General features: G+C 43.2%; 6 protein-coding genes and 1 pseudogene across 6 annotated transcripts; 2 read left to right on the forward strand and 5 right to left on the reverse strand.

The window, feature by feature from the left end:
- Positions 1 to 1,549: 1,549 nt before the first annotated feature.
- On the reverse strand, positions 1,550 to 4,118 carry prf1.3 (perforin 1.3). The gene is made up of 7 exons (XM_028412129.1): positions 3,879 to 4,118; positions 3,755 to 3,796; positions 3,461 to 3,553; positions 3,244 to 3,380; positions 2,474 to 2,966; positions 1,987 to 2,357; positions 1,550 to 1,835 (listed from the first exon to the last, which is right to left on the reverse strand). Exons 1-7 carry the CDS (start codon positions 4,116 to 4,118, stop codon positions 1,550 to 1,552), a joined length of 1,662 nt encoding a protein of 553 aa, XP_028267930.1.
- Positions 4,119 to 9,809: 5,691 nt separating this feature from the next.
- Positions 9,810 to 20,172, forward strand: LOC114440057 (zinc finger protein 648). The gene is made up of 5 exons (XM_028412326.1): positions 9,810 to 10,336; positions 15,935 to 16,246; positions 16,417 to 16,776; positions 17,919 to 18,139; positions 18,222 to 20,172. The coding sequence occupies exons 1-5, from the start codon at positions 9,943 to 9,945 to the stop codon at positions 18,462 to 18,464; spliced, it is 1,530 nt and encodes a 509-aa protein (XP_028268127.1). The 5' UTR covers positions 9,810 to 9,942; the 3' UTR covers positions 18,465 to 20,172.
- A 4,294-nt stretch (positions 20,173 to 24,466) lies between these two features.
- On the forward strand, positions 24,467 to 30,172 carry LOC114440055 (gastrula zinc finger protein XlCGF57.1). Its single transcript, XM_028412322.1, has 3 exons — positions 24,467 to 24,655; positions 26,511 to 27,244; positions 27,863 to 30,172. The coding sequence occupies exons 2-3, from the start codon at positions 26,777 to 26,779 to the stop codon at positions 28,982 to 28,984; spliced, it is 1,590 nt and encodes a 529-aa protein (XP_028268123.1). The 5' UTR covers positions 24,467 to 24,655; positions 26,511 to 26,776; the 3' UTR covers positions 28,985 to 30,172.
- Positions 30,173 to 30,466: 294 nt separating this feature from the next.
- On the reverse strand, positions 30,467 to 33,711 carry LOC114440069 (keratin, type I cytoskeletal 13-like; annotated as a pseudogene).
- Positions 33,712 to 37,791: 4,080 nt separating this feature from the next.
- Positions 37,792 to 40,941, reverse strand: LOC114440131 (keratin, type I cytoskeletal 13-like). The gene is made up of 8 exons (XM_028412427.1): positions 40,464 to 40,941; positions 39,778 to 39,860; positions 39,183 to 39,339; positions 38,881 to 39,042; positions 38,663 to 38,788; positions 38,341 to 38,415; positions 38,098 to 38,246; positions 37,792 to 38,000 (listed from the first exon to the last, which is right to left on the reverse strand). Exons 1-8 carry the CDS (start codon positions 40,893 to 40,895, stop codon positions 37,874 to 37,876), a joined length of 1,311 nt encoding a protein of 436 aa, XP_028268228.1. The 5' UTR covers positions 40,896 to 40,941; the 3' UTR covers positions 37,792 to 37,873.
- A 4,140-nt stretch (positions 40,942 to 45,081) lies between these two features.
- LOC114439930 (keratin, type I cytoskeletal 13-like) lies at positions 45,082 to 48,188 on the reverse strand. The gene is made up of 8 exons (XM_028412131.1): positions 47,713 to 48,188; positions 46,981 to 47,063; positions 46,392 to 46,548; positions 46,088 to 46,249; positions 45,870 to 45,995; positions 45,548 to 45,622; positions 45,306 to 45,454; positions 45,082 to 45,208 (listed from the first exon to the last, which is right to left on the reverse strand). Exons 1-8 carry the CDS (start codon positions 48,142 to 48,144, stop codon positions 45,082 to 45,084), a joined length of 1,311 nt encoding a protein of 436 aa, XP_028267932.1. The 5' UTR covers positions 48,145 to 48,188.
- Positions 48,189 to 53,882: 5,694 nt separating this feature from the next.
- On the reverse strand, positions 53,883 to 56,796 carry LOC114440084 (keratin, type I cytoskeletal 13-like). The gene is made up of 7 exons (XM_028412358.1): positions 56,320 to 56,796; positions 55,561 to 55,643; positions 54,972 to 55,128; positions 54,670 to 54,831; positions 54,452 to 54,577; positions 54,130 to 54,204; positions 53,883 to 54,035 (listed from the first exon to the last, which is right to left on the reverse strand). The coding sequence occupies exons 1-7, from the start codon at positions 56,749 to 56,751 to the stop codon at positions 53,883 to 53,885; spliced, it is 1,188 nt and encodes a 395-aa protein (XP_028268159.1). The 5' UTR covers positions 56,752 to 56,796.
- Between the last annotated feature and the right edge of the window lie 12,600 nt (positions 56,797 to 69,396).

Here is a 69,396-nt window from a genome sequence, read left to right on the forward strand (position 1 = left end):
AGATTTAATGGTGAAGATGAACTCCGGAGGATCAGGCATGTTGGCTGGACGCCCAGGGGAAACACTCTGGGAAACAACCCACCCCACCCCACCCCACCCCACCCCTCCAGCCCCTCCTCATCCTCACTTTAATGTTCACTGCTTCAGAGGAAAAACAAGCTTTTGGTACTAAGTCAGAGATATTTTTTTCCTGGAGGTCTCTGAAGTGCTCTTGAAGGATATCAGAGATCTTGTTTCATCAATAATTTACCTGTTCAGCTCTGTCTTTGTAGGTTTTAACAGGACGGTGAGCAGTGTGGATTATTACCAGGTACCAATGTTTCCATTGATGTTGGCTCTTACTCATCCTTTTTACTCATATTTGTCTCTGGACCAACCTGAGTTTAAGAAGTTCATATAGGCCACTAGTTTCTTGTGTGTTTTCCACCATAAATCTTACACTTACTGTCACAGAAACAACAAATGTGTTTTTGTGGTTGTTAATTTCATTGATTTAATTATGGCTATAGATGTCTTTACCTGCATAGTGTTCCTCACACTGTGGTTCTTCCAGGTTTTTACAAGAGGACCCAAACAGGCGATCCGGCTGTCTTTGTATGTGCTTGTGTGAAACACACAAGTGCTGTGTCTGCTTCCATTGGTGGCCACATGCAGCCTTTTAAGTATACACTTTTAAATAAAAACCTCAATGAAGTGGGAAATCATTAAAAAAATCAACATGCAGTAACTGGAGGTCAATAAGCCAAGGTAGAGCTGCAGCAGTCCGCCCTGTCCTTACCATTCAGTCATTGATCATGCTGTAAGTAAATCTCTTTTCGCTGGGTTGCAGTGTAGCACCTTTATTTACAGGAGCAAAAGTTGAACTTTAACAACAAGAGCAAAGGTTCAGTCTTGTTGCAAATATCTGAATGGTGATCATCCATCATCATGTGCAGGAGTGCAGGTGAGGTGACCTGCAAAATGTGCTGTAAACTTTGTATACCACACTATACTTTTACTCATTTACCATTTGAACTTCTGACCTCTAGCCGTTATTTTTTTTCTGCATCAGCAGTGAAAAACTGTCTGCTCGCTGCAGTCTGTGTGTGTGACACAGTCAGCAGTGTGTGATTGGACTGTTTAACAGTCAGGACTGCTGAGAAAGGCTGATGTATTCACCATTGCTCTGTGTCTGTTGTTTAAAGGAGAGTGCGGGTCTTTCATTCTTTACTCTGTGCTTTCTTCACTAATAAACATCACTGGGTCTTAGCCACTGGTTTTCAATTCACTGCTGCTGTGAGCTTCAATCTGTAATAACACTGCAGGTTTACAATGGATTTAGTTCAGGGTTTTGTGCAGACCTGTCAGTAACGTTAACAGAATCAGAGCCTCAATTAAAGTCCAGCAGACATTTTATTTATTGGTGTATATGTTAATTCACATTAAGCAGTTCGTAACACACGAAGAATTGGAACATTTGAACAAGTTTTAACTTTGTGAAACTTGTTGATCTTGACCATCTAATGAAAATGTTCTAATAAGCAAGCGTAGAGACAGAGTGCAGATGCAATCAAAGCAAGTTGCCATGTGCTCCTTCCTGTCCAGGCCTTCCTGAACCCCAGTGATCCTTCTTCGAGTATCCCATTGAACCTTCGTCATTTGGCGATGCAAGGTACTGCTCACACAGCGACCCCTGCAGGCTGGGAGCACACTCCACTGATAGCCTGACCGTCAGTGAGCCGTGATTCAACTGCAACTTCTTGACGTTTAGACCCACTGTTGGGATGACTGAGGGTTTCCCCAGCAGGTCGTCATCCCAGACACTGTCCCGGTCCCAAACCTCAAAATAAACAGGTCTACGGAGAGAAACACGCACATCGGTGCAAATATGTTTAGGAGGATGTTCTGCAGCATACACTATGTAAAATATATATGTGGTCAGAGTCCAATATAGTGATTTAAATATACTTACTTAATAGTTGTAGTAGCTGAGGTAGCATTACTTACTGTTTGTGTCGCAGGTTGACAGTTTCAAAGCGAATCAAATAGTTCCAATAGGGGAAGTCATTGTTCCAGATCACCGGTGTTGTGGCCCCCTGTTTAGCATACAAGACTTTAACATATGCGTCGGTCTTAGTGAAATAGTCGCCCCACAACCCCTCAGCTCGGACCACCGTCACATTCATCTTCGCCACACCAGGCTCAGCAGGGCAGCAGTTGGCATCGACCATGCGGTGTCCTTTGCACTGGCATGCGCAGTCTTGTTTCCTGTTGCCGATTTTGCAGTTGGCGGAGCAGCTTAGAGGTTTGGCATTTTTGCGGATGTAGTGACTGATGGCATCTCGTAAGGAGGACTGTAAGATGGGGTTGTCTGTAATCTACAGGAAAAAAAAACAAAGAGCAGAGCTGTTGTCTGCACATCCTTTACCCTACAGCTTAAGCCTAACAATGACAAACATCAACAATAAACTTCACAACTGAATTTGTTACACACCAGCAAGTGCAGGGGGCTGATCTGGTAGGACACCACACCTGGAATCCTCTTCAGGGAACTAAGCCACTTCTTGTATGCATCAGCCTTGGGATTAAAGAGGATGTCCGCTATATCTCCATCTCCTCCTTGGACCTCTGTGGTCCGGTCACTGAAGGCCTGGCTGAAAGTAGCTCCATTTTTAAGTTTTTTACCTTTTTTGTAGCAGAACTCAGCAGAAGCTTTGGGGGTGACACCTTTAATGGTTGCACTGGCTTCAATGGACAGACAAGTGCTGACTGCATGGACCGACAGTGAGCTTATGGCGGCCTCACAGGTCCGGACAGCTGTAATGGAATGCACTCGACCTCCAAGCTGGACCCTGCGGATGTAGTGAGTCCCGTAGATGTTAATTAACTGTTGGAAGGCCGTGGTGTTCTTCAGGTTGGTGGATGGGAGATTTTTGAGGGATTCCTCAAACTCTTTACTCAGTGCAGGAGTGGAACGAAGGCGGAAACTGAAGGTAAGGAAGCAGACAGGATTCAGAAAAGGCTTTACTCATCCTGTGAGCTTGTAACTGCATGATACTGAGGCTAAAGCACATATATTATGCTAAGACTGATGTTGGAGTAAACAAATGTCAGGCATAATGGGGCTCAAGCTAACAGGATCCATGTCATTATAGATTCAAATATGATATCTTGCTAACATGCTAAAGCTAACAGGACACAGATTGTAATAGTAAGTAAGTAAGGGTTAATTAGCCACACTGACATGAGAAATTAATTACTCACGTGTAGTATTTGCATTTGAAATCCTGGGTGACAAAGGAGAACTTGTCTTTCCTGCCTCGAGTTTCTGCAAACAGTGATGAAGAGGAGTGCGATCCTCCGATGGCAAACCCAGCAAGTCCAGCTACACTGAGCCCCACCTGAGTTATAATGCACAATTGACACCAGCACACTGAAAACAAAGTAAGTATAGGCCAAGTGGAGTACAGAGGTCACTGACCTTCCAGCTGGAACTGATAGATGAGCTTGTCTCCTTCATCACTGACTGGCTGGACTCAAATATCTGACTGCTCAGTCTATGATGGCAGTAGACCTGTGGCCAAAGAGCATGCTGGGAGATAATTCTATTCACAAATCCACAGCTAACAAAATGTCTGTTCCAAGCATGACCCACACAGACTTGGTAGACACATCATTCAGGCTGAAATCATTTCCAAACACCCGAATAATGTCATCCAAAAACCAGAAAGCTAATGAAAAGACGTCTTATACTGTACAGATGGAATATACTGACCTTGATCCGCCAATCCAGCACGGACACTGGCAGTTTCTGGGTCTGTTTGAGGAGTAAAGTGTGTTACTATGGTTTTACAAGAGGACAACATATTTGTGAACAATCCGGTTGAACTTAATGAGACCTTGTTGAGAAGGCGGTTGTAGCACAAGGTGCAGTTCCCCTGCTTGCCTCCCTCCATAAAATCCTTGATGTTGACCACGCTGGCCCCTGTTGTCTTCATGTTCACCACATTAAAACCCTCACCGACCAGGTTGTGACCCGGGACAAAGGGAGCCTGCTGACATTCTGAGAAGGAGCCGGTCTGACAGCCCAGACAGAGAGGCAGGAGGAGGAAGAGGAGGAGGAAGGTGGAGGAGAGCATCACAGCTAAAGAGAAAGAGGTAAAGATGATCATAAATCTTTACTATTTTATTATCTTACCACTTTCTACAAAAATCTTTTTTGACTTTTCTTGAGGGAAAATTCATTTTTAATGCTGAAAAATACAAAAAATGTAAAAGAATTCATACACTTTTAATTAATAACTCAGAAAATAATAAACTGCTTTTCAGACCAGGTTATTAAACATTAGGTCAAAATCTAATTCACACTGAATGATTAATCAAGTTTAGGAATCAATCAAATAATTTTTTTTTTTTTAATTGCAATTTTGCTTAACTTCTAATACAAAATTTAACTTCTTTTATGTATTCACATATTGGGCTGAAGCACATATAATGACATAACTAAAGTACAGCTCATATGTATTGACAAAAGTCGAAATGATGCGAAGAGACTCACCTGCTGCAGAGGACGGAGCTTTATGATGAACTGACAGTGAGTCTGTAAAGTTTAATGTCTGAGGTGTGGGAGGAACTTAAAAACACTTTGTAAGACATTTATTAGTGTTAGCGTGTGATCACACCTCCAAAAACTCTATCAAGTGATATAGTTCTAAACACAGGAAGTGGCAGGAACCCAGTCAGTGGACTCTAAATTGGACTCTAAGTGGAAACTAAATTTCATTTTTAACTTTTCAAGAAATTGTATTTACAGAGAGAAATTTTATTTCTTTGTTGTCTTTTTTGTACTGTGTTGCATATAAAAAAAGAATATATAAAATATATAGGGAATAGAAATAGAAAATAAAAAGGTCAAAAAACATGAACATGTTCATCAAAAAAGTGTAGAATAGGAACAGATGGTCAATACATGTTGAAATGTGAAATATTTCAAGTTGAAAATGTACCAGTGTGTGTGTGTGTGTGTGTGTGCTTTATGTAGTGTCTGTGTACATGTGTTCAGGAAGTTGTGTTGTTGTGTAGAACCTCTGGACTCAGCAGAAACAGTTGCAGTGGAAGTGAGACTGTTGTCATCACTCTGAAACCACCAAGTTTTTCCAACAAAATGTCCTGACTCAGTACAAAAAATGAATGATCACAAAAAATGTAAAAAAAAAAAAACCCACACACAATTTAGACAAAATGTGAATATAGAAAATAAAAAAATGTTTTTGTTTCTCTTTTTGTGAAATAACCTGAGATGAGGGTTGCATCTCTTCAGCAGCATGGAGGCAGTGGAAATGAGCAGAAGCTTTATCGTTTATGGAGGATGAGGTCAGATCGTTTTCAGAGAGTCTTACAAAGTTTGTTGGAATGTTGAGCAGCACCATCAGCTGTTCAGGCTGCTTCTGTCCCTTCCAGGCTGCCGTCCTGCTGCTGCTGCAGGAACTGTAGTGACTCCTCAGCATCCTGCTCCTGCTGACCAAACACAACACTGTGTGAAAACACAACAAATCCAGACTCTTCGGACTCTTACTCTCAAAATATAATGTAATAAATGCCAAACAGCTGAAAACAGCTCCAATTTAAAAGAGGGAAAATACAGCAAATATTCTAAAGATGCTCTAATACACTGAGAAAGTGACTGACTCTTTCATTTGACTAAAAGTTAGTAAGTAAATAAATAAATAAAGTGCTATTGTTTAGTAGTAAAATAATATGGACATGAATGCACACTTAGGTTGTAATTAATTAAAATATCAAAATATTTGTCCTCTGTGTTGTCTTTACCTCCCCCTGCTGGTCTTCTCTTAAACTGCAGCTGATGGAAGATTTCACCTTGGACACAGGTTGAAGGGCAGTGTGTGTGTGTGTGTGTGTATTCTGCATATATGTGTATCATAGTGTGTTTGTTATTTCTAAATGCTCACTTTGTCATGTTTCTTCTATCTTTATGAGGACCCTCATTAACACATTGCGTCCTCTGACCCCATAACCCTACAGCCAAGTCTGGACTCTCAGAAGCCCTCTGAGGGGCCACACACAACGTCTAAAACTCTAACTGGTCCTCACAAACTCAGTCCACTACACACACACACACTCCAGCAGGTTATCATAGATGGCAGCGACGAACGCTGTTTGTCTCTGCAGTGACTTTATGAGATTAAATGATGCCTCAGTGATAGTGCTGTTAGCCACACACACACTTTATTTCATGTCACATACACAGTGACAACTATAGTTGTTTTGATGTTACAGATAATATAAACAAAAGGCACGACTGAGCTTATTTATATATATTTATAGAATGAATTTATCTCAAGTGGTTTTAAAGTCTAAAAGTCTATTTCCATGCAGTGTTTAAACAGCTTTTCAGAAATAAGCTGCGTTCAGATGATGTTAAATAATAATGAACTGGGGTGTTTAACATGGAATGGTGGAGTTTGTTTTGTTTTTTACTTCTTAACATCTTACTCTGGGTCAGTGGTGCTGAAGGTTTTGATCTTAATAAAACTAGACCTCGACTTCTAACTGCTGGCAAAGACAACACAGGTCAGGAAGCACAGGAGATTATGAGCAGTAAAAGTCAGATGTTTATTTCATCCCCTCTTTAATAATTCATGAAACCCTTTGAAAACAAAGCAGTTTTCTGTTTTCTGTTATGGTGTTTAAAAAATAATTTCCTCTGAGTGTCTGCAGAAGTCCAGCTGCCACAGATGTGCTTCATTTGTTACATAACCTTCATGTTTGTGCAGGCAACAGGTACAGACGTGTTCACTTAGCCTGCAGACGCAGGTGGGGGGAAAAATGAATCTCGCAGCCATCAGAGCTGCTCATGCGTCCACCGCAGACAGTCAGACTGCTGCAGCAGGAGTGCAAACATGACCTATCCATAATCCATTAACCAGAACACGTCATGCGAGAAATGTCTTCAGGACATTTTGGTGTTTGGTGCTCAAAGGTCAAAGATCACTGTGACCTCTGCAAAAGACAAAAAAATTTTCTCAGAAGTGCTTTGTTTTGTAGGAAAAGGTGAGGTGCAGTGGAAGAGCTGATGATAAATGAAGCCTTTAATCCTCAATAACAACAGCAAGACACAAAATAAAATGAATAATACAATCACAGTTACACAGTTCTGCTTTTTCTTTAAGCTCAAAATGTTTTTTTAAACCATTTTCCCATGATGCACTTTGCTACTCTGCTCTTTGTTATTATTTTCATTCATCCTACAGCGTCGCCCGCAGTTTTAGTTTCCCCTACAGGAGCCATATGTTTTCTCTCAGGATCATTTCTAAGCCAGCGTCTGAGAAACAAGCGTTTCTAAAGACGGGCGAGTATCCAAAGCAAAGACAATAACATCTCTGTGGCAGCAGCCTATAGGATCAGTGTATACAGGCCCATACGGGCACACACGCCTCATAAAAGTGTGCAGGGGCCTTCTGCTGCAGGAAGAAGGCCGGCTGCTTGGTCCACGTCAGCCAAAACCTCCAGACTGTATGCCAGAAGTCAAGGTCAGCCCTTCTTTGTTCGAGGAAGATGAAACTTTGAATCATCCCTGGGGGGAAAAACCAAGAAACATCTGACAGGGTAAAAACACTGCAGCACACAGATGAAAGTGTTTAAGATAAACATGCAGAAAGGGGGAAGTAAAGCAGAGTTAAAACAGATTCTGGAAGTTTAGTTTCAGAATTTCAGCATTGAAATTCCTATAAACAGTGACACTAAAACTAAAATTGTTGAATTTTGGTATTATGGGTTTAATAAAGACTGTAGACTTCTTAATATTGTTTCTTTACTTTTTGATGACTTTTTACACAATAATAATACTAACACATTTGATTTCAGTTCATAGTAAAGTAGTCATACTGCTTTCATAATGTATTTTGATGACATAAGTAGCACATCTTTACTTCCTATTTTATACTCTTGATATAAGTCAATTGTGCTTTTTCATTTAATTCACATTTGTGTAGCTCTTGTCATAAATAGGCTTCTATATATTTGGTCGTTTTATGACTGTGCAGGCTTTTCTAGGCCCTTTGGAACATGGTGACTTCATCAACTTTTACAGGCCTTTAAACATTTCATCTTAAGCCAGGAGTTTCATAAAACAGACACAGGAAGTGAAAAATCTCAGTCTGATCACCCACACTTTCTAAATGTGTATTTTCATCTGGAGTCACTGAGGCAGAAATATGAAGGAAATGATTAAACCACTTCCCCGCCACTTCTCTCTGCAGGACTTTGAACAGACTGATGAGGCTAATTCACTCATTAAAACCAGCTTCCAACCCCTCAGCAGGCCGCTGCTGGAGCTCCAAGGGGCCACAGGACTTCACACTGCCGGCCACAGAGGGACCGGTGACCGCGTGGAGGGAGGGCAGGTGCAGCTCGGCCTCCCCAGCTCCTCAATAACAACAAAGCCGCAGATGATCGACATGAAGGCCCCGCCCTCTTTCTCCGGCTCCTCTTCTACCTCATTACCGTAACGACCAGCGAAGAAGCGCAGGATTTTTTGGGGGGAGTGTCGCTCCGCTGCGGCATGCACTCAATCAGAACCAGGGGGGAGGAGGGGGAGAGGGGAAGGCGCGAGGAGGAGGGAGGAGGCTGCATCGTGTTGTCACTGACGTAATGCTGAATTAAAGGGCCAGTGAGGCCCAAACAAAACCACCAACATTACTGCACACAGGATCCCTCATTGCAGCACGAACCCTCTGCAGTCTGCTTCACTAAAGTCTCACTATATTAAAAAAAAACAAGAATTTAACCCTTAGTGACACAAAAAGATATATTGACTATTTTATTATTAACCACAGTTTAATACACTGATAACCTGCAGATGCTCCTCTGAGCTAAGACATCAGAAGATTAACACTGCAGAATTAGACTTTACTTAGATTGCAGGTGTGTAATCAGCCTCTAAACTGCCTTATACTCACACATAACCTTGGTACCAGATGTTGGATGGGTGTGATGCTTCAAACAGAAGGTATAATACTTAAACAGAAGAAAAGACCGATGTTTGTTAATAATAGAAACACATCTGGGAGCCACACGCAGCCGGTAATTGTGGCCTCATTGGTCAATCTTTCACCAACCTGGTGAAACCCCAGGCTTGTTTGTCACTGGATCTGAAGCTGGTATTGTTCTCGCTTCAGAAGTTACATAAGAGTAATTTACAGTGTGTTTTACTGTACAGGAGCACAAACGGAGGAAACACAAGGTCATCTCCTTTCACTGTAGGCTACTGACTGACGCAGACTGCATGGAAAATGGATGCACGGTATAATCTGCAGGAGGGGGAGGCAAACAGAACAGAGGCCTGCTGCAGGCCAGAATGTGGATTGTCTTTTATTTTAATTTCCCTTCCCGCAAATTGTGGCACAACAACCAACTTCTTGAAATTATTTGTTTTGTTTGCAAAGTTGTCAAGAATACAAACATGTTTATTAATTGCAATGTCGGCAGGAAACTATTATTGTGAGGTAAATACAGCCAATATGAGGATGCGGAGATGCTGAGGCCCATGCTGTGCACCTGGAGCAGCCTGTGTGTGTCACCGTCTGAGGTGATCTGCAGTAATAACAGCAGTCTGGCATTTGGGATAACTGATGTTATTTTCTGAAATCCAAAATGGCGTGGATGACTGCAAGGGCGCGAGCGTGCACACAGCGCGCGGGCCAAGACATGTGGGCGGGAAAATGCTGTTGCGCTTCTACTCGGGTCTTTCCGGTAGCCTCCGGAGTGGCTGAGCTCCGCGGTAGAGAAAGCAAGCAGCAGCAGCCGCAGGAGCCGACCAGCCGCCGGAGCAGCGCAGCGGGGACTTTTACCCAGTTTTCCGTTGGGGACTCAGGGTAGGGGGAGGGCTGGGGGACATTGGGTGCAGAAGAATGAGAGAGCCCTTTTACCGGAGGGGGCGACAACATGAACGGGGCCGTGTACATTTCGTTTTTCCAGGGCCAGCTGGAGTCCGTGCTGGAGCAAGTCGTTCAGCTCGCCGTCCAGGAAATAAGCAAGACGGTGGGCTGCAGCCTGAACGCCCTGCTGCTGGAGACGGCCATGAAGGAGCAGGAAAACCGCCGGCTCCGCGTCCAGCTGCAGTCGAGGGAGAGCCGGGGCCGAGTCAACGCGTCCGACAGCGGAGGCTCCCCGGTGGCTGGTAAGAACAAAACTGGCAAAGCGGCGGGCGAAGAGACGGTGGAGAGCGGCAGGACAAAGCCCGAGCCGCAGCAGCAGCTACACGCCCCCGGAGGGCAGGCCACCGAGCCCGGTGTACCCACCGACGCACGCCGGCTGGAGCAGCGAGGACGAGTCGTGGGTAGGCAGTCGTTATACAACACACACAATACTGGCAAACAGACACAAACAAACAGTTGTCCGGGCACTCCTCCCTCCTTCTCAGCCTCAAACTGCACGGTAAGCGGCATTGCGTAACGCAGCAGGCCGCGTTAAGGCTTTATGAGTAAACTGAGCAGCAGAGAGTGAGGAAAGTGAGGCCTGCAGGTGATACAAACCAAGGTTCATGGCCTTCCTGACATGTTGAACAAGACAAAGGATCCTCAGTGTGAGGACAGACCAGAGAAGTGGCCCCACTAGCAGTATGACGGCCTGAAATGTGCCAGGGCAACTTTTTAATTGGGCTTTAATTGGTCTAGAATGGAGGTGAAGCAGGATATAATGACCACAAAGAGGTTGTTACTACTCTCACAGTTATGCAGCGCTGCGTCCTTTCACAGAAATACCACGTCTGGGTGTCATGTCAAACATACCTACTTTGAAGGCTTTGACAGAACAGGTTAATGAGGAAAAGTTGCAGGCCGAGCGACTTGGGCTGAAAATCAAAGATGGTGCAGAATTGAAAATAAAGAAAGAGACCTCAAGTCCAGAAGCTTGTAGGTCATAAAATAAGATTTACAGCTTTCCTTGACATGTCCTCCTTTGGAATGGAGGGCTGGTGGTAGTGGGGAGGGGTGCCAGGACAAAGAGGCAACAGACTGCAGCAGACAGGGAGGGAAAATGGCCTCATGTTCAACAGGATGGTGGGCCGATTTCACCACAGACCCTGGGGAGATTTAATCTGCCTTTCGTTGGAGGAAAAAAAAGAGCTGAGGCGCAAAAAAAAAAAAAAAAGGCTAGACGACCCTTTAAAACAGGCGGCAAGTATTCAGATATTCAGCAAGTCTTTCAGTGGTGTTAACAGGTGCCAAGGCAGATTTATACAGCAGTACTCGAATGCGTCAAGGAAGTAACCACTGAAAGCCAGATATGTCTCCAGGTGTGCAGTGTTCGTTATTCCATGCAGAGTAGTATTTCGGGCCCAGCTGAGGCCTCGGGCATCAAAGGGAAGCTACGGGGCACAAAGATCATCGGCAGGAAATTCAGACGGAGACTAAAGTCGTCTAATAAACATTATACCAAAGTATTGTGCAGACACAAACATCTAAGACCCTTACTTTAATAAAATACAGTCACACAGTGGTCAGCGTAGGGTGAAGGAAATTTCACACACACACAGCTCCACAGCAGACAGAGCAGTCTAAAAGTGTCCAATTCTAAAAGTGAACCAGGATCAAAGTGCTTAGAGAAGATGCTACCACAAAATATTTTTCATCATCAATACTGATGTCATAGTTGGATTCTGGTACTGATTTATTTATTACTTTGACATGTGTGGTACTTCACAACAGCATGTTTTGGCCACTCAGGTAGAGTTTACATTTTTTTACAACCCTGAACAGCTCAGGTTAAAACAGGGACAGCTGGATTTAAATCAGAAATGCTGATAACAAATGTGTGTTATTATTCTCTAATAGCTATAATATAGACCCCCTATATTTAAAAAAAAAACTATATAACACATTTGGCTCCTAGGGGGGAAAAAGAAAAGAACAAGATAATACCTTCCATATTACCAAGATGTAACTTCAGTTTTACTGGGAAACAACAGCAGGATTTTCCGCAGTGCTTTATAGTGAGAGCGGCCACCTTGACCTCCGCCTTCACTACGGTCTACTACATCTAGCATGCAGGTGTAATTTCATGCACGATACACCACCTCTTTCTCTTCATCACTGAATTCTATGTATTTCCACTCAGCTGAAACCTTCAGTATCCAGATTAAGATCGTTTACGAATTAACAAAAATGTACTAAAAACTTAACTCCACAGCAATTATTATTACTCCTATGAATGAATAGAGTAGTGTTGATGGGGGACAATACACCCATAAAAGTGCTTCTTGGTGGGTTCATGGGGCACTCGGTGTGAAGGTGAAGGTATTGCCATGGTGACTGGCTAGCTTTTATTGTGTGTTAGTGGTGTAAAAGCAAGTAATTTTTTCCTTAAGAAACAGATTAATCAGTTAGGCAAGAAAAAAACAGGAGTTAAATGTATAAAATGAGGCAAAATATAAAGGAAATGTGGTTGGATGAGATGGCAATCCTCCAGAACAGGGCTGACATCAGAAACAAGCAGGCATCCTCGAGAGATGTCGGTCGCTCTCAGTCAGACGCGCTGTTGTTTGTTTGGGTGTGTTTCAGCTGCATGGCTGCAGCAGCGCAAACACATGCATGCAGCAGTGCAGCAGATTACAGACACATCCACATGCAGAGACACGTGAGAACTACATAAAAGAAAGACGCTATCACCCTCTCGCATGCATGCACACATCTGCTCACTCGAACGCAAACCCACAGCTGACACGCAAAGCTTCCTCACGCACCCTCCCCTGCCACAAAAACCAGGCCACCGCCATGACACCCCATGGACACAACCAGAGGCCCTCTCAGGACAGAAGGTGACGTCAGATAGGCGATGGCGAATCACGTCCGTTGGCATCAGCTTTTGGTTGCGACATTCAAACATTATGGTCAGAATAACAGTTACGCACACACATACAATAATTTAATGAGGCCATGGCCTCGACACGTCCAGGTTAAAGGTTGTGCCGCTACATGGGTGGAACATAGGCTACGCTTTTTCTCTCATATTGGTTCACTGTGGCGAGAGACAAAAGATGGAGGGGGGGGGGGGGGGGGCTAAAAAGAAAAGCTGTCGAGGTTTGTAGTGGTCCCAGACCCAGAAACGGCTATGGCTCACATGTGGACAGGAGAATCCGAATGATGATTGCAGGGGTCCTGACTGAGCCTGACACAGTGTTGCTTAGATGGAACTCCATCATAATATAATGCAATGCACCTGCACTGTAAACTCACTGCAATGCCATATGATATTTTAAAAATGAGAATAATGAATCATGTCAGAAATCTGAAAAAAATTTGATGTGGAGGTCACAATGTTAAAAAAAAAATGTCAAGAAAAGCAAATTATTGTAGATGTGGTGCAGCTTTCTCAGCTCTGCTGCTTAGACAGACGCTGTAAAAAAAAATATTTCATGGTTCACATTGCAGGTTTGACCTTTTTATGAGGATGACTCCACAGTAACTGACAGGCATGTGTCTTTCCTCATTCGTTGCTCCTCAGTGGTTAACAATCTCTGACATGATGGCAATGAATGGTTGCGGGCTTGGGATTCAGAGTTAAAAATAAAGGTTGGAACTGTATCCTAGATGATTTATTACCTTTTACTGCCCACATAGACCCATGTGGCTGTAATTCAAAAGTGCGGCTCTGACCTCTGATGGCCCCACACCCTGTGATCATATGACCATGACCAGACATACATGTGAACATGTGGTCCTATGGATAGCCTGAGCCTGTAGTCTCAGATTCCCGTATCCGCCAACAATGTGCCAGCGAACACTCACCTCAGACTCCATCAGACACTGACTCATCTCTGTTCACACATTTATCTGTACAGCAGGGATATAAAAATACATTCAGCAGTGTTCACTTTCTACCTGAAAAACGAAACATAACCAACCATCAAGAAGTCAAGATTCAATCAATACTGTGTAACTAAAGAATGATTGATTTGATCACCTCATATCATTGAGGGTAGAGAGTGATCAAGCTACCAGCTCAGTGTCATGGTGAAACTGTTGCCACCTCTTTGATCCCAAGCGCCACTATGAAAAGATTTGTTGTTGCTTGTTGCCCAGGGAACCATGTACAGAGTTAGTCCAAACACACCAGCCTGTGTTTCATTTGATGTATTAATGAATCAGTCAGTGAGGAAAACAAATGGATAAAAAGTATTCAGCATGAACTTAATATATTGTACTAAAAAAATCAGTAAAATCAATGATCACTGGCTGTAACGGAAGGTCTTTTAGACTGAACATAAACAAACAGTTTTAGTAGAGAATTTCTATTTTTACATGAAATAGATAATTCAACAAAGATCAAGAAGTCTATATATAGAACCAGTGACTCCTCCTACAGGAACACCAGAGTAAGCATAGGAGGGGATTTTCCTCACTTAATACAGTATGACATAATGAATGCTAATGTTAGCTTTTTGAAGCTATGTAAACCTAAGCATGAGAGAGATGAAGGCACCCAACATTTTTAGTCTGAGCAACAATCAGACTAAACAAACAAAGTTAGCTGCCGTGTTAACCTTTGTGAATGTAGTGTGTGTATGAGGAATGCTACAACATACATACAAGAGATGCAGCCCTCATAATTCACCAGTAATAACAGTAACATTCACATGTGGACATTGTGATGACACGTTAATATAAAGTCAACAACAGACACTCAGCTTGAGTTGTTTGTACAGAATGCCACGTTTGTCATTGAGCCTCTTAGATAAGTTTGTTTCCTCCTCTCTATGCCTGCTATAACAGAGCAGTTTGCATTCTGGTTGTCTGTAACATGTTGCTGATCATTGACTCAAACACTAAATACCTACATGTTCCTCTTGTTATTCCTGTTACTATAGCATCTCCAAACCCACAGCATGTGTGCTACTTTCGCTACTGACAGTATAATAGGAAAAACAAAGACTAACATGTTTTCACAGGTTTGCCTTCTGCTTGGTATTAAAGTGTCAGTTCTTCTGATGTTTAACTCAGTCACTCCTCAGCAAGCACTTCTCTGCTTTTGCCAATAGTTTTGAAAAGGGTTCAAGGTGCCCAAAAGTGATGAATACTGTCAGGGAGCAGTGAAACAGCTCTTTAGAAACGATTGAACTGTTTTTTCATAGATGGAAAAAAAATTGATCAAACCAAACATGTAAATGATGCATCATGAAGAATGAGTCAGTTTCTGATGATACAGACTCCGTTTCATCTCCATTAACCACTCATCATGGCACATAATGAGGTTGTTGAGAGCAGTTGCAGCTTGTCCTGTGATCTGCTGTCAGATCAGCGTGACTGTTATCAGTGAGTGATGGACTCAGATCAGATGGCTGATAAATACACACTGGGGAGTTTGTACTCAGATCTGAAGTGCACGTCTGTATGAAAATATGGAGAATAAGTGTCAGAACAAGAGAGACAAAGAAGTCACTGTAAGTTCTGAACACTTTAACCAAGATAACATGAGATCAATAAAACTGCATAAAAAAGACCTAACTGTCTTAGAAAGTCAGACATACTGACAATATCAGGTTTTCAGATAATAAAAACGACAGACCGTTCACACATCCTGTTGATCTCTGAATACTGAGGAGGCTCATGTAGTCTGGTATATTTAATTTTAAATCAATAATTGGAGTTGCTTTGTAAGAGGCAGGATAAAGTGTCCAAACTCTTTGTCTCAAAGAACACTAATATAACTTTACATATAATTCAGCCTCACTCACTGTATGACTTCACCATGAAAGCTTCACATATGTGCTTATTATTATTACTATCATCCATATGTCATGGATCTAAAGCTGTGCGCAGTGTTTACATATACATGCAGCTTTCATTCAGAAGGTTGATGGATGGATGTGACTGTTACTGAGAGAAATTCTCAGATATTTATTTATATTAGACCTAATTCTGACCCCTCTGTCCTGCAGACCAGCTGAAGTCCGTCATGGAGCAAGTCCTGGACTTTGCGGTGCGTGAGTTAACGAAGATTGTGGAAGCCTCTTTTGACGACCTGCTGCTGGAGATCACCAAGATGGAGAGAGAGCAGCAGGTCCTGGAGAAGCAGCTGGGCACGGCCCCTGATCGAAAGGGAGCAGAGAAGGGAAGAGGAGGAGCTGGAGTCGGACCAGGGGGGAGGAGGAGGGGGTCTGAGAATGATTCTGCATCGCCCAGTGGCTCAGAGGACGCTAGAGAGGAGGTGTCAGATGTCACCATGTCCAAAGAGAGGGCAGAGACAAACAGTGAGTCATCAATGATGTAGATCTGAGTTGAAACAATGGGATGTCTTATTGGAAGTTTGCTGCAAGTGGTCAGATGATCAGACCAACCCGTGACCCACGGAGCTGCAATGGGTAATGTGTAAATGGTTAAATGCACCTTCCTCATTTCCTGATTCTGTTCTCCTCCTCAGACCCAGAGCGCCCGCCGGTCCTCTCTGTTGCTCAAGACTGGGTTCCCATTCTGGACAAAGTCTTTGGTCAGAAGTGGTGCAGTGACGTCTGGCAGATCAAGGAGGTTGGGACAGACGGAGGAGGCGGACGTGGCACAGGAGAGGGAGGGGCACAGCATACTGAACCTCTCTCCAACACCTCAGTCACCTTGGAGCCCTCCCCCTCCTCCCCCCAGCAGGACCCCCGCTGGACTCCCCTGGAGGACATGGAGGTGTTTTCTCATGATGATGAACCTGCAGTTAGTCAGAAGAGCGACACCTCCAACAACACCACCACCACTGTCACCGCTCCCTCACCTGGAACTCAACACAGCCCCACAGGTAAGGGGCCTCACCGTGTTTAATAGATTCTATAATAAACACATAGTTTAAGATATAACAATTACAACTAAGTGAAAACTAAGGAAAAAAAATTAGAATAAAAAACTATGTTTCACACCTGCACTGCACTTCAGGTGTTGTCTGGACCTGGTGGTTGGGTTGCACGTGTGAACACTCAAAAGCACCAGACATTAACTGGGTAATGTCTGATCCAGCAGATGTGAACACACAGCCAGGTGGACTCAGAATGGGCGGCCACAAGTGTTGATTATGTTGATGTGTGAAACACTTCACACTACTTTCTTAAGGCTAAATCATTTACTAGTGTCTGGGCAGGTAGGGCTTTAGACCAGGGGTCTCAAACTCAATTTACCTGGGGGGCCGCTGGGGGTAGAGTCTGGGTGAGGCTGGGACGCATCAAGTATAAGGGTTTCAAATATTCCAAAAAATAGTACAACTGGTCCAATCTTCTCAATCTTTATTAATAACAGGTCAGAACATGAACAGTTCTTCAGAACATAGAACCTCAGAACCTCTTAGTTAATCACGTTCCATCCACGTGACCAATTTGGCTAACTTGTCAACAAACACCACCAGAAGCTGTCACGTGCCTGAGCTATGGCAGCTCATAAGTGATAAAACAATCTAAAATGCACAGGGCAAGCCTCAGCAAATGAGTGTGTGTGAGAAAGATGTACAGGCCGCACTAACACTAAACTTTAATGTCAAGTGAGGGGCCACAAAATATCAATCAAGTTTGAGACCCATACTTTAGACACATCTGTCACTAGTTTTCTTTCCAGAGTCTTCCAAATGTTTCATTTCCTACCTCTTCCTGTTTTGTTCTGCTCTGTCTGACATGCTTTAAATTTCTTGATAATATTTTTCACACTATTTCCTGAAAATAATTTTGTCTTCAACTATGTTTGTTTGTTTGTTTGTTAGTGTCTCTCTGGCGCCCCCCACTGGACACTTCACGTACACTGATTTTCTTTCATAATCTGCAAATGATTCATTGTTAGATTGTTCATTTAAAGGTCACAAAAGTGGGTCTGAAATGTTTCCAGATTTAATTACGGATTCTGAAAATGTATTGGTTCAGATCAGATGCTCCTGCTGATTTAATCTGCTTGTACCACCAGGTCGTCGGTCCTCGGCCTCAATGCTTCACCGCCTCCTGACTCTACCGTCTCAGCTGCTGGAGGATGATGATGAAGAGGCCAAGGAAACTCTGGTCACTGTGGCAACTGACGGCAACCCCGACAGCCAAGATTGCTTTGACCTGCCTGATCGGACAACCAGAGAGGCAGAGGAAGAAGAGGAGGAAGAAGAGGAAGAGGATGAAGAGGAAAAAGGAAGAAAGGTAATAGAGGACTTCTACTTTTCATCTTTGAGCTTCTTCAGTTAGGTTTGTCTGATGTCTGATGATGTTTTTGTGTTTGTAGAAGAAGCGGCGGAGGGTTTGGTCAGAGTGTGAGGAGTGCGGGCGGAGGTTTAGTCGGATGTCTCTCCTAAAAGCTCACCGCCAGACTCATGCTGGAAATGCCACCACTGACACACCGTCCCCTTCATCGCCACCTGCCCACACCACCACGCAGCTCCGCTGTTCAGAATGTGGCAAGAGGTTCTACTCGGCTACACGCCTCCAGAGTCACATCCGGACCCAGCACCCTGGGAAACGGTCCTGAACTGGGATCGAAACTGGCAGGTCCCCAGGACACAGGCCTAGAAAAGCTGAATAAAAACCATACCAGAGGAGGATCCACAGACCTGAGACTGAATCAAACCTAAAATCTTAAGTCCATCAGATTTTCCCTGAAGCCAGATTTGAGCGGTACACAGATGTGATTAGCAGGGGCTTGTAATGGGCAGAGACAAAAACACCTTGGAACTCGTTTTCTTTGGTAACAAACACAAAAACGTCAAAAGTTTGTGTCGTTTCAGAGAACAAATAATTTTTAATTTGAATTTTTACTACTTTAATATTTCTTTTTTCATTGTGACTATTTCATGTTTTCAGGGGCTTTAAAGTTATTTTAACTTAAAAGAAAAAGCTGAAACTAAATGGATCTGATAAGGGATTCGCAAGAATCTGAAAATAATTAACGCTGTTTGAGCCCAACCTGAGAACCAGAAGATGTGAGGGAATTGCACCTATTGATTACTTCCTCTATTGATCGACTGATAGTCTGTTTAACAGAAAGCCGTCAAAGTGCCCACAGCAGACAGAGCTCCAAAATGAAGTTTTAGTTATATCAAACCAAGAAAAGCAGCAAGTTCCCACAGTTTTCAAGCAACTCAAAACAATTAATTGATCATTGAGGCAGCTGCGTTGACTTTATTATATTCTGATGAATCGACATGCTGTTGCAGCGGTGGAAGATTTGCTGCAACGGCGGAAGACATTAAAAAAATCTGATAACCTAGCAGCTTCTGATGAAGAGGCTTTAGGCTGGAGGCAATGAAGGGACAACGCACACGTCCTCCTCTTCCACGTCTTCAAAATATCCCTTCTCCTGAACAAGACACGAGCGCCAGCTGCTGCAAGTGCTTCAAGCCCAGAAGCAATACACTTGTTGCCTCGGCAGCCAGACGCTCGGAGCGCCACTTCCTGTCTCCTGACATTTTGTGTTTTTGTGTTGGATCTGTACAGTGTGGACTGTCACCAACCAGAAGAACAGACCTCTGAGTTGTGGTTTTTAAAGTGTCCTTTATTGTTTTGATGAACAGACACCTTTCCTCTATTTTTTGTGACTGTCAAGTGCATTTCTGTGGTTATATTTACATGGATTACAATCTTTTAGAATTCTTGTGTCACTACTTGTGCAGGAAAACAAAGGAAGATGAACTTCTTGTGCATCAGTGGCATCGTGTTTGAATGTGAATCTCAGCTCTTTGTATCCTTTTTACTTTTGTTGTACAGTTTTTACTTTTTAGACACAACTGATGGTGAAACAAGAGCAAAGAGCAAGAGAGACGGTTTACTCCTCTGCTTCCTTATTTCCTTTCTTCCTTCCTAATCTAAATCAGAATCCTGGTGTTAATACACCGTATCCTCCTGACAAACAAACACAGCCACAATAGAGAGAGCGGGAACAAACATTTCAATAACTCTGTAATGGAAGATCATTTCTGCCAGGAAAAAAATCAAATACAGGAAGACAATGACATCCTAAATGCAAAAACTAGATTTAATAAGTACATAATTTTAAGTCAGTTTATTACTGATTCCTTTTTTTCACATGTTTTCAGGTGGGATATATCTTGTCTGGGTTGTCAAATGTTAGAAATTCAAAGTAAATTTGGAGACATCGGAAGTTACTTTTGACTCAACATTCTATTTGGTTACTTATTATTTGTACTTATGCTGCATTTATTTACTGAATTATTATTATGATATATAATAAATATATATATATATATATATATATATATATATATATATATATATATATATATATATATATATATATATATATATATATATATATATATATATATATATATATACCATTTTTTTTACCTGCAGATTTTGAAAGCTAAAATTCATCCTAAGGGTTTATTGTCTGATGACAGACACCTTAATTAACTACCGTAACTCAACATGTAGTTTGTTGATAAAGGGCTTTAATGATTAGGTTTTGTTTATCTTACCTGCTGAGACATGAATAATATAGAAAAATAGATCAATTATGTTTGATATTTGTCACACAGCTCTTTAAATGCATAATGTTCTAATCGTTTTCACTTTGTTATAATTAATATCTCCTCTAAATTTGTACTTTATGTACTTCTTCCCTCAAGGTATATTTTTTCACCGCAGCTCATCCTTAACCTTTTAAATCCTAAACTTTTTTAACTTTTTAATTATTCTATATCATCTTTTTGTTCACCTCTACCTTTTTATCTGTCCCTTCTTAATTCGTTTTACAACAAGTGGAGAGGAAGGAATGCATGGAAGCAAATGAAAGGATCAAATAATAGATTGTGTGATTTATCCTGATAAATCACGTGAGGCTTCAGCACGAACAATCACCATTTCCATTCTTTTTATGCTCTGTAAATATGTGAAATGAACTTTTTTCCTAGTGAGATGGTGATTTCTGTTTTTAAAATGTTTGTGTCTCTTAAGCAATATGAAGGCCAAACTCTGAGCGGCTGGAGTTTCATTTGTTGATGTAAACAAAGAAGTGCACGTTCACAACTGTTAGTGAAGATAGCAAAAGTAAAAAAGTTCAAGCTACCACAAAAAATAATAAGAGATGGAAAAACTAAGGCAGGTTTGATTTTTGGGGAGTCTCCTTGGGTAATATCATCTTCTTTAGATCGTTTAATCATAGACTTTAATTTCCTGTCGCTTTGCTAACATCTGAATTTACCAACCGCTTTTCTGCAAACGAGTGTCTTTGGGTTTAATGGATTCATTGCACTTTCAGCCTCCACACGTGTCAACATACCTCATTTTTCTTTGTTTTCTGTTTTCTATCGGACCTCATTACCTCAGAAAATGTACAGTGCTGATATTTGACTACATTAATGTGTGTATTATTTTTTTGCTATTTCATTTTGGAAGCACCTCATTTTGAAAAATGTAGCCTGAAGCCATTGTGTAAAAACCACATGACATTGACAGACAGACACAAGATTTGGTTTGCTTTCGTATGAAGTCCTGAGGCCCCCCAAAAATCTTTCAACACTTTTTATATTTAAATCTAACGCAGAGTGTCTCCTAGAATTAGGAGCAGAAAACAAACGCTTTTCTGGGTAAAATGTACATTTTAACTCAAACGTCTTGAAAAATAAGTGTTGTCATTCTGTTATGTGGTTTTTACACGACAGCAGCTGCTTCACAGCACTGTGTACTGGTCAGAAAATATACATCTGCTGCTGTCGGACGTAAACTCCTTCACTCCTGCTTTCTGAGTGAAACGCTGCACTGAAGAGTCGGACCAACAGTCATCTGCAGAACAGAAACGTGTTTTCATCTGGCAGCAGCAGCATCATGTTACCTGCTCCTTCTGTCCTTTGTTTACAAAGCCATAAGAGAGAGAAATGCATCAGTTGCAAAGCATTAATTTAAGACCTGATAAAAAGGTATTAAAAAACAAAAGGAACACGAATTTTACTAAACAGGGCAAAGGTAATATCTGCTGGTTTTTACCTTTGCCCTTGTGTTTTTATAACTTATATTTCACAGAACTTACAATTGTTTTGTAATTATGAGAAAAAGATCTGATCATTTTTCACATTATATCTCAGAAATCTCTACAGGAAAAGATCACAAAATTAACTTTTTTAAAAAAAACAACAAATTGTAGTTCACTTTTTTGAATTATTACAATAATTGTGATCACTGCCTGTAAGTTTACTTTGTGACTTACAATAATGTTTCCAGCCGATGCATTTCTTTTCCCACTTTTTAAGGAGGTTGGCAGTTTGTGTGTAATGTGTCAATTATCATATCATGTTCGTACCGAGGTGCAATCAGACGACATTTTTGTGTACATATCACAGAGCACATCTTCATTCCTGTGATTTTTTTTTTATTTTATGGGCAGTTTTCTGAAAAGTGGTTGTGTGGTTCTTATTATTTGGAGAAAAGATGTTACTTACGTTCAGCCTGTTGATTAAACTGTCATCTGCGAACAAAGGAAAAGAATGAAAGAAGGGAATCCACTCTGCAGGAAAACAAAAAAAGATTTAGCACTGGGAGCCCAGAGAGGGACCTCAAACTTTAAAAAAAAAAAGAAATCATATAGGTTCCTTAAAGACAGCCTGTATGGACAGTTGGTAGTTCTACAGCTGGAGTTTATATGCAGGGATTCCTCAGGGAACAATGTGAGGTCCTCTTATTGTGTGATGCAAACGTGGGAATGAGGGGGATGAAAGGGATGTTTAGTTATTTTAAAAGTGTTTATTTTTTCTGTTTAATTAGTTTTACTTTAAAGCATTCTGTATGTTTGTAATGACATAGGGAAACGGGACTAATGTTTAAATCGTGGAGGCTTTTTATTTTGTGTGTTACATTTTAAAGATCTATTTCTACTTCCTGTACAGACTTGATGAACTGACTTGCTTTATTTGTCAAAGAAAGTTCATCTCAGTGGTTGGATATGATGCAATATTTTTGATAGAATGTGGCCTTTTTGTAATTCAGCACTCTAATAAAACCAAAACTAAAAGTTTCCCATTTAATAATAAAATTCAGAAAGTGCTGGATTTGAGTGATGAAAAGTGGGCACAGTTCCGACCTTTGGTTAGGAAACAGATGGAAGACGATTTTCCATCATTTGCAAATGTGAAATTAACTCAAAATTGATGTGACCTTTACCCTTTTGTGACCAATGTCAGTTTTGAGTGAATTATTGCCAACTTTATATGTTAAAGCATTGAAATGATCAATAGTCACTAATTTGTTTGGCTGTTTGACCGCGTGCCCCATGTAGATAACAGCTGCACCGTCTGAATGTCATTTACGCCAAGTTACAATTGTCTGCCATGATGATATGATGATGAAGGCGATGGTGATGGTGTTTTTTTATGACCTGTTTTAGTCTGTAAGACCGGGTACTTTTTAGTGTTAAATTTCAAACAAAACCAATAAATGTTCACAACTACCAAACACGGTTTGAAGTTTTATTCAACTACTGAAAAGTCAAAATAAAGTTCTTGTAATTTCGTACAGTTACAGTATTGCATGCGCAGAAGTTCAAATGTTCAAAAAAAAATCACATTGCACAATTTATTGATTTATTTTTGCTCTTAAATTGGTGATTGCAGTCAACTAAGAACTTTTAATTTTTATCTGATTTTGTGTTCTTAAATTGTTATCCTAAAAACTATTATTTATTCTGATTTAAAAAACTAATGCCTGGCTAATCCAGCAAGGTGTAGCAGTAGAGTTTAGTGAGCAGTTAGCATTTGTTTTGCTAGTTATACCTGGAGCTTCTGCTGACTTCCATAAGTTAACATCTTAGAAGCTGTTAAGCTATGTACAGAAGTGTAATCAGTCTATATCACTGCTGCGTTCACTGCACAGAGCAGACATCTTGGATTTTTATGCTAAGGTCAGTGAGGTTTCTCCTCTGTGGGAGTTACAGTTGAAATTTTTCAATGAACCCTGTGGGCCACACAGATCACATGTCCAAAAAATCTAACATGGCCAAAATGCAGTTCATAAACTATAGGTGATGTCACATTTATGGGCGATGCCAATTTGCCCTGTTAAAAATGCCCCCCCCCCCTCAACTCCCCTTAATTTGCAGTCTCATTGTTTAACCCCTTTTATTCCTGCAAATTCTCCTAATTTAACCTTTGACCTCACATTTGGTTATTGTTCTTGATTTGGTCGAGTTGACGTCAATGAACTGCCACTTGACCGCGCTGACCCGCCTCTCAGCGGGGCGCGTGCCGCTCCTCATTCATTCATAATACACCAGCGCGTGCAGACGTAAGTTTTAACGAGCAGAAGGAGCGCGAGGTGACGGCGGTGCCGACCACAGGCTGTGTAGGTGAACTCTGTAATATTTCGAGCGCGTGGCCGCTCTGCGCGCACACTGAAACCCACTGAAACGTGCCCACCTCCTCCCGTTGTCATAGTTACCTACATACCCGCCTGAACGGGTATGTGCACGAGCGAGCAGGAGGGAGGGAAGGAAGGAAAGGGGAAAAGAAGCGAGAGAGGAAGGAGGGAGGAAAGGAAGGTAAGAAGGAGGGAGGGAGCGGAATTAGTCAGTGATAGAGGGGAGGAGAGGAGGAGAGGCGGCGGGTGTTCTGCCGAGGTGGACGTGGCGGGTCCGGCAGAGTTAGTTACAAGTGACGGGCAGCGGAGCCGAACCGAGGAGGACAGCCAGCTGGCCATGAACCGGACCACCCGCAGGTAACGTAGCGCCGCCGCTATCAGCCGCCTGCTCGGCGTCGCTGTGCCGCTTTTTTCTCCCTGCAGCTCCGCGGCTTTGCTCGGTTTGGTTTTTTGCTTTTAATCGGGCTGCCGGACAGATAATGACCGTGAGTGCCGCCGTCGGCCGCCACACTGATTTCATAATTTGCCACAGTTGCCTTCTTTTGTGTCGGAGTGTCAGCCGCTCCCCGCTGCGCTCAGTCAGCGTGCTAAATGCATAAAAGTGTCCGGGACCGCGGAGGAGGCTAACCTACCGCTGCTCCCCCCGCTGCTGACTCTCCTCCCCGCCTCACTCTCACTTTCTCCCCCATGCTAACACCAGCTAGCCCCGCTAGTTAGCTTAGCAGGCTGCAGACGACGTTAGTGTGATAAACAAGATGGCCACTGGCTAGCTGCTAGCTAGCTAGACATGGCACCCTGCCCCGTCTTTGTACGGCAGGAAAGCTGGTTTAAAGGCAGCTGTCTCCTCTGTCAGCAGCAGCTTCCTCTGCTGCAACAATGAACGAAACTAAAAGTTGTGCGCTGGGACGGGGGATGTCCTGGTACAATAAGCGGACAGACACATCCTCCGAGGAAAAATCAGCGCCAGATTGTGATAGCAGTCCGTCAGTCAGTACGCGGAGGGTGCGTGGCGAGTTGAAAGGCCACCTGAGTGCTGGATAAGACAGGTAACAAGGGAAGAGGTAATGTTTATGTTACCGCCGCTGAGGGACCAGGAAGCTGCGGTTTTGCATCAACCCCGGTGTTTTTTATCACAGTACAGGCATGTGTACTGAAGCTGCAAACTTTTCTGTGTGTATGTGTATAAGTGTATGTGTGTGGGAGGCCGCTGTAGGCACAGTATCTGCACACAGCTGCACGAGTTGCTGCAGAAGTTAAGTATTAAGGTCCATATTTACTAAAATGTAAACAGCGTCTAAAAATATTGGTGCATCTAATAAAACAGACTGCATTTCAGGCTGATCACAGCTTTTTAATGTTACCAAAACAAGCTGGTAAAAGCAACCATCAGTTTTTTTTCTGTAACTGCATGCATGGACAGATAATGAGATGAATCCCCTCCTTGGCATATTGTAGAAGGTCCTTTGCTAGAGATGCAATCTATCGATAAATTATTTGATAACCACAGTCGTTAAGGTGATTTTTGTATCCTATGTTTAGTCTCTTCTGGTCATGGTAATATCTTGGTGTTAATTCTGTGAAGTTTGTCTAGCTTTATTGTGGGGTTTTGAGTGTCTTGGTTGTTCAGGGGTTCTTGTCACATTATTGAACATATATCAAGTCATCTGAATTGGCATGCCAGGGTCCATGTGATGTAACTTGTCACCAGAAAGTGAATGCGCAGCTCTACACAGATGTGCATTTATACATTTTGGTTTCTGTGATTAATGGAACAGATTATTTTCTGCCTAATGCTAACATTTGTTGTTTGTAATGTTATTTGACCTGTGCTCCATAATTTTGTACACCAAGTGCACTACAAACAGGAAGTCTCTTGGATACAGTGTTACAAGATGCATCACATTTTTTAGCTTTTCATTGTTTACATTTTAGAAAATTAAGTTTAGTGTGTTAGTTATTAAGTCGTTTGTTGATTTCTGAGTTCAGCTGTAGGATGTAATGCTAAAATCCGATTTCCCCTTTATTTTTAGAAGAGTTGTTGGTGCATGTAGCTTCTTTTTTATGTAAATGGAGTTGCTGGTCTTTATGCATCAAATTTAATCCCATTTTCTGCATCGTGTTTGGTTCGTTCCAGGACTTTGTTCATTCTGTTTTCAGCAATCGGCTGTCGCGTTGTTTAAACATCTTTTGTCTCGCTGTTATCTGTCTGCAGGCTGGTCCCAGTCAGGCCGGGGTGCTGACATCCCAGTGATCCTCCACATAGAATTCAGAATCCCAGAGGAGGCTCTCAGGGAGTACCAACCGCCCAACTCCTCCTCTGTTCGGGCAAGACTTCTCAGCAGCAGGGGGGGGAGTGGAGGAAGGAGTCAGAGGAGGAGAACAGGAAGAAGGTGGATTGTTGTTGGGTTTTTTTAATCTCAGCAATACATCAACTGTTGAAACAGAGTGCTGTGTGGAGTGTTTGCTCCGCCCTTCACCATGACAGACTTAGAGACTGAGTGTCTGAGTCTTGGCTTGCCCCCTGAATGTGGCTCCCCTCCCCCGCCACTGGACTCCTCCCTCCAGGTGGACTGTGGTCCAGGGCATGGTGGCTCGGCTCCAGCACCCACTCTGGCCCTCCTCTCCTCCGACTGCCCCACACCTACACTGAGCTCACTAGCAGCAGAGATTGCTGAACCGCTGGTGATGCTGCCATGCGTAAAGAGTGAGCCGGAGGACAGTGACCTGGAGCCCATCAGGACCGTTGACCTGTCAGAGATCCAACCACTGTCAACTGCCGAGCTCGGCCACGACCAGATCAAGATGGAGATCAGTGGCCTGGACTACATCAAATCCGAGCATCATGGTCACCACTGCAACCATCACCCGTTTCACCACAGTGATGTCACAGAGCTGGACTACAAGTCGCACTATGAGCCCAGTTCTGTGTTTGACTACATATCCCAGGTAAAGACGGCACTGACATTTCTCTATGTATTTTTCATATTCATCTTCCATCGGTCAGCAGCACATTTCAGAAGAAACGGCTCACATCAACTGTTTCTATGTGTTTACAGTTGTTTTGTAGGTGTTTTTGTCACGTTCTTGTCCCTACCTCATTTTGCCCCTGTACCCAGTCACCTGGTCAGTAATGATGGAAGAAAATAAAGTTTGTACCCATTAAGAGACGTACAGACAGAAGGAAGAGGGATAGTTGTCTTTTAAGATGAACAGTCCAGTGACTGAGTTAAGTCCAGCCTTAAGATCATTAAATGACGCCTGTAGATCCTTTTAAACTTTAAAATGCCTGCAAACAGCCAAGGCGATTCAGTTCATCTAATTAGTCTCATCAGCTTTATTTAAACAGCTTAAACAGACTGTATTTAGCTACCAGTAATCCTTTTTTGAAGCATGTTGACTACTAGAGAATGTAAATGTAATCTTTGCTTCAGTTGAACATTTTCAGTCTTGGAAAAAATTGCAATGGATATTTTTGTTTCCTTTTTAAAGCTTTATAAACATTGTCAGATGGTCAATTCAGATCAGAATGTGGTTTTAATATTTGGTTGACTGTTCTTGTTGCAGGTCACAGACACTCTGGAGTACATAAAGTCCGACCACCATGTTGACTTGCAGTGTTACTACACCACAGAGCTGACCGCTCTGAAGTCCGAGTACCTTGAGACCAACACCATGTCCACCCACCTGCAGCACAATGGCCTTGAGTCCATCCACATGGCTGAGCTCCGTACTGAGCTCAACAAACTCCGACCTGATGCCCTGCTGATGGACAGCATGGGAAAACTAGACTCTGAGTTCGGAGGGGGAACACTGTATGAACTGCAGACCACTGAAGAGGGGAAAACCTCTGTAGATGCAACATCAGCAGGAAGAGGAGGGAGTTTGGTTGTCACAACCAAAACCCAGAGCCCAACAGTGAGGAAACCTCGTAACATGCAGGGGGAAAAACCATTCTCCTGCACTCAGTGCGGAAAAAACTTCAGCACACTGGGAAACCTAAAAACCCATCAACGCATCCACACTGGGGAGCGACCCTACACTTGCTCACAGTGTGGCAAGAGCTTTGGTCAGGCTGGGAATCTGAAGCGCCATCAGCTGATCCACACAGGCCAAAAGCCCTATGTATGTGCTCACTGCCCCAAAGGCTTTACCAAGGCTGACGACCTGCGCTCACACCAGCGCCTGCACACTGGAGAGCGCCCATTCATCTGCGTGACCTGTGGGAAGAGCTTTGGCCAGTCCAAGGAGCTGAAGGCCCATCAGCTAAGCCACACAGGTGAGCGGCCATACTGCTGCCAGCACTGCGGCAAGAGCTTCACCAAGGAGACGAGCTACCGCAACCACATCCAGATCCACACTGGTGAGAAACCCTTCACCTGCTCACAGTGTGGAAAGACTTTCAGCAATTCTGGTGTTTTAAAAACCCATGAGAAGATCCACACAGGTGAGAGGCCATTCGGCTGCACACAGTGTGGTAAGAGTTTTGGCCGCCTTGGCCACCTAAAGGCTCACCAACAGATCCACACAGGTGAGCGGCCATACGCCTGTCCCCAGTGCGGGAAGACATTCAGCCAGTCGGGCCACCTCAAAGCACATGAGCAGATCCACAAACGAGAGCGAGCCGACACAGCGAGCACCAGCAGCGAGGGTAGCAGCAGCAGTACTATGGGCAACGATAGTAGCTAAGATAAACTGCGAACCCTTTAACCTCCCGGAAAAACAAAGTATTATTCCTCTTTTTTTTTTATAAATACTATATATAAAGCTTTTCCTTATGAGTTTTTCTTACATTTTCATACCTTTTGTGCTCTTTTGCATTTTATCTGTGGGAAGGGTGGACTGACTGATTTGCTCTTATGCAAGTTTCTGTGTGTGTGTGTGTGTGTGTGTACAAGTTATATACTGTGTGTCTGTGAGGGGAGGAGGGGCTGTAGATAATCTTAAAACTGGACTGACTATAGAGTACCAGTACTTATTTTTGGAGTACTTATAATACACAAGCACAAATATTTCAGTGACCAAGTTTTAGTACTTCATTTTTGTATTTCCTGTTTTTTACTGAAACAGACCAGCAGCTTCTGACAAACCAGGACCCCGTTTACTAAGAACTGAAGTGTTTGCAGCAACTACACATGAAATTGCTGCTGTTATGTATTTACAGTACATAAATCCTAAAAGAACAGAAGTATAAAAGTGTCATCTTATCAGAAAATGTCATGTTTCTCAGTCAGAGCAGAAAAGATTCTGTGACTTTGATGTTAAATGTCAAGCAGGGTTGATGCTGAAAGTCGAATATCAAACAGTGTTAGGAAGCTCTGAGCCTTCTTCCATCATTGATCTGGGATCTTGTATTAATGGTGGCTTTTGGTAAACGGGGCCCGATTTCAGGTTTCTCTTGTTTTTGTTGACAGCTGTAAAAGTACTTAAGTTCATGGGGGTACTTATATCGGAGTACTTTCTGCCAGTTTACCAGTATTTCACTTGGAGGTGTACTGTACAGTTACAAATCTGATATCATTTAGATATTTTTATGGACCAGGATTGATTGATCAGGATACAGCAGGCATCTTTTTGTTGCTGACGATAATCAGATTTGTTTTTTTGTTTTTTGTTTTTTGTTTTTTTTTGTAGCAAACTAAATTGTGTCAATATGACAGTAACTCAGTTTTCAGCTTTGTTGGGCTCCAAAGGACCAAACTCATCAGCACAAAGGAACCCAACCCACCTCACCCCTCGTCCGGATCGCTCACTGTGTACAAATCTTCTATTAAGTCATTCCTAAGAAAATGTAATAAAACAAAACAAAAAACAGAAGCAGAAAGATGGAAGTGATGCCGCATCTTGTACTGAAAGAAGAATTATTAAAGAAACTAATGGCACATCTGGTTGTTTCGGGTGTTTTGCTTTTTTGCAATTGTTTGGATGTCACAATTTTTTAAAACCAAAACACCAACCATAGACGTGTTAAATGCAGCTGTGCTACCTGGGTGCACACGTCAGGGCTTGGAAAGTCTGTTCTTGTAGCCGCAGGACTCGGTGGCTCATCTGATCCTGATTAGACTCCTGGTATATTTACTGTCTTTAATCAGCTGAGCAAAATCTTTCTGTCTCCAACTTCGTCTAGCGAGTTATGTTTTAGTTTTTGCTGACACAAAATTCAGACACTTGATGAGTTTAGTTACGTTTTATTGAAGCACCAAACAAAAGGCTTGTTGGCATTGCAGTAAAGTTTCTCCTCACACTTCCACCATATTTTAACTGACTGTGGTTTAATTTACAGCAGAAAACAGGTGTGAAGCGATGAAGGCGAGAGATGCTCTTCATCAGGTGGAAGTGTTCCTCGAGCAAGCATGCAGGAAGGTGATAGGTTGAAATTTGACCCCGCCCCCATTCAGACAGCCATGTGACTGGTCTTAGATGGTCTCCTCAATGACCTTAGCGATGACTTGTGTTTTGGTGATTTTGGTGGTGGAGGATGACATGGATGATCTGCGAAAGAAGAGTTACATCTGTCAGAAAAGCAGCGGACACTTTTGTTTATTCTCGACGTTTAAACCACAAAATTCAAATTTGTCTCACCCGGTTCCCTCTCCATCCAGCAGTCTCCTGTACTCTGCGATCTCCATCTCCAGTCTGGTCTTGATGTCCAGCAGCATCTGGTATTCACTGGACTGCCGCTCCAGGTCGGCCTTCAGCTGCATCAGCTGCTCCTCCAGACTGCTCACCTGCAGAGGCAGACTCGGTGTCATTGCTGACATTCAAAGCAGCCAACGGACTTTAAACTCAGAGTGCAACTTACCTGCATCTGGAATCCATTCATCTGCATGGCGTAGCGGCTCTGGATTCGGAAAGTGAGGCTTCGAGAGAGGATTTCTGCAAGGAGGCAAGCAGGTTAGAGGACAGGAATGGATATTATGTTGCTGATGAACATAATCCCTTGAGTCGTTGTACTGATGATATTGATCAGGGTAATCTAAAAACAGCATGTTACCTAACTTTATGGATCTATCAACACCTGATGTGACCTGGTTTTAGTCTCTTACCATGCTGAGCTGAGACTGGAGCTCGATCTCCAGAGCCTGAAGCTGACTCTTCACTTCCTTCACTTCTGAGGATGTAGACTTCAGCGTCATCTCTGTGGTTGCCACCTCCTTTGTGATGGCCTCAGACTGAGAAAAAGAGGACATCAGTGAAAAGAAAACCCTGCAGGGGTCTGTTCCTGTCTTTAACAGTCAGCTTACAGTACCTTTGTCTGGAACCAGGACTCCAGGTCTCTGCGGTTCTTGGCACCGACTGCCTCGTAGTGTTCTCTGATCTCCTCCATGACCTTGGTGAGGTCCTGCTGAGGAGCAGCGTCCACCTCCACATTCACCTGACCGGTCATCTGAGTCCTCATAGACAACAGATCCTGCAGAAGGAAGGAGTAGGTCTTTGTCAAGAGACAGCATGACCTTTGACCTCAGTTCAGCTCTTAATGAGAGTGCTATAACAGGCTAAAATGCTAATTTTGAGTGTGTAAGCCTATTAAATTAGCAATAACAGTTTGGTCAATAGATTTCTGTGTCTGTTGTTGGTAATTGGTAATTCTATCAGTTTTTAGTGATAATGTTCATTGACATAATAAAACCAGTGCCAGACATCAATCAGAATGACATTACCTCCTCATGGTTGTTCTTCAAGGACACCAGCTCCTCCTTCAGGCTGTCGATCTGCATGCTAATGTCGGTTTTGGCCATGCCCAACTCTCCCAGGAGCACCTTCAGCCCGGCGATGTCAGCCTCCACTGACTGACGCATGTTCAGCTCATTCTCAAACCTGCACAGAGTTCGACATGGAGCCGGTAAGTATCAAAGAGTTAAACCTTTATCGAAAATTAAAGTTACCAAAAGTCACACATTTACAGCTTAAATAGTTAAATATCAGGAACACGGGATAAAATAATGGGAAATTGAAATACATATTTGTATTTTTGTAGACTGCAGACAGGCCTTTAATTTAGCCAGTAGAGGGAGCACTGCTGCTGATAACAGCAGCAAGATGCCTATTTTTTAACTTGGATATCAGTCAGATTCTGATTGATCAGCTAAGGTTTCACAGTAAGGGTTTTACTTTTCATTATTTAGTTTTGTATTGTACAGCATCAACAGTGTGAATCCTACTATTTGCTTTTGCTAAAAATGGGTAAAAAGTAAAAGAGAAAATAAAACAACAATTTACTGACTTCATCCTGAAGTCGTCCTGAGCCAGCTTGGCGTTGTCGATGCTCAGCATAACACTACCTCTGGCAATGATGGCGTCCTGGATCTGAAAAGTGATAAGGTTCACAGGAAAGATTTATTACTATTTATTATGTTACAGATTCATAATAAGCAGAATAAAACTAAAAGACATAGAACTATAGAAATAGAAATACAATGTGCTTCATCTTCTAAAAATAAATACAAGGAAAAAATTGAGACAAATAAGAAGACAAAATAAATCTTTATACTTTATAGTCCTGCTGTTAACCCTATCCGCTGGCATCGTTCCCACCCATGAACCTGACCTAGTACAGTATTGTTCTGCTTCATTTTTCATTTTTGTTGAGGTGTGGCATGTTCTTATAGATCACTTACACAGGTGTGGTTATCCTTACAGCCTCAGATTACTGAATGACATCTTGTTTTTCCACTCTTTATTGTCATATTTTATGATCTGTCTCTTTTCTCTATTGTCAGAAACATTTTTGTGCTTCTTTTAAAAATTAAAGAAAATGTTTTAAAAAAAGGGAAACTTTGCCATCTTTCGTCTTCTCTATATTTATTTTGTTTTATTGCTTTTATAAAAGGGACAAAGACACAGCAGAGTGAGCAGAGTCCCTGTCCACAGCTTACCTTGCCCTGCAGCTCTGCAATGGTGACGAGGAAGGCGCTGTAGTCCTTGGTGGCGGGGCCGACCTTGCTCTCCACAAACTGCCTGATCTTCAGTTCCAGCTCAGCATTGGCCTTCTCCAGGGCTGCAACCTTGGCCAGGTAGGTGGCCAGCCTGTCGTTCAGGTTCTGCATGGTGAACTTTTCATTGCCAATCAGGCTGTCGTCCATCGCCATTCCTCCACCGATGCCGGCACCAAAGCCTGCACCTCCACCGAAACCAGCACCTGCACCAAATCCAGCACCTCCACCAAATCCAGCACCTGCACCTGCACCAAAGCCACCACCACCACCACCGGCAGAAAAGCTCCTGCTGGCCTGAGAGACCCTAATACCAGCGCCTCCTGCACCCCCTGCCACGCTGAATGAGCTCATGCCTCTGCCAAAGGATGCTCGCCCAAGGCCGCCGCCACCGCCGCCGCCCATCATTGAGCTGCGTGAGGCAGATGAGTACACCATGGTTGCCATGATGATGGGGTGCTTGTCGGTCTGTGCAGGGAGGAGGAGAGAAGTGAGGAGAGATGCACTAGTTGGCTGCTTTTAAAGGCGCTCAGGTGGGCTGAGCTGCTGGAGTGTGGGAGGGTCAGCAGCACACACCCACAGAGGAATGTAACACAATACAGGTACTGTAACGATGTTTGTATTACATTTATAAATGTAGCGCCCTCAGCTGAAGTTACTGTACATGGGGAAAGGCAGAAAAGGGTATGAAAGATATTAACTAAAACACAAAAATGTATGCTGCAACATTTATTATTTGTATAAATGATGATTATAGTATAAATGATGAGATACTCGAGTAAATGTCTCCACCACTCCCGTCTCCCCCTCTGGCCTGTATGACGTAACACTCTTTAATACCCACCTGAAGGAAATCATGTTCCTGCTGGTGCTGCAGTTATTTTTAAGCACAAAGAGCTGCCAGTGTGGAGATGGTGCCTTCTGGAATGCCCCCCTGGCACCGAGCGCTCATCTGTCACCTGACAGCGTCCTGCTTCAGGTGCACTCTGTGTGAATTTGCTCCTGGCTATTACAGAGTGTCTATTGTAGTGTTTATCCTATTGTCATGGCGACCTGCAGTTTAGGAAAAGCTAGTTGTATAAACTCTGAGTGTGTTTTCAAAACACAAAGCTCCATTTGCTTGCTTTTATTGGTGATCAGCCATGACTGATGAGTGTATGACAGCTGCAGTGAGCTTGTGATAACCAGCATTAAAAGTCTTGTCAGATCTTTTTCCAACAAGCAAACCTCAAGACTCTTCACAAGCTACCCTCCATACATCCACTCCACTGACAGGTGTCCTGGTAACAAGATAATAGCATTATTCACTTCAGCTGTCTCCCAGAGGTCAATTCACACCATTTGTGAAGTGCAAAGCCAACAAACAAGATTCAAACTGGGTCCCAAACCAACATCTCCACCACAGCTTGTGACTGCACTGTGACAGCATTTCTGAGTTATTTCTTGCATGTTCTGATATGCCTTTATATTCCATCTACCTTTACTATCTTGTGTGCATGCTGATTTTCCAGGTGTGAGAATGTTGTGTGAATGTGAGTAATTTAATATGCATGCATTTTAGATGAACCTAGCACTGGGTGTTAATATGCTTAGTTGGCAGAAGATCGAGTTCAGATTTGTGGATTGAATGAGTTGTGGATCGACTGACAGGCAGTGATGAGCTGTCGCTTGTAAAAGCCTTGACCCTGCAGCAGCAAAGCACCTATAATGAAAGTGATTTACAGGTGCAAATATCTCTGCATGCGTGTGTGCAGTTATGTGTGCATTAATAGCTCATGTATGAGCTGTTATAGCTGTAGGTCAAACCTCCAGCTCTGCTGTCTGCTGCTTCAAACTGTCGGCTCACATTTGAATTTCAAATGCCCTCCTACATCATTTTAGAGATATCAACATAATATGTTCAGGGTTCTCTAACACAATCTTATTTCCTTTGTTGAAGCGTATTTAAAACTCCACCAAGGCAGAAGAAGGTGTCATCAATGATAGGAAGTTAGTGTGCCGAATAAAGCCTGGACCACTGCCACATCAAAACCAGTCAGCCCCAACACACAAAAAGTCTTAAATGAAGACTAATGATCCCAATGTTAAACTCCAAAACAAGAACAGAACCAAACAAGTCTCCTGACAGAAAACCAAATTAAGACGAACCAGTCCCCTGACAAAACCCATATTAACCCAACTTAAATGCTGCTCTCATGTCTTTGTGCCTCTGTTAGGCTCTTTGGATTGACTTTGTGTTTACTTGTTTTTGCTGCAAAAACGCATTAAATTCAGGGCCAGTGTGAACAGGAGATCCAATAAAAATAGGGACATTTGACTGAACACGCTGCTTCACATGAGTTTACCTCAGCAGTAGCAGGCTGGCTGACGGCCATTAGGGTAATCTGTACCGTGCTGAGGGGTAATTCAATACTCTATAGGATTAATGCTCAGCTCTCTCAGCTACTATCCCTGCTGACTTCAGGTTTTCCTCTGGTTATTCTCTACTGTCCAAACTGTTGCCACACCTGAGCTCTGAATATGAAGCTTAAGCTTGGTAAACCAACTGCCAATCAACTCCAACAATAAGAGCTGATTTATCTGTTTCAAGTCACAACAGAAACCACAAACAGAGACGCTGAGAGCTGAGGAGAAAACATAAGAATGTAGTGATTTGCATTTAGTTTCCACCGTCTTTAGACGATAATTAGCCATGGGCGTAGTGGTGGAATGCAAGTATTTGTACTTTGTTACAGTACTTAAGTACATTTTAATGTATTTATACTTTACTAAAGTAAAAATAATAGTGCCTACTTTATACTTTTATTCCATTACATTTTGCAGCTATTATTTGTACTTTTTACTCCGCTATATTTCTATGTTTGTAGTTACTTCTTGCATTTTATTGTATTCAGCCAACTGTGCTGGACTGATGGGAGTTCAGACTCTGCATGGAGATAAAGTGTTTTTATAGTGTGCCTCAATCATGATGCCAGTGTGCTGGCTCAGTTACCTAAGTAGTTAGCTACTGTCTGCTAAATAACATTAATCATAACAATAACCTAAAGCAGGAACACTGTGTTCGCTCTCAGGAAGATTTACGAGTTAAACTACACAGTAAAAATGGTGAATGTCTTTTTTTATTGCCATTTATTTTCATCCATTTACTAGCCTCTCTGTTTACTTAAAACCCACAGCTTGGATGCTTTCTTTGATTATTTTAACCAATGGAAATTACTAATATATAGCAGAGCATTCTGTGTCTGCCTCAAAGAAAGGAGCTGCTGGCAGGGATTTACTGGTAGAGACATGGAGGCAGTAGTATTACCGGGAGCTGTATCTGTGTTCTTTATCAACATGGCACCACCTAGAGACAACTCACTGTGTGAGTACTTTCACTTTTAATACTTTAAGTACATTTAAATGTAAGCACCTAAGATTTTACTTAAGTAGGATTGTTGATGTAGCACTTCTACTTTTACTTAAGTTTATATTTTGCTGGGTAATAGTACTTTGATTAAAGTAGCAGGCTTCAGTTCTTCCTCCACCACTGTCAGGTGATAAAAGCCATCAGTTTTTTGACCTGCTTGTAGCTTGAGAGCAGAGTTATATAAGAGCAGGAGGTTTGACAGCATGCCTAGGGCAGGGGAGAGGCAGGAGATTAATGAAACAGTAAATGCCAGTCTGTTCTTGACAGTGTAGCTGAGATGTCACAAACGTGCTGCAGGTGAATCAGCCAGTAAGCACTATAGATTCATGAGATGTATTTTTTAAAGTAAAGTTGATCTTTGTAATATTTGAGAATCAGTACAATGTCCCCACAAGAACAGTTTTAACAGCACAAGGGTAATGTGTCTTCTACATGTCTCTGTAGTCCTTCTACATGTCTCTGTAGTCCTTCAGCTTCATCTGAGCAGAAAGAAATGTCAAAACCTTTACACCAAATTGTAGCTGTTAAAATGTATTTATTCAGTTATTTATTGTATGAAAGAGACACTAAAATTAAATTCTCATTACTACCTAGTAAGAATGATGGTGCACAAAGTGTACCATAGGTTCATGAGTATTGTCAGGAACAGAAGCCATGGATGGACAGCAGGGGGCAGCACTTTCATTCAGCTGCATGTCACCTGCTGAGTGCTGAGCACACCTGTGAGAGACGTGTTGTGAGTTTAAATCAGTGATTCCACTGTTTCAGTGTGAGTGTAAGTTTCTGAATGGATAAAAAGTGTTTTTTACTCTATATATTTTATATTTAGTTAATGTCAGGAAGTTAAAAAGTCTGTTTTCATTCATAACTTTTAAACATTCAATTTTTCAATGTATGTCAAATGTGTGTTTTCTGCATTCATTTTATCTCTTCCATAGCTTTTCAGTTACTTGTTAACTGTTATGTTACTAGTTACTGTTATCTCAAAAATTATTTATATATTTGAACCAATTCTTTAATTGAATGTCTACTTCTTAACTTGTTACCATATATTCTAAGTTGCAGTTCTTAGTGTTGAGGTGTGTGTAAATAAATGTGTTTAAATCACATTTATTATGAAGGCAGACAGGCAGACAACAGACAGTTTATGTGGACTCTCTTTTTATTGTTGCATTAGATTTTCACCAGTAATCACAGAGGAAACAACGATGCTGATTGGGTGTTGTCGTCGACAGCTCAGCGGGTCAGGACAGCAGAGGCGGAGGTGGAGGAGGAGGAGGAGGATACCACCTTACCGTCAACGACCTCCTCAACCACCGTCACCACACGTTTGGTAGTGGTTTTGGAGGAGGAGGTGCTGACGCTGTGGACCAATGAGAAAACAGAACAGTTGAGTTTGTGCATGACATTGTTGTCTTCATGCTTCAGCATCATGATTCAAATCTGCAGTGGAGTCTCACCTGGTTGTGGTGTCTCCGTCCAGCAGCCTCCTGTACTCTGCGATTTCCATCTCCAGTCTGTTCTTGATATCCAGGAGCATCCTGTACTCGTGACCCTGACGCTCCAGGTCGGCTCTGAGCTGCACCAGCTGCTCCTCCAGTGATGTCACCTGAATGCCGCATAAAAAAAGATTCACATTCAGGTGAGGCAGAGAAAACAGTGACAGCAGTCGTCAGGTACCTCAGTTGCGTGCTGTGTCTCACCTGCATCTGGTAACCAGAGAGCTGCATGGAGTACCGGCTCTGTGTCTCTGCCAGAGTCACCTCCAGTGACGCTTTCTGCAAATTCAACCATTCAAATTAGTTTGAACTGTAACTGCAGCATGGACTTTAACAAAGAATATAAAAAGAACAATCATTTCATGACTTGAATGTACAGTAAGTTGATGATCAGCAAACTTTCTATGGGTTATATTATAAAGATATTACACATTCCACCTTAAAGCACAGTGTTAATAAGACAAATCCTAATTTTGTTGTTGGGATTTAACTTATCAGAAGAGACAGACAATCAGGTCCTGCTCACCATGCTCAAAATGGACTGCAGCTCGATCTGAAGGGCCTGCAGTGAACGTTTGACCTCTGTGACCTCTGACCTGGACGTCTGTAGCGTGGTGGTCTGGGTGAGGACTTCTTTATTCAGAGCCTCTGTCTGCAGAGGAAGCACACACTTGTTCAGTGCACATGTAAACACAACACAGGGGCAACACTCTGTGCTGACAGGAAGTGATGCTCCTGCAGCACCTTGGTCTGGAACCAGCTCTCCAGGTCTCTCTGGTTCTTGGCGGTGACGGCCTCGTAGTGCTCTCTGATCTCAGCCATAATTTTGTTGAGATCTTCTCCAGGAGCGGCATCAACCTCTACATGGACCTGACCGGACATCTGAGTGCGCATGGCCAGCAGCTCCTGCAAACAAACAAAATCAGACACGAATGTAGCATGACTCCATACAAAGAGCTGCTCCATATTCTAATTCTATTCTACATTGATTCGTATATATACGAGTGATGTGAGTGTGTGGTGTATCAGGGCCCGGTGCTGCTGACCTCCTCGTGGTTCTTCTTGAGGAAGATCAGCTCCTCCCTCAGGCCCTCGATCTGCATCTCCAGGTTGGCCTTGGCCAGCGTCAGCTCGTCCAGGACTCTCTTGAGCCCGGCGATGTCGGCCTCCACAGACTGACGCATGGCCAGCTCGTTCTCATACCTGCAGGTGAGATGGGTCTGTCAGAGCTGCTGTATTTTATTGCAAAATATAAACAGAAAGCTCCAAACATGATAACATGAGACAGTATAGTTACAATGCTGTAGTGCAACCCACAATTCTTTAAAGTGACATGAAGCCTGTCAGCATTATGATCCTCGGCACCCTTAAAGCTTGGTTACAAAGAGACATGACCAAACATGACTGATCAATATGCCTTTTAACCTCACCTGCAGCAGCCTGCCAATCAGTTTACTTATCAGTCTGAATCTGTGTTCTTATGTTGTTGTGGATTCACTGACTCCTGCCCTGATCCAATCAGACCAGATCTGTATCATCTAAACCACCTTGTTACGTTAACTGTGCTGTGGTTATAAAAGTAAGCCTGCCACTGTAACTCCTCCTCCTCCTCCTCCTCCTACTACTACTACAATTACTCACTTTGTCCTGAAGTCGTCAGCAGCCAGCCTGGCGTTGTCGATGCTGAGGTGGATGGCTCCGTTTGCCCTCACAGCACCCTGGATCTGGAGACAGAAAGCAGATCATCCATTATTATTATTATTATTATTATTATTACATCACAAAGCTCAGCTCAGCTGTGCTGTGTGTTCTGATACTGTCACTTTATTTAACACAGCAGATTCTAATCCAGCTGCAGTGATCTGAATTTGTTAGTTATTGCATTTATTGATTTTATACTATGACAATATTTAATTTGTGAGCAGCAGTGGCTTGGTTGGTGGTTCGACCCCAACTCCTCCCTAGTCACTGTTGTGTGTCCTTGGGCAAGGGCACTTTACCCACATAGCCTCCAGTGTACTCCAGTGTATGGCGCTCTTTGCTGGGCCGCCTTAAGCAATTTCCCCATTTTGGGACTAATAAAGGTTTCTTAATTTAATGTCACTAAGTTGTAATTCAGATCACACAGATCAAAGAAGCGGAAGAAGGTTCAAGTATTTTAAATAACTGTAAAAATTTGTTACTATTTGTTATGATTTTGCTCTTAATCATTATAAAGTGATTTTTTTGGACACATGTGCATCATGTGTTACATTTTATTCAATAAAGCTCATAAAGAAACATGAACCTGCACCTGCAGGATGGAGGATGAGGAGGGTGGGGTTTACCTTTGCATTGATGTCGCTGATGGTGACGAAGAAGGCGCTGTAGTCCCTGGTGGTGGGGCCGACCTTGCTCTCCATGAACTGCCTGATCTTCAGCTCCAGCTCGGCGTTGGCCTTCTCCAGGGAACGCACCTTGGCCAGGTAGGTGGCCAGACGGTCGTTCAGGTTCTGCATGGTGAACTTCTCGTTGCCGATCAGGCTGTCGTCCATCCCGGACACGCTGTAGCTGGCGGAGGAGGAGTAGCCACTACCGAGGCCTCCACCCATGGCGGAGGAGGAGGAGATGCGGACACCGGAGCCTCCTGCACCTCCGTACACGCTGCCGGCCCTCATGGATGAGAGCCGTCCGCCGCCACCCATGCTGATCATGGAGCCGCTGGAGCTGCCCATGGAGCTCCTCACGGAGCGGGATGAAGAGCGAGAGATGAGAGCCATGGCGATGCTTCTGCTGTGACTGGAGACACACAGAGGAGAGTGAGGAGCTGAAGGACTCTGCTCCTATTTAAACCTCCTCCGCGGTCTGACTGCTGTCAATCACTCAGGAGGTGAGGCTGAGGTATGCGCCCAGGTGAGGAGGCCTGAGCAGGGCGTGGCGGAGAAAACACAAAAATGTAACCCCCGTGAGAGTGATGAGTGGTTTTTCCTCTCTGCCATAATGTCTCCGCGGCCTCCAGGCTCTGCGACCTTTACACAATAATTAGGATGAAACGCCTAAGTTCAGCTTCAGAGAAAGCTTCTGTAAATGTCCACAAACTTCTGTGGAATCAATGTGGGCGTGACTGTCACCAGCTACAGGTGAAACTTAATTCCAGCATATAAAGCCACAATTATTGCAATTATTATAACTGAAGCTTGGTACTTAAAAGTAGTGAAAGTAGAAGTGCTACACAACAATCCTACCCAAGTAAAAGTCTTAAGTACTTACTTTTAAATGTACTTAAAGTATTAAAAGTAAGTACTAAAAATCACTTGAATATATATTATTGATTTCCACTGCAAATGATATCTGAACAGGTTAAAATAATTAAAGAAATCATCTTAAAATTAAAACGGACAATGTGTAGTTAATGTACATGTTCAGTCCAGAAGCAGCTATGGACAGGTCTGTGTGTCATGAGGCAGGCTGTGGGCATCAAGTGAACAGAGAGGCTGCTAATAAAAAAACAGGCATTCAGCATTTTTACTGTGTCAGTGTTCCTGCTGTAGATTCATGTTATGATTCATGTTAATCAGACATTAATGGATGGACCTGTGTTAGCAGACAGCAGCTAACTAGTTATAACTGAGCCAGAGCACTGGCATCATGACTGAGGCTCATTATAGAAACACAGCTGGCAGCGTGACACCAGCTCCATGCAGAGTCTGACCTCACATCAGTCCAGCACTGTGTTCATCACATGGAACAAGGAACTACAAACACTGTAGAAATGTAGTGGAGTAAAAAGTACAGATAACAGCTGCAACATGTAGTAAAAGTATAAAGTATAAAAACATAAAACAAATACTTAAATACAGTAAAGAGGTACAAATACTTAGTTACTTTCCACCACCGGTGAACACACAATCAGACTGAAGTTGGACTTTTATTGTGATTGTGATGACAGTGAGTGTGTTGTTATGTGATATCAGGTCCAAGCTGCACTCAGGCATCAATAATCTACTGCCACAGACATGGGCAACAGGGTCAAAGGTCCAAGCTGCTGCAGGCGACCGAAGAGGGGCAGATGCTGCCCTGCAGGTGCTCCAAGCTACACAGGGAGAGTTCACAGGGACAGGCACTCCTGTGTATCAGTTCAGGGATTGAACTGCTCAAAGGTTGCATTTGAAGACTATACTGCATCACAGCTGCCAGGGTAAGGATGCCACAGGTGGTGTCAGGGATGCCACTGCCTTGGTCCCTCCAAAGACCCGGTCCTTTAAAGGATGCAGCCCTGATAGCCAGCACTTTCTAACATAAACTGTATGCAGCATAGCTGTCGTCATCTTGATGCTCATGAACTGTCCTGTACACCTTGGTTTTGTTGTCATAACATCTGATAGGCGATGTCATTCCTGTACATTTGGGCTTGTAGGGACCTCTGTGACCTGCTGCAGGAGAGAAACTATCTATTGTCATGCGCTGTGGTAAGATAAGGAGCAAACACCCAGTTTACATTAGTGACTTGTAGTCATAAAGCCAGTGTGTCTGGTAGGACATGTTACTCTGGTAACAGAGATAAAGAAAAAATGCAACCTTTTGTAAAAAAAAAAACCTGCCAGCCCAGTGTGGAAACCTGGGGCAGGGGAGAGGCAGGAGATTAATCAAACAGTAAATGCCAGTCTGTTCTTGACAGTGTAGCTGAGAGGTCACAAACGTGCCATCGCTGTCTTCTCCCATATGCTCTTGTCTCCTATATTCTCATGTCCTATGCTCTCCTCTCCTCTCCTTTGCAGAGATGTACAACACATGTTTACTACCAAACTTTCCTGCTACCAGTAGGTGGCGCTATGACCGTATCATCCTATTAGCATATATATCTGTTCAGACTCGGGTCCATAGCAGTAGTGTAAGATTTTGTCCACATTGCGTAAAGTATATGGGTAGTACTGCATAAAACAGAGCAAGTTCCTTTGTAATGGCGAATGGTCAACTTTGAGGCCACGCCCCCAGCACACCGTCAGACTTATGTAAGAGTTTTGGAATGCGTCTATTCCCTATGGTGTCCTGAGTGGACACGGTGAATTTCAGCACAATTGCATGAAGTATGTGAGGCGTGAAATGTTTTGAATAGGCAGAAAATGGCCACAAAAGTCAAAATGGGGGACATCCTGTTGGGTTTGGAGGGGTGGTCCAAGAGACTTTTTTGTGCGTCTTGGGGTGATACACATGTGTGCTAATTTTCATGATCCTGTGTCAAACTGGCCAGCCGGGCTATTCGTTAGGGCAAAAAATACAGGGAGTTCCTTTGTAATGGTGAATGGTCAACTTTGAGGCCACGCCCCCACCACATAGTAATACTTTTGTAAGAGTTTTGGAATGCGTCTATTCCCTGTGTCCTGAGTTGACACAGTGAGTTTTTGCTCATTTGGATGAAGTATTCGAGGCGTGAAAAGTTTTGTAGGAGGGTCACAAATCGCCAAAAATTAACAGAAATTTCAAAATGGCGGACTTCCTGTTGGGTTTGGAGGGGGGGTCCAAGAGACTTTTTGTGCATCTTGGCGTGATACACATGTGTGCCAGTTTTCATGACCCTACTCAAAACAGGCCAGGGGGGCAGGCAGAAAAACCTATGAAAACACAACATTTTGTGTAGCCAGTAGGTGGCGCTCTGTCAAAGCCTCAATATTGTTGTATAGATGTGTTTAGGGTCAGACTCTGATCATACATTTGACATTTCGTACAGATCGGACAGAAAACGAAGAAGTTATAGCGACTTCCTGTTTCTTCTGAAATGGTCAAACTTTGAGGCCACGTCCTGGCCACACCGTCAGACTTTTGTAAGAGTTTTGGAATGCGTGTCCTGAGTGGACACGGTGACTTTCAGCTCAATCCGATGAAGTATTCGAGGCATGAAAAGTTTTGCAGCAGGGTCACACATCGCCAAAAATGGCCACAAACTTTCAAATGGTGGACTTCCTGTTGGGTTTGGAGGGGGGGTCCAAGAGACTTTTTTTGTGCGTCTTGAGGTGATACATATGTGTGCCAATTTTCATAATCCTGTGTCAAACCGGCCAGAGGGGCTACGCGTTGGGGGCGTTATAGAGCCATTTTTCTATGTGCATTTCAAAAGTTAGCAAATTTCAAAATTTTTCGGGCGAATGAATTTTTCTACCAAGTTTGGTTTTTGGGCATGTTAAGGCCCCCAAAAATGCGATCTCGGGGGGGGGGGGGGGATAATAGTAATAATAATCCTAAGGGTTTCAAAAGGGCTCTTGCACCATCCGGTGCTCGGGCCCTAATTGAATTCCCATTATTACCTAGTAAGAAGGATGGTGCACAAAGTGTACCATAGGTTCATGATTATTGTCAGGAACAGAAGCCATGGATGGCCAGCAGGGGGCAGCACTTTCATTCAGCTTCATGTCACCTGCTGAGTGCTGAGCACACCTGTGAGAGACGTGTTGTGAGTTTAAATCAGTGATTCTACCGTTTCAGTGTGAGTGTTGTGTAAGTTTCTGAATGGATAAAAAGTGTTCTTTTACTCTATATATTTTATATTTAGTTAATGTCAGGAAGTTAAAAAGTCTGTTTTCATTCATAACTTTTAAACATTCAATTTTTCAATGCATGTCAAATGTGTGTTTTCTGTATTGTCTCTTTGAGTCATTTTATCTCTTCCATAGCTGTTCAGTTACTTGTTAACTGTTATGTTACTAGTTACGGTTATCTCAAAAATTATTTATATATTTGAACCAATTCTTTAATTGAATGTCTACTTCTTAACTTGTTACCATATATTCTAAGTTGCAGTTCTTAGTGTTGAGGTGTGTGTAAATAAATGTGTTTAAATCACATTTATTATGAAGGCAGACAGGCAGACAACAGACAGTTTATGTGGACTCTCTTTTTATTGTTGCATTAGATTTTCACCAGTAATCACAGAGGAAACAACGATGCTGATTGGGTGTTGTCGTCGACAGCTCAGCGGGTCAGGACAGCAGAGGCGGAGGTGGAGGAGGAGGAGGAGGATACCGCCTTACCGTCAACGACCTCCTCAACCACCGTCACCACACATTTGGTAGTGGTTTTGGAGGAGGAGGTGCTGACGCTGTGGACCAATGAGAAAACAGAACAGTTGAGTTTGTGCATGACATTGTTGTCTTCATGCTTCAGCATCATGATTCAAATCTGCAGTGGAGTCTCACCTGGTTGTGGTGTCTCCGTCCAGCAGCCTCCTGTACTCTGCGATTTCCATCTCCAGTCTGTTCTTGATATCCAGGAGCATCCTGTACTCGTGACCCTGACGCTCCAGGTCGGCTCTGAGCTGCACCAGCTGCTCCTCCAGTGATGTCACCTGAATGCCGCATAAAAAAGATTCACATTCAGGTGAGGCAGAGAAAACAGTGACAGCAGTCGTCAGGTAACTCAGTTGCGTGCTGTGTCTCACCTGCATCTGGTAACCAGAGAGCTGCATGGAGTACCGGCTCTGTGTCTCTGCCAGAGTCGCCTCCAGTGACGCTTTCTGCAAATTCAACCATTCAAATTAGTTTGAACTGTAACTGCAGCATGGACTTTAACAAAGAATATAAAAAGAACAATCATTTCATGACTTGAATGTACAGGAAGTTGATGATCAGCAAACTTTCTATGGGTTATATTATAAAGATATTACACATTCCACCTTAAAGCACAGTGTTAATAAGACAAATCCTAATTTTGTTGTTGGGATTTAACTTATCAGAAGAGACAGACAATCAGGTCCTGCTCACCATGCTCAAAATGGACTGCAGCTCGATCTGAAGGGCCTGCAGCGAACGTTTGACCTCTGTGACCTCTGACCTGGACGTCTGTAGCGTGGTGGTCTGGGTGAGGACTTCTTTATTCAGAGCCTCTGTCTGCAGAGGAAGCACACACTTGTTCAGTGCACATGTAAACACAACACAGGGGCAACACTCTGTGCTGACAGGAAGTGATGCTCCTGCAGCACCTTGGTCTGGAACCAGCTCTCCAGGTCTCTCTGGTTCTTGGCGGTGACGGCCTCGTAGTGCTCTCTGATCTCAGCCATAATTTTGTTGAGATCTTCTCCAGGAGCGGCATCAACCTCTACATGGACCTGACCGGACATCTGAGTGCGCATGGCCAGCAGCTCCTGCAAACAAACAAAATCAGACACGAATGTAGCATGACTCCATAGAAAGAGCTGCTCCATATTCTAATTCTATTCTACATTGATTCATATATATATACGAGTGATGTGAGTGTGTGGTGTATCAGGGCCCGGTGCTGCTGACCTCCTCGTGGTTCTTCTTGAGGAAGATCAGCTCCTCCCTCAGGCCCTCGATCTGCATCTCCAGGTCGGCCTTGGCCAGCGTCAGCTCGTCCAGGACTCTCTTGAGCCCGGCGATGTCGGCCTCCACAGACTGACGCATGGCCAGCTCGTTCTCATACCTGCAGGTGAGATGGGTCTGTCAGAGCTGCTGTATTTTATTGCAAAATATAAACAGAAAGCTCCAAACATGATAACATGAGACAGTATAGTTACAATGCTGTAGTGCAACCCACAATTCTTTAAAGTGACATGAAGCCTGTCAGCATTATGATCCTCGGCACCCTTAAAGCTTGGTTACAAAGAGACATGACCAAACATGACTGATCAATATGCCTTTTAACCTCACCTGCAGCAGCCTGCCAATCAGTTTACTTATCAGTCTGAATCTGTGTTCTTATGTTGTTGTGGATTCACTGACTCCTGCCCTGATCCAATCAGACCAGATCTGTATCATCTAAACCACCTTGTTACGTTAACTGTGCTGTGGTTATAAAAGTAAGCCTGCCACTGTAACTCCTCCTCCTCCTCCTACTACTACTACAATTACTCACTTTGTCCTGAAGTCATCAGCAGCCAGCCTGGCGTTGTCGATGCTGAGGTGGATGGCTCCGTTTGCCCTCACAGCACCCTGGATCTGGAGACAGAAAGCAGATCATCCATTATTATTATTATTATTATTATTACATCACAAAGCTCAGCTCAGCTGTGCTGTGTGTTCTGATACTGTCACTTTATGTAACACACCAGATTCTAATCCAGCTGCAGTGATCTGAATTTGTTAGTTATTGTATTTATTGATTTGAGCAGCAGTGGCTTGGTTGGTGGTTCGACCCCAACTCCTCCCTAGTCACTGTTGTGTGTCCTTGGGCAAGGGCACTTTACCCACATAGCCTCCAGTGTACTCCAGTGTATGGCGCTCTTTGCTGGGCTGCCTTAAGCAATTTCCCCATTGTGGGACTAATAAAGGTTTCTTAATTTAAGTTCACTAAGTTGTAATTCAGATCACACAGATCAAAGAAGCGGAAGAAGGTTCAAGTATTTTAAATAACTGTAAATATTTGTTACTAATTGTTATTATTTTGCTCTTAATCATTATAAAGTGAATATTTTTGGACACATGTGCATCATGTGTTACATTTTATTCAATAAAGCTCAACTTCACTTTCCCCTAGCTCTCTATTTGTTATTTAAGATCTCTGTGCAAACCAGCTTTTCCTCTGAGATGATCAATAGAAACATGAACCTGCACCTGCAGGATGGAGGATGAGGAGGGTGGGGTTTACCTTTGCAGTGATGTCGCTGATGGTGACGAAGAAGGCGCTGTAGTCCCTGGTGGTGGGGCCGACCTTGCTCTCCATGAACTGCCTGATCTTCAGCTCCAGCTCGGCGTTGGCCTTCTCCAGGGAACGCACCTTGGCCAGGTAGGTGGCCAGACGGTCGTTCAGGTTCTGCATGGTGAACTTCTCGTTGCCGATCAGGCTGTCGTCCATCCCGGACACGCTGTAGCTGGCGGAGGAGGAGTAGCCACTACCGAGGCCTCCACCCATGGCGGAGGAGGAGGAGATGCGGACACCGGAGCCTCCTGCACCTCCGTACACGCTGCCGGCCCTCATGGATGAGAGCCGTCCGCCGCCACCCATGCTGATCATGGAGCCGCTGGAGCTGCCCATGGAGCTCCTCACGGAGCGGGATGAAGAGCGAGAGATGAGAGCCATGGCGATGCTTCTGCTGTGACTGGAGACACACAGAGGAGAGTGAGGAGCTGAAGGACTCTGCTCCTATTTAAACCTCCTCCGCGGTCTGACTGCTGTCAATCACTCAGGAGGTGAGGCTGAGGTATGCGCCCAGGTGAGGAGGCCTGAGCAGGGCGTGGCGGAGAAAACACAAAAATGTAACCCCCGTGAGAGTGATGAGTGGTTTTTCCTCTCTGCCATAATGTCTCCGCGGCCTCCAGGCTCTGCGACCTTTACACAATAATTAGGATGAAACGCCTAAGTTCAGCTTCAGAGAAAGCTTCTGTAAATGTCCACAAACTTCTGTGGAATCAATGTGGGCGTGACTGTCACCAGCTACAGGTGAAACTTAATTGCAGCATATAAAGCCACAATTATTGCAATTATTATAACTGAAGCTTGGTACTTAAAAGTAGTGAAAGTAGAAGTGCTACACAACAATCCTACCTAAGTAAAAGTCTTAAGTACTTACTTTTAAATGTACTTAAAGTATTAAAAGTAAGTACTAAAAATCACTTGAATATATATTATTGATTTCCACTGCAAATGATATCTGAACAGGTTAAAATAATTAAAGAAATCATCTTAAAATTAAAACTGACAATGTGTAGTTAATCTACATGTTCAGTCCAGAAGCAGCTATGGACAGGTCTGTGTGTCATGAGGCAGGCTGTGGGCATCAAGTGAACAGAGAGGCTGCTAATAAAAAAACAGGCATTCAGCATTTTTACTGTGTCAGTGTTCCTGCTGTAGATTCATGTTATAATTCATGTTAATCAGACATTAATGGATGGACCTGTGTTAGCAGACAGCAGCTAACTAGTTATAACTGAGCCAGAGCACCGGCATCATGACTGAGGCTCATTATAGAAACACAGCTGGCAGCGTGACACCAGCTCCATGCAGAGTCTGACCTCACATCAGTCCAGCACTGTGTTCATCACATGGAACAAGTAACTACAAACACTGTAGAAATGTAGTGGAGTAAAAAGTACAGATAACAGCTGCAACATGTAGTAAAAGTATAAAGTATGCACTATTATTTTTTAAATAAAGTATAAAAACATAAAACAAATACTTAAGTACAGTAAAGAGGTACAAATACTTAGTTACTTTCCACCACCGGTGAACACACAATCAGGCTGAAGTTGGACTTTTATTGTGATTGTGATGACAGTGAGTGTGTTGTTATGTGATATCAGGTCCAAGCTGCACACAATAATCTACTGCCACAGACATGAGCAACAGGGTCAAAGGTCAAAGCTGCTGCAGGCGACCGAAGAGGGGCAGATGCTGCCCTGCAGGTGCTCCAAGCTACACAGGGAGAGTTCACAGGGACAGGCACTCCTGTGTATCAGTTCAGGGATTGAACTGCTCAAAGGCTGCATTGGAAGACTATACTGCATCACAGCTGCCAGGGTAAGGATGCCACAGGTGGTGTCAGGGATGCCACTGCCTTGGTCCCTCCAAAGACCCGGTCCTTTAAAGGATGCAGCCCTGATAGCCAGCACTTTCTAACATAAACTGTATGCAGCATAGCTGTCGTCATCTTGATGCTCATGAACTGTCCTGTACACCTTGGTTTTGTTGTCATAACATCTGATAGGCGATATCATTCCTGTACATTTGGGCTTGTAGGGACCTCTGTGACCTGCTGCAGGAGAGAAACTATCTATTGTCATGCGCTGTGGTAAGATAAGGAGAAAACACCCAGTTTACATTAGTGACTTGTAGTCATAAAGCCAGTGTGTCTGGTAGGACATGTTACTCTGGTAACAGAGATAAAGAAAAAATGCAACCTTTTGTAAAAAAAAAAAACCTGCCAGCCCAGTGTGGAAACCTTGTTACAATGACTGATAACACCGTGATGGGATTATATAAAATGTCCATTGTATGAGATGATGACTGTACAGTAGCGCCCTGTTAGCCACACATATGCAAGTAATAACAGCCAATCCAGTTAAATAATCTGACATCATCCGGAATGTAAGAAGGCCAGGATCTTTGGTTTAAACTGCAACTCCTGCAGCAGAGTTATATAAGAGCAGGAGGTTTGACAGCACACCTGGGGCAGGGGAGAGGCAGGAGATTAATGAAACAGTAAATGCCAGTCTGTTCTTGACAGTGTAGCTGAGATGTCACAAACGTGCTGCAGGTGAATCAGCCAGTAAGCACTATAGATTCATGAGATGTATTTTTTAAAGTAAAGTTGGTCTTTGTAATATTTGAGAATCAATACGATGTCCCCACAAGAACAGTTTTAACAGCACAAGGGTAATGTGTCTTCTACATGTCTCTGTAGTCCTTCAGCTTCATCTGAGCAGAAAGAAATGTCAAAACATTTACACCAAATTGTAGCTGTTAAAGTGTATTTATGCAGTTATTTATTGTATAAAAAAGACAATAAAATTAAAGCTGCAAGCAGCATTGCGGGCCCTCGCGCACCTTGCGATCCGCAGGGCCATCGTTGTCTTCTCCCATATGCTCTCGTCTCCTATATTCTCATGTCCTATGCTCTCCTCTCCTCTCCTTTGCAGAGATGTACAACACATGTTTACAACCAAACTTTCCTGCTACCAGTAGGTGGCGCTATGACCGTATCATCCTATTAGCATATATATCTGTTCAGACTCGGGTCCATAGCAGTAGTGTAAGATTTTGTCCACATTGCGTAAAGCAGCGGTCCCCAACCTTTTTTGCACCACGGACCGGTATCATGTAAAACAATACTTTCACGGACCGGCACAGAAAAAAAAGTGCATAAAGAGACAACTTACTCTTATGCTTAATTAGTGGGAGCCTTTGAGCTTTCTCAGCAATGAGGCGGTCCCATCTAGGGATAATGGGAGACATGACACCCGAAGTGTGTTTCTTATGTCCAGTCCACTCCGTAATTTTGTTTTGGCCGTCATTAATTGCTTCAGTCGTTCTTGTTCATGTTTTCTTCCATGGCTTGTCTTTTAATGCAGGGTGCTCGGTCTCGCAGTTTTGAAGGCTTCGTTGCCTCATTTGCGAGTCTGTCGCCACATATCACTCAGAGCAGACTTGGTGTGTGAGAATCACCTGTTCCAATAAATCCGTATTTTAAATAGGACTCCTGATATAGTCTTTTAAATGCGGGTTTCTTTTTCTTTGAAGGGGTAGGCTCCTCTTCTTCTGTCTCCTCGTTAGGCCTTTTCCCCTTTCCGAAGAAGCTCTCCAAAGACGTTTGTTTTTTATTCATTTTTGCTGCTTGTGGGCTTAATTTTGGGGTGCCGTATCCTGTGACCGAGACAAACGTCTGGACAGGTGCTTAAAGGCACAGGCGGATGAATCTGATCGATTTATAAATGAAACAGCTTTCAGACTCAGATAATGAAAAATATATGTTTTGCTCAGTCTTTCTGTGCGGCCCGGTACCAAATGACCCACGGACCGGTACCGGTCCCCGGCCCGGTGGTTGGGGACCACTGGCGTAAAGTATATGGGTAGTACTGCATAAAACAGAGCAAGTTCCTTTGTAATGGCGAATGGTCAACTTTGAGGCCACGCCCCCACCACACCGTCAGACTTTTGTAAGAGTTTTGGAATGTGTCTATTCCCTATGGTGTCCTGAGTGGACACGGTGAATTTCAGCTCAATTGCATGAAGTATGTGAGGCGTGAAATGTTTTGAAGCAGGGTCGCAAATAGGCAGAAAATGGCCACAAAAGTCAAAATGGGGGACATCCTGTTGGGTTTGGAGGGGGGGTCCAAGAGACTTTTTTCTGCGTCTTGGGGTGATACACATGTGTGCTAATTTTCATGATCCTGTGTCAAACTGGCCAGCTGGGCTACTCGTTAGGGCAAAAAATACAGGGAGTTCCTTTGTAATGGTGAATGGTCAACTTTGAGGCCACGCCCCCACCACATAGTAATACTTTTGTAAGAGTTTTGGAATGCGTCTATTCCCTTAGGTGTCCTGAGTTGACACAGTGAGTTTTAGCTCATTTGGATGAAGTATTCGAGGCGTGAAAAGTTTTGTAGGAGGGTCACAAATCGCCAAAAATTAACAGAAATTTCAAAATGGCGGACTTCCTGTTGGGTTTGGAGGGGGGGTCCAAGAGACTTTTTTGTGCATCTTGGCGTGATACACATGTGTGCCAATTTTCATGACCCTACTCAAAACAGGCCAGGGGGGCAGGCAGAAAAACCTATGAAAACACAATATTTTCTGTAGCCAGTAGGTGGCGCTCTGTCAAAGCCTCAATATTGTTGTATAGATATGTTTAGGGTCAGACTCTGATCATACATTTGACATTTCGTACAGATCGGACAGAAAACGAAGAAGTTATAGCGACTTCCTGTTTCCTCTGAAATGGTCAAACTTTGAGGCCACGCCCCGGCCACACCGTCAGACTTTTGTAAGAGTTTTGGAATGCGTGTCCTGAGTGGACACGGTGACTTTCAGCTCAATCCGATGAAGTATTCGAGGCATGAAAAGTTTTGCAGCAGGGTCACACATCGCCAAAGATGGCCACAAACTTTCAAATGGTGGACTTCCTGTTGGGTTTGGAGGGGGGGTCCAAGAGACTTTTTTGTGCATCTTGAGGTGATACATATGTGTGCCAATTTTCATAATCCTGTGTCAAACCGGCCAGAGGGGCTACGCGTTGGGGGCGCTATAGAGCCATTTTTCTATGTGCATTTCAAAAGTTAGCAAATTTCAAAATTTTTCGGGCGAATGAATTTTTCTACCAAGTCTGTTTTTGGGCATGTTAAGGCCCCCAAAAATGCGATCTCGGGGGGGGGGGGGGGGGAATAATATAGGGCTCTTGCACCATTCGGTGCTCGGGCCCTAATTAAATTCCCATTATTACCTAGTAAGAAGGATGGTGCACAAAGTGTACCATAGGTTCATGAGTAATGTCAGAAACAGAAGCCATGGATGGCCAGCAGGGGGCAGCACTTTCATTCAGCTTCATGTCACCTGCTGAGTGCTGAGCACACCTGTGAGAGACGTGTTGTGAGTTTAAATCAGTGATTCTACCGTTTCAGTGTGAGTGTTGTGTAAGTTTCTGAATGGATAAAAAGTGTCTTTTACTCTATATATTTTATATTTAGTTAATGTCAGGAAGTTAAAAAGTCTGTTTTCATTCATAACTTTTAAACATTCAATTTTTCAATGCATGTCAAATGTGTGTTTTCTGTATTGTCTCTTTGAGTCATTTTATCTCTTCCATAGCTGTTCAGTTACTTGTTAACTGTTATGTTACTAGTTACGGTTATCTCAAAAATGATTTATATATTAGAACCAATTCTTTAATTGAATGTCTACTTCTTAACTTGTTACCATATATTCTAAGTTGCAGTTCTTAGTGTTGAGGTGTGTGTAAATAAATGTGTTTAAATCACATTTATTATGAAGGCAGACAGGCAGACAACAGACAGTTTATGTGGACTCTCTTTTTATTGTTGCATTAGATTTTCACCAGTAATCACAGAGGAAACAACGATGCTGATTGGGTGTTGTCGTCGACAGCTCAGCGGGTCAGGACAGCAGAGGCAGAGGTGGAGGAGGAGGAGGAGGATACCACCTTACCGTCAACGACCTCCTCAACCACCGTCACCATACGTTTGGTAGTGGTTTTGGAGGAGGAGGTGCTGACGCTGTGGACCAATGAGAAAACAGAACAGTTGAGTTTGTGCATGACATTGTTGTCTTCATGCTTCAGCATCATGATTCAAATCTGCAGTGGAGTCTCACCTGGTTGTGGTGTCTCCGTCCAGCAGCCTCCTGTACTCTGCGATTTCCATCTCCAGTCTGTTCTTGATATCCAGGAGCATCCTGTACTCGTGACCCTGACGCTCCAGGTCGGCTCTGAGCTGCACCAGCTGCTCCTCCAGTGATGTCACCTGAATGCCGCATAAAAAAAGATTCACATTCAGGTGAGGCAGAGAAAACAGTGACAGCAGTCGTCAGGTACCTCAGTTGCGTGCTGTGTCTCACCTGCATCTGGTAACCAGAGAGCTGCATGGAGTACCGGCTCTGTGTCTCTGCCAGAGTCGCCTCCAGTGACGCTTTCTGCAAATTCAACCATTCAAATTAGTTTGAACTGTAACTGCAGCATGGACTTTAACAAAGAATATAAAAAGAACAATCATTTCATGACTTGAATGTACAGTAAGTTGATGATCAGCAAACTTTCTATGGATTATATTATAAAGATATTACACATTCCACCTTAAAGCACAGTGTTAATAAGACAAATCCTAATTTTGTTGTTGGGATTTAACTTATCAGAAGAGACAGACAATCAGGTCCTGCTCACCATGCTCAAAATGGACTGCAGCTCGATCTGAAGGGCCTGCAGCGAACGTTTGACCTCTGTGACCTCTGACCTGGACGTCTGTAGCGTGGTGGTCTGGGTGAGGACTTCTTTATTCAGAGCCTCTGTCTGCAGAGGAAGCACACACTTGTTCAGTGCACATGTAAACACAACACAGGGGCAACACTCTGTGCTGACAGGAAGTGATGCTCCTGCAGCACCTTGGTCTGGAACCAGCTCTCCAGGTCTCTCTGGTTCTTGGCGGTGACGGCCTCGTAGTGCTCTCTGATCTCAGCCATAATTTTGTTGAGATCTTCTCCAGGAGCGGCGTCAACCTCTACATGGACCTGACCGGACATCTGAGTGCGCATGGCCAGCAGCTCCTGCAAACAAACAAAATCAGACACGAATGTAGCATGACTCCATAGAAAGAGCTGCTCCATATTCTAATTCTATTCTACATTGATTCATATATATACGAGTGATGTGAGTGTGTGGTGTATCAGGGCCCGGTGCTGCTGACCTCCTCGTGGTTCTTCTTGAGGAAGATCAGCTCCTCCCTCAGGCCCTCGATCTGCATCTCCAGGTCGGCCTTGGCCAGCGTCAGCTCGTCCAGGACTCTCTTGAGCCCGGCGATGTCGGCCTCCACAGACTGACGCATGGCCAGCTCGTTCTCATACCTGCAGGTGAGATGGGTCTGTCAGAGCTGCTGTATTTTATTGCAAAATATAAACAGAAAGCTCCAAACATGATAACATGAGACAGTATAGTTACAATGCTGTAGTGCAACCCACAATTCTTTAAAGTGACATGAAGCCTGTCAGCATTATGATCCTCGGCACCCTTAAAGCTTGGTTACAAAGAGACATGACCAAACATGACTGATCAATATGCCTTTTAACCTCACCTGCAGCAGCCTGCCAATCAGTTTATTTATCAGTCTGAATCTGTGTTCTTATGTTGTTGTGGATTCACTGACTCCTGCCCTGATCCAATCAGACCAGATCTGTATCATCTAAACCACCTTGTTACATTAACTGTGCTGTGGTTATAAAAGTAAGCCTGCCACTGTAACTCCTCCTCCTCCTCCTACTACTACTACAATTACTCACTTTGTCCTGAAGTCATCAGCAGCCAGCCTGGCGTTGTCGATGCTGAGGTGGATGGCTCCGTTTGCCCTCACAGCACCCTGGATCTGGAGACAGAAAGCAGATCATCCATTATTATTATTATTATTATTATTATTACATCACAAAGCTCAGCTCAGCTGTGCTGTGTGTTCTGATACTGTCACTTTATTTAACACAGCAGATTCTAATCCAGCTGCAGTGATCTGAATTTGTTAGTTATTGCATTTATTGATTTTATACTATGACAATATTTAATTTGTGAGCAGCAGTGGCTTGGTTGGTGGTTCGACCCCAACTCCTCCCTAGTCACTGTTGTGTGTCCTTGGGCAAGGGCACTTTACCCACATAGCCTCCAGTGTACTCCAGTGTATGGCGCTCTTTGCTGGGCCGCCTTAAGCAATTTCCCCATTGTGGGACTAATAAAGGTTTCTTAATTTAAGTTCACTAAGTTGTAATTCAGATCACACAGATCAAAGAAGCGGAAGAAGGTTCAAGTATTTTAAATAACTGTAAATATTTGTTACTATTTGTTATGATTTTGCTCTTAATCATTATAAAGTGATTTTTTTGGACACATGTGCATCATGTGTTACATTTTATTCAATAAAGCTCAACTTCACTTTCCCTTAGCTTTCTGTTTGTTATTTAAGATCTCTGTGCAAACCAGCTTTTCCTCTGAGATGATCAATAGAAACATGAACCTGCACCTGCAGGATGGAGGATGAGGAGGGTGGGGTTTACCTTTGCAGTGATGTCGCTGATAGTGACGAAGAAGGCGCTGTAGTCCCTGGTGGTGGGGCCGACCTTGCTCTCCATGAACTGCCTGATCTTCAGCTCCAGCTCGGCGTTGGCCTTCTCCAGGGAACGCACCTTGGCCAGGTAGGTGGCCAGACGGTCGTTCAGGTTCTGCATGGTGAACTTCTCGTTGCCGATCAGGCTGTCGTCCATCCCGGACACGCTGTAGCTGGCGGAGGAGGAGTAGCCACTACCGAGGCCTCCACCCATGGCGGAGGAGAAGGAGATGCGGACACCGGAGCCTCCTGCACCTCCGTACACGCTGCCGGCCCTCATGGATGAGAGCCGTCCGCCGCCACCCATGCTGATCATGGAGCCGCTGGAGCTGCCCATGGAGCTCCTCACGGAGCGGGATGAAGAGCGAGAGATGAGAGCCATGGCGATGCTTCTGCTGTGACTGGAGACACACAGAGGAGAGTGAGGAGCTGAAGGACTCTGCTCCTATTTAAACCTCCTCCGCGGTCTGACTGCTGTCAATCACTCAGGAGGTGAGGCTGAGGTATGCGCCCAGGTGAGGAGGCCTGAGCAGGGCGTGGCGGAGAAAACACAAAAATGTAACCCCCGTGAGAGTGATGAGTGGTTTTTCCTCTCTGCCATAATGTCTCCGCGGCCTCCAGGCTCTGCGACCTTTACACAATAATTAGGATGAAACGCCTAAGTTCAGCTTCAGAGAAAGCTTCTGTAAATGTCCACAAACTTCTGTGGAATCAATGTGGGCGTGACTGTCACCAGCTACAGGTGAAACTTAATTCCAGCATATAAAGCCACAATTATTGCAATTATTATAACTGAAGCTTGGTACTTAAAAGTAGTGAAAGAAGAAGTGCTACACAACAATCCTACCTAAGTAAAAGTCTTAAGTACTTACTTTTAAATGTACTTAAAGTATTAAAAGTAAGTACTAAAAATCACTTGAATATATATTATTGATTTCCACTGCAAATGATATCTGAACAGGTTAAAATAATTAAAGAAATCATCTTAAAATGAAAACTGACAATGTGTAGTTAATCTACATGTTCAGTCCAGAAGCAGCTATGGACAGGTCTGTGTGTCATGAGGCAGGCTGTGGGCATCAAGTGAACAGAGAGGCTGCTAATAAAAAAACAGGCATTCAGCATTTTTACTGTGTCAGTGTTCCTGCTGTAGATTCATGTTATGATTCATGTTAATCAGACATTAATGGATGGACCTGTGTTAGCAGACAGCAGCTAACTAGTTATAACTGAGCCAGAGCACCGGCATCATGACTGAGGCTCATTATAGAAACACAGCTGGCAGCGTGACACCAGCTCCATGCAGAGTCTGACCTCACATCAGTCCAGCACTGTGTTCATCACATGGAACAAGGAACTACAAACACTGCAGAAATGTAGTGGAGTAAAAAGTACAGATAACAGCTGCAACATGTAGTAAAAGTATAAAGTATGCACTATTAATTTCTAAATAAAGTATAAAAACATAAAACAAATACTTAAGTACAGTAAAGAGGTACAAATACTTAGTTACTTTCCACCACCGGTGAACACACAATCAGACTGAAGTTGGACTTTTATTGTGATTGTGATGACAGTGAGTGTGTTGTTATGTGATATCAGGTCCAAGCTGCACTCAGGCATCAATAATCTACTGCCACAGACATGAGCAACAGGGTCAAAGGTCAAAGCTGCTGCAGGCGACCGAAGAGGGGCAGATGCTGCCCTGCAGGTGCTCCAAGCTACACAGGGAGAGTTCACAGGGACAGACACTCGTTGTGTATCAGTTCAGGGATTGAACTGCTCAAAGGCTGCATTGGAAGACTATACTGCATCACAGCTGCCAGGGTAAGGATGCCACAGGTGGTGTCAGGGATGCCACTGCCTTGGTCCCTCCAAAGACCCGGTCCTTTAAAGGATGCAGCCCTGATAGCCAGCACTTTCTAACATAAACTGTATGCAGCATAGCTGTCGTCATCTTGATGCTCATGAACTGTCCTGTACACCTTGGTTTTGTTGTCATAACATCTGATAGGCGATATCATTCCTGTACATTTGGGCTTGTAGGGACCTCTGTGACCTGCTGCAGGAGAGAAACTATCTATTGTCATGCGCTGTGGTAAGATAAGGAGAAAACACCCAGTTTACATTAGTGACTTGTAGTCATAAAGCCAGTGTGTCTGGTAGGACATGTTACTCTGGTAACAGAGATAAAGAAAAAATGCAACCTTTTGTAAAAAAAAAAACCTGCCAGCCCAGTGTGGAAACCTTGTTACAATGACTGATAACACTGTGTGATGGGATTATATAAAATGTCCATTGTATGAGATGATGACTGTACAGTAGCGCCCTGTTAGCCACACATATGCAAGTAATAACAGCCAATCCAGTTAAATAATCTGACATCATCCGGATTGTAAGAAGGCCAGGATCTTTGGTTTAAACTGCAACTCCTGCAGCAGAGTTATATAAGAGCAGGAGGTTTGACAGCACACCTGGGGCAGGGGAGAGGCAGGAGATTAATGAAACAGTAAATGCCAGTCTGTTCTTGACAGTGTAGCTGAGATGTCACAAACGTGCTGCAGGTGAATCAGCCAGTAAGCACTATAGATTCATGAGATGTATTTTTTAGAGTAAAGTTGGTCTTTGTAATATTTGAGAATCAATACGATGTCCCCACAAGAACAGTTTTAACAGCACAAGGGTAATGTGTCTTCTACATGTCTCTGTAGTCCTTCAGCTTCATTTGAGCAGAAAGAAATGTCAAAACATTTACACCAAATTGTAGCTGTTAAAATGTATTTATTCGGTTATTTATTGTATAAAAAAGACAATAAAATTAAAGCTGCAAGCAGCATTGCGGGCCCTCGCGCACCTTGCGATCCGCAGGGCCATCGCTGTCTTCTCCCATATGCTCTTGTCTCCTATATTCTCATGTCCTATGCTCTCCTCTCCTCTCCTTTGCAGAGATGTACAACACATGTTTGCAACCAAACTTTCCTGCTACCAGTAGGTGGCGCTATGACCGTATCATCCTATTAGCATATATATCTGTTCAGACTCTGGTCCATAGCAGTAGTGTAAGATTTTGTCCACATTGCGTAAAGTATATGGGTAGTACAGCATAAAACAGAGCAAGTTCCTTTGTAATGGCGAATGGTCAACTTTGAGGCCACGCCCCCACCACACCGTCAGACTTTTGTAAGAGTTTTGGAATGCGTCTATGCCCTATGGTGTCCTGAGTGGACACGGTGAATTTCAGCACAATTGCATGAAGTATGTGAGGCGTGAAATGTTTTGAATAGGCAGAAAATGGCCTCAAAAGTCAAAATGGGGGACATCCTGTTGGGTTTGGAGGGGTGGTCCAAGAGACTTTTTTGTGCGTCTTGGGGTGATACACATGTGTGCTAATTTTCATGATCCTGTGTCAAACTGGCCAGCCGGGCTACTCGTTAGGGCAAAAAATACAGGGAGTTCCTTTGTAATGGTGAATGGTCAACTTTGAGGCCACATAGTAATACTTTTGTAAGAGTTTTGGAATGCGTCTATTCCCTTAGGTGTCCTGAGTTGACACAGTGAGTTTTTGCTCATTTGGATGAAGTATTCGAGGCGTGAAAAGTTTTGTAGGAGGGTCACAAATCGCCAAAAATTAACAGAAATTTCAAAATGGCGGACTTCCTGTTGGGTTTGGAGGGGGGGGTCCAAGAGACTTTTTTGTGCATCTTGGCGTGATACACATGTGTGCCAATTTTCATGACCCTACTCAAAACAGGCCAGGGGGGCAGGCAGAAAAACCTATGAAAACACAACATTTTGTGTAGCCAGTAGGTGGCGCTCTGTCAAAGCCTCAATATTGTTGTATAGATGTGTTTAGGGTCAGACTCTGATCATACATTTGACATTTCGTACAGATCGGACAGAAAATGAAGAAGTTATAGCGACTTCCTGTTTCCTCTTAAATGGTCAAACTTTGAGGCCACGCCCCGGCCACACCATCAGACTTTTGTAAGAGTTTTGGAATGCGTCTATTCCCTATGGTGTCCTGAGTGGACACGGTGACTTTCAGCTCAATCCGATGAAGTATTCGAGGCATGAAAAGTTTTGCAGCAGGGTCACACATCGCCAAAAATGGCCACAAACTTTCAAATGGTGGACTTCCTGTTGGGTTTGGAGGGGGGGTCCAAGAGACTTTTTTGTGCGTCTGGTGGTGATACATATGTGTAGCTGTAGTCAGTGACTTCATTTAATTTAATTGATAAATGTTTATGTTGAAAAAATAAGAATTTATATTTTTACTTTAAAGGTATATTTTTTGTTTGTTTTATTGCACTGTAACGTGTTAAGAATGAGAATCCAAGAGGATCTATTTAATTTCTAAAGCGGAACAAATGTTCATTGTTATGTTGATAGAGGGATTGTTTTTACCGATGCAAGAAAGAATGCCATGTGGAAGAACTGACTGTGTTAAGACTGATTTTTGAAGATGAAGAAGATAAAGAAATACTAAGGAATTCTTTACTCTTTTGTCAAGACCTTTTTAGAAGATTGGTTAACCTCCCCTTGAGTTATGAGGCCAATGAGGTTCGTAAGTTAGATGATAATTCACAGTACGTTTGTCATTTATTTTGTAAGCTAATTATCATTTGAAGTACTGTTGTTTACTTTGATTATGTGAGAAGATTGTTTTATTCTCTGTGAGAATTTATTATTTGTGCTTATTTGTACATATTATTTTAGTTCTCACGACGTGTTTGGCATGTTGGCATGACGACGGGTGTCCCAAGACGTGCTAATAAACGCCTGTGTGTGATAAGAACGATTTTGGTCGTGATTCGAACTGGAGGGGAGCTACAGTGAGAACTCAAGAGCCTGCTCCACGCGGCGTGAAGAGATCCCGGTCGGCGCCTGTCCTCAGCAGAGCTGCAAGCAAGTTTCAGCGAACGGAAAAGACTGTGCATGCGCCAGCCCACTAAGCAACAACAAGCGGCGTCCATAAGCAGAGTGTCGTCAAATCCACAAGTAACATCTAAAACAAGTTATATGTTAACAAAGGGAATAGCCCCATATCTGCTTTAAAGGGACTCTATAAGCGTTATGATTAAGGTGCATTGGTGTTATGTACATGTTTAAATCCTTTCACAACTAAGCTATTTAAGTGGTGTAATATTCAAGGTTTTGATACAGTTCAGTTTATGATAAGAGTGCTTATGTGTTAAAATAAGTGGTTAAATTGTTGACAAAAATAAGGTCATGCTATTACAAGGAGAGTAGCAATAAGTAACCATAGGTTTTACTGCATTGAAGCCAATAAGTGTATTTTTCATAGGTCATTCATGCTAATCATACATATTGAAGCCAAATTAGTAAACTAAATAATTGAGTTAAAGCTAAATCCTATGCTTCTGGATTACAAAGTGTAAAATCAGCTTTAGCAATAACAAAAATGAATGAGCATCAGCTGCTGAAAAATCTTGAGAACAACTCATTAGTTACAAGCCCACCAGAAGAGACTGATGCCACTGTAGATCCTCAGGCTGCTGCTGAGACATTAAGAAGAAGTCAGAGAACACGTAAACTCACAGCAAAAGGCCAAGAGCTCCAAGATAGTAAGTCCAAAAGGCTTCAGCATCTCTTCACAGTTGCTTATGACAAGTGGAAAACACAAGCTAAAGAGGTTAAGAAAGCTCTTAACAAGTCTACGTCCAGTGAGCTCCTTAGAGAACTTGTGAGTACGACTTGTAAGGCTTCAACAGATGTGAAACAGACCTATGAAGACTTAAGACAATATTGTACTCCTGATGGTGAAACACGCCGCAGAGTAGATACTTGTGATGCTATCTCAAAACAAATTGAAGAATATGCATCTAATCTTCTTGAAGAGAAAGACAAAGAACAGGGTGCAAATAGTGATCAAGTACACTGGGATGGAACTAGTTCAGTGCTTTCATCTGCTATATCCTCAAGGTTTAAGTCAAGATCAAAAGGTTCAAAATCTGCAAGCAGTTCATATGTAAGCACGCGACACTCAAGCTTGTGCTCTGCAATGAAACAAGACGCTGCAGCTGAGCTAGCTGCTACTCGAGCTACCTTGCAAGCTTTAAAAGAAATAGAGTGTGAAAAACAAAAGCTTGAAAGTTTAGAGGTAGAAAACAAACAGAGGCTTGCACTACAAGAAGCTGAAAATATTGCAAGACAGAATACACTAGAAGAAAAGCGCAGAGAGATTTTACGTTTAGAGACAGTTAAGCAGATGAATGCTGCTAAAGCCAGACTACAGGTCTATGAACAAGGAGATAACTCAGATGAAGAGATATCAGAGTTGCTTTATAGCACAAGGCTAAATCAAAGCACACCTGTGCCCAAGAAAGAGAGACCTCCAGTGCAATGCACAGCATCACCACTAGTGACACAGGTCCAGTCTGCAAGTAACAGTAAACCTGATAACAGTGCGATCTCACTTGCTGAAGCAATAGCAGAGTCAATTAATTCAAGCCGTCTCCCAGCACCAGAGCCATCTATCTTTACTGGAGACCCATTAAGATACAAAGACTGGAAGATGTCTTTTCAAACACTGATTGGCAGGAAGAACATCCCAGTAAATGAGAAAGTCTACTACCTCCGCAAATATGTTGGTGGATCAGCAAGGAAAGCCATTGAGAGTTATTTCCTGCTTAGTACAGATGAGGCTTACCATTCAGCTTGGGAAGTCTTGGAGGAGAGATATGGAAGTCCCTTTGTCATTGCCAAGGCATTTAGAGACAAGCTCAACTCATGGCCAAAAATAGGTCCTAAAGAAAGCATAGAGCTAAGAGAGTTTTCAGATTTCTTACGAGCTTGTGAAGCAGCAATGTCTCAGGTTAAGTGCCTTGAAATATTAAATGATTGTAGTGAAAACCAGAAAATGATAACTAAGCTTCCTGATTGGCTGGCAGCCAGATGGAACAGAAAGGTCATTGAGTTTGAGGAAGAAAGAAAGATGTTTCCTACATTCAATCTGTTTGTCGACTTTGTCACAAGGGAAGCAAAGATTGCTTGTAATCCAGTGACATCTCTACATGCTCTGAAGTCGGGTGATGGAGAAAAGATGAAGACATTAAAGATTCAGAGTGTTGGAGCAAAGGTTTTGACGAGCAACTCTGAAGAAGCCTCAGATACCAAGTCATGCATCTTTTGTGAGAGGTCAACACACAGCCTTCATACCTGTCGAAAGTTCATGGAAAGGAACATCTGTGATGTGTGTAAGGGAAAGCACCCAACATGTTTACATGAGGACCGCACCAAAGAGGACAAAAGAGAAACACAGAGAGACAATGAAAAAAAGGAAAGTGGAAAACATTCAAAGGACAAAGAAAGGTCAAAGGAAAGGACAGATATTAAGCAGGCAGAAGCAACATCTAACCAAGTGGTGCAAAATAAAACCGGCATATTCACATCCACTGTTGTTCCTGTGTGGTTGTCCACAACAAGCGATCCAGAGACTGAACTCCTTATCTATGCGCTGTTGGACAGTCAAAGTGACACGACCTTCATACTGGAGGAGAAGGCAAACCTTCTAAAAACGCAAAGTAAGCCTGTACAATTAAAGTTGTCTACAATGTCACACAAGGTAGCAGTTATTCCAAGTCAAAGGTTAACTGGGTTGCAGATGAGAGGTTTTTACTCATCAAAGAAAATCACTCTCCCAGAAACATACTTAAGAGACTTCATTCCTGCTAATCTAAGTCACATCCCTACCCCCAAAACAGCAAGAGCATGGCCACACCTAGAGCATCTTGCTGAAGAGATTCCCCCTTTAATCGAATGTGATGTGGGTCTGCTCATTGGCTATAATTGCTCTCAAGCACTGCTACCTAGGGAAGTTGTGTCAGGCAAAGACAATGAGCCATTTGCTCAAAGAACAGACCTCGGTTGGAGTATTGTCGGCTGTGTCAACCCTTGTCTTGACTATGGCGATGCGATTGGAGGCAGCCACAGGGTTGCGGTGAGACAAGTGACACCTCAGCCTATGTCATCCACCACTCTCCTGAGTGAAGTGCGATACATATGCAGAACACAAGTCAAAGAACTAATCACTACACCTGACGTGCTAAGAGTGCTGGAGTCAGACTTCAATGAAAGAACAGGAGAGGAAGCTCACTTCTCCCAAGAGGATTTGCGCTTCATATCAATAATTGAGGAAAGAATTAAAATCAATGAAGATGGTCACTGTGAAATGCCTTTGCCGTTCAAGGAGAATAGCCCAAACCTGCCAGACAATAAGAAATGTGCAGAGCATCGCCTCGGCTGTCTGAAGAGGAGATTTGAAAGGGACAAGCAGTACCATGAACATTATGTAACCTTCATGAATGAGACCATTGCTCACAAAGATGCTGAGAAAGTGCCAGGAAGTGAACTGAACAAAAGCCCTGCCTGGTACATCCCTCACCATGGGGTGTATCACCCGCAAAAACCTGGAAAGATAAGAGTCGTATTCGACTGCTCAGCAAGGTTTCAAGGCGTGTCATTAAATGATCACTTGCTTACCGGGCCAGACCTTACCAACACGTTGATAGGCGTCCTTTGCAGGTTTCGCCAGGGCCCAGTAGCAGTAATGTGCGACATTGAGCGCATGTTTCACCAATTTCACGTAAGAAAGGAAGATCAAGACTATTTAAGGTTCCTTTGGTGGGACAATGGAGACTTTCAAACCCAACCATCAGTGTACAGAATGAGAGTACATTTATTTGGAGCTGCTTCATCACCCGGCTGCGCAAACTATGGTCTCAGGCACATCGCAGCCCAAGGACGAGGTCAATTCAGTGAAGCATCAATCCACTTCATTGAAAGAAACTTTTACGTGGACGATGGCCTGATAAGTGTCTCAACAAAGGAGGAAGCAGTCCAGTTGATCAGTGAATCAAGACAGCTCTGTAACAATGGAAAGCTACGAATCCATAAGTTCATTTCCAACCACCCAGAAGTGCTTGCATCAATTCCCAAGGAGGAATGTGCAGAAATGACACAAGGTCAAGACTTGTCATTAGGTGAACCACAGATTGAGAGAGCTTTAGGGGTGAAATGGTGTGTTGCCTTAGATCAGTTTAGGTTCAGAGTAGTTGTGAACGAGCGTCCTCTCTCAAGAAGAGGAGTATTGTCCACAGTAGCGTCCATTTTCGATCCACTTGGTCTGGTGGCGCCTTTCATTCTGACAGGAAAACAAATACTTCAACAAATGTGTCAAGATAAGGCAGGATGGGACGAACCGCTGTCTGATGAACTTCGACCACGATGGGAATCGTGGCTTTTGGACCTGCAACATCTAGCTGATGTTAAGGTGCAGCGATGTTACCTTCCAGAGAACTTTAAGGAAGTCATAAGATATGAACTCCATCATTTCTCTGATGCGAGTGTCACAGGCTATGGAGAATGTACTTACTTGAGGTCCATCAGTGCATCTCAAAAGATACACTGTGCCTTAGTCATGGGCAAAGCCAGGGTAGCTCCAACAAAGATTACCACAGTACCAAGACTCGAGCTGTCGGCTGCTGTTGTTGCTGTCCGTACAAGTGAATTCCTGAGAAAGGAGTTGGAAGTAAATGCCCAGGATTTTTTCTGGACCGACTCAAAGGTCGTTCTGGGATATGTCAACAATGACGCCAGACGCTTCCACGTATTTGTGGCTAATCGTGTTCAGCGTATCAAGGAAAGTACAACTGCAAGCCAATGGAGGCACGTGACCTCTGAGAAAAACCCAGCTGATCATGCCTCAAGGGGTCTCAAGGCAAAAGAGCTCATATCTTCCAACTGGCTCACTGGGCCGGATTTTCTCTGGAATGAAGAACTACCAAGTGGAGATAGTATGGTGGGAGATATTGCAGCTGATGACCCAGAAGTTCGAAAGGTCATTGTACATAAAACATTGGCAACTGAAAGTTTACTGCTTGATCGTTTTTTAAAGTTTTCTAGCTGGACGAGGCTAACTAAAGCTGTTGCCAGACTTAAGCGATGTGTCAAGGAGTATAAGGGTTTGACACCACGAACCAATGAAGCATCAAGCATTGAAGAGAGAAAGGATGCAGAACTTACAATCATAGGCCTTGCTCAAAGAGCAGCCTTTCATGAGGAAATCCAGCGCCTTCAGCATGAGAAGGAAGTGACTGTGAAGGATAATGTCAACAGACTACATCGACTGAATCCTTTCTTGGATGAATGTGGTATACTTAGGGTGGGAGGTCGTCTTAAGCATGCTGCTTTGCATCCATACATTAAGCATCCAGCAATCTTGCCAAAGAGTAGCCACATATCTAAGCTATTGATCAGACATTACCATCAACAAGTACAACACCAACGACGTGGAATGACAATGAACGAGCTCAGATCCAATGGCATCTGGATCGTTGGTTGTAGCCAGGCTGTGTCATCGTACATTTACAAGTGTGTGAAGTGTAGGAAGTTTAGAAGGAGCACTGAAAACCAAAAGATGGCAGACTTACCCAGTGCAACGCATGGAAGCAACTCCTCCCTTTACTTATTGTGGGATGGACTGCTTTGGTCCTTTCTACATTAAGGATGGAAGAAAGGAGCTGAAACGTTATGGTTTGTTATTCACCTGCTTGTGTTCTCGTGCTGTGCATATAGAGGTGCTTGACAAGTGATGGTTTTATCAACGCCCTTCGTGCATTCATTGCTTTGCGTGGACACGTACGACAACTTAGATCAGATCAAGGAACCAACTTTGTTGGCGCAAGACGTGAGTTTCTGGACACTGTTAAAGAGATGAATCAAGAGTGCCTGAAGCAACTTGGTTGCGAGTTCATCTTTAACACTCCCTCTGCAAGCCACATGGGTGGAATCTGGGAGCGGCACATAAGAACAATAAGAAGTGTGTTGGCGTCCATTCTGGACCAGTCATCCAAAGGTCTTGATGGCTCATCTTTGAGGACCTACTTTTATGAAATCATGGCAATCATAAACAGCAGACCTTTAACTGCTCACCTGCTCAATGATCCAGCCAGACCACAACCTCTTACACCCAATCACATCTTGACCATGAAGTCGTCAGTGATCTTGCCTCCGCCCGGAGAGTTTGTGAGAGAGGATTTGTACCTTCGCAAAAGATGGCGTAGAGTGCAATACTTGGCAAATGAGTTTTGGTCTAGATGGAAAAAGGAGTATCTATTAAACTTACAATATAGACAGAAATGGCACAAAACACGCAGAAATGCAAAGGTCAATGACATAGTCATTGTGCGAGATGACACTGCACCACGTAACGAGTGGAAGATGGCTAAGGTCACCAAGGTGTATCCTGACAAAGATGGATGTGTGAGAAAGCTGCAGTTGCTGATCAGTGACTCGGCACTGGACAATCAAGGAAAGAAAGTCACAAGGCCGCTCTATTTAGAGAGACCTATTCACAAAACAGTTACACTGTTAGAGGCCGACTAGCTTTATGTTTCTATCCTAGGTTAAGTTTATACAATACAGAGCACCACACTCGTTTTATTCATTAGTGAAAGGGAAATCACTAGTGATTTGGTGGGAGTGTAGCTGTAGTCAGTGACTTCATTTAATTTAATTGATAAATGTTTATGTTGAAAAAATAAGAATTTATATTTTTACTTTAAAGGTATTTTTTTGTTTGTTTTATTGCACTGTAACGTGTTAAGAATGAGAATCCAAGAGGATCTATTTAATTTCTAAAGCGGAACAAATGTTCATTGTTATGTTGATAGAGGGATTGTTTTTACCGATGCAAGAAAGAATGCCATGTGGAAGAACTGACTGTGTTAAGACTGATTTTTGAAGATGAAGAAGATAAAGAAATACTAAGGAATTCTTTACTCTTTTGTCAAGACCTTTTTAGAAGATTGGTTAACCTCCCCTTGAGTTATGAGGCCAATGAGGTTCGTAAGTTAGATGATAATTCACAGTACGTTTGTCATTTATTTTGTAAGCTAATTATCATTTGAAGTACTGTTGTTTACTTTGATTATGTGAGAAGATTGTTTTATTCTCTGTGAGAATTTATTATTTGTGCTTATTTGTACATATTATTTTAGTTCTCACGACGTGTTTGGCATGTTGGCATGACGACGGGTGTCCCAAGACGTGCTAATAAACGCCTGTGTGTGATAAGAACGATTTTGGTCGTGATTCGAACTGGAGGGGAGCTACAATATATGTGCCAATTTTCATAATCCTGTGTCAAACCGGCGTGTACCATAGGTTCATGTGTATTGTCAGGAACAGAAGCCATGGATGGCCAGCAGGGGGCAGCACTTTCATTCAGCTTCATGTCACCTGCTGAGTGCTGAGCACACCTGTGAGAGACGTGTTGTGAGTTTAAATCAGTGATTCTACCGTTTCAGTGTGAGTGTTGTGTAAGTTTCTGAATGGATAAAAAGTGTTCTTTTACTCTATATATTTTATATTTAGTTAATGTCAGGAAGTTAAAAAGTCTGTTTTCATTCATAACTTTTAAACATTCAATTTTTCAATGCATGTCAAATGTGTGTTTTCTGTATTGTCTCTTTGAGTCATTTTATCTCTTCCATAGCTGTTCAGTTACTTGTTAACTGTTATGTTACTAGTTACGGTTATCTCAAAAATGATTTATATATTAGAACCAATTCTTTAATTGAATGTCTACTTCTTAACTTGTTACCATATATTCTAAGTTGCAGTTCTTAGTGTTGAGGTGTGTGTAAATAAATGTGTTTAAATCACATTTATTATGAAGGCAGACAGGCAGACAACAGACAGTTTATGTGGACTCTCTTTTTATTGTTGCATTAGATTTTCACCAGTAATCACAGAGGAAACAACGATGCTGATTGGGTGTTGTCGTCGACAGCTCAGCGGGTCAGGACAGCAGAGGCGGAGGTGGTGGAGGAGGAGGAGGATACCACCTTACCGTCAACGACCTCCTCAACCACCGTCACCACACGTTTGGTAGTGGTTTTGGAGGAGGAGGTGCTGACACTGTGGACCAATGAGAAAACAGAACAGTTGAGTTTGTGCATGACATTGTTGTCTTCATGCTTCAGCATCATGATTCAAATCTGCA

Source organism: Parambassis ranga, chromosome 8 (genome assembly GCF_900634625.1).
Source record: "Parambassis ranga chromosome 8, fParRan2.1, whole genome shotgun sequence".
Taxonomy (NCBI): domain Eukaryota; kingdom Metazoa; phylum Chordata; class Actinopteri; family Ambassidae; genus Parambassis; species Parambassis ranga.

Coding starts and splice junctions, on each gene's coding strand:
- prf1.3 (XM_028412129.1), bottom strand. CDS start 4,118: ATGCTCTCCTCCACCTTCCTCCTCCTCTTCCTCCTCCTGCCTCTCTGT. Junction 3,797..3,878: donor ACAACCGCCTTCTCAACAAG/GTCTCATTAAGT, acceptor CTCCTCAAACAG/ACCCAGAAACTGCCAGTGTC. Junction 1,836..1,986: donor GTCAACCTGCGACACAAACA/GTAAGTAATGCT, acceptor TTCTCTCCGTAG/ACCTGTTTATTTTGAGGTTT.
- LOC114440057 (XM_028412326.1), top strand. CDS start 9,943: ATGAACGGGGCCGTGTACATTTCGTTTTTCCAGGGCCAGCTGGAGTCC. Junction 16,247..16,416: donor AGAGAGGGCAGAGACAAACA/GTGAGTCATCAA, acceptor TCTCCTCCTCAG/ACCCAGAGCGCCCGCCGGTC. Junction 18,140..18,221: donor AAGAGGAAAAAGGAAGAAAG/GTAATAGAGGAC, acceptor TTGTGTTTGTAG/AAGAAGCGGCGGAGGGTTTG.
- LOC114440055 (XM_028412322.1), top strand. CDS start 26,777: ATGACAGACTTAGAGACTGAGTGTCTGAGTCTTGGCTTGCCCCCTGAA. Junction 27,245..27,862: donor TGTTTGACTACATATCCCAG/GTAAAGACGGCA, acceptor TTCTTGTTGCAG/GTCACAGACACTCTGGAGTA.
- LOC114440131 (XM_028412427.1), bottom strand. CDS start 40,895: ATGGCTCTCATCTCTCGCTCTTCATCCCGCTCCGTGAGGAGCTCCATG. Junction 38,416..38,662: donor TGCAGTCCATTTTGAGCATG/GTGAGCAGGACC, acceptor TTGAATTTGCAG/AAAGCGTCACTGGAGGTGAC. Junction 38,001..38,097: donor GACGGAGACACCACAACCAG/GTGAGACTCCAC, acceptor ATTGGTCCACAG/CGTCAGCACCTCCTCCTCCA.
- LOC114439930 (XM_028412131.1), bottom strand. CDS start 48,144: ATGGCTCTCATCTCTCGCTCTTCATCCCGCTCCGTGAGGAGCTCCATG. Junction 45,623..45,869: donor TGCAGTCCATTTTGAGCATG/GTGAGCAGGACC, acceptor TTGAATTTGCAG/AAAGCGTCACTGGAGGCGAC. Junction 45,455..45,547: donor TCTCTGGTTACCAGATGCAG/GTGAGACACAGC, acceptor TGCGGCATTCAG/GTGACATCACTGGAGGAGCA.
- LOC114440084 (XM_028412358.1), bottom strand. CDS start 56,751: ATGGCTCTCATCTCTCGCTCTTCATCCCGCTCCGTGAGGAGCTCCATG. Junction 54,205..54,451: donor TGCAGTCCATTTTGAGCATG/GTGAGCAGGACC, acceptor TTGAATTTGCAG/AAAGCGTCACTGGAGGCGAC. Junction 54,036..54,129: donor TCTCTGGTTACCAGATGCAG/GTGAGACACAGC, acceptor TGCGGCATTCAG/GTGACATCACTGGAGGAGCA.